This window comes from Phocoena phocoena, chromosome 1 (genome assembly GCF_963924675.1).
Source record: "Phocoena phocoena chromosome 1, mPhoPho1.1, whole genome shotgun sequence".
Classification (NCBI taxonomy): domain Eukaryota; kingdom Metazoa; phylum Chordata; class Mammalia; order Artiodactyla; family Phocoenidae; genus Phocoena; species Phocoena phocoena.
Window position 1 is genome coordinate 213,684 of NC_089219.1, and position 67,305 is coordinate 280,988.

At 62.0% G+C, this 67,305-nt stretch overlaps 4 protein-coding genes across 4 annotated transcripts; 2 read left to right on the forward strand and 2 right to left on the reverse strand.

The window, feature by feature from the left end:
- Positions 1-2,635: 2,635 nt before the first annotated feature.
- AGRN (agrin) lies at positions 2,636-20,690 on the forward strand. The gene is made up of 36 exons (XM_065873065.1): positions 2,636-2,783; positions 3,339-3,386; positions 6,759-6,974; positions 7,171-7,395; positions 7,484-7,708; positions 7,897-8,103; positions 9,172-9,390; positions 9,465-9,659; positions 9,752-9,952; positions 10,035-10,183; positions 10,269-10,374; positions 11,095-11,211; positions 11,294-11,458; positions 11,614-11,757; positions 11,864-11,988; positions 12,064-12,169; positions 12,262-12,567; positions 12,647-12,784; positions 13,235-13,362; positions 13,517-13,631; positions 13,710-13,829; positions 13,947-14,294; positions 14,519-14,711; positions 15,289-15,504; positions 15,969-16,198; positions 16,291-16,425; positions 16,524-16,620; positions 16,726-16,890; positions 16,997-17,108; positions 17,342-17,353; positions 17,582-17,698; positions 17,826-18,018; positions 18,101-18,188; positions 19,369-19,593; positions 20,077-20,180; positions 20,533-20,690. Exons 1-36 carry the CDS (start codon positions 2,636-2,638, stop codon positions 20,688-20,690), a joined length of 5,796 nt encoding a protein of 1,931 aa, XP_065729137.1.
- A 2,977-nt stretch (positions 20,691-23,667) lies between these two features.
- On the forward strand, positions 23,668-36,664 carry LOC136133412 (tyrosine-protein phosphatase non-receptor type 11-like). The gene is made up of 16 exons (XM_065890602.1): positions 23,668-23,681; positions 29,521-29,643; positions 30,643-30,840; positions 31,498-31,684; positions 31,761-31,880; positions 32,078-32,191; positions 32,353-32,449; positions 32,692-32,771; positions 33,161-33,316; positions 33,528-33,659; positions 34,365-34,519; positions 34,625-34,692; positions 34,881-35,199; positions 35,349-35,399; positions 36,174-36,270; positions 36,464-36,664. Exons 1-16 carry the CDS (start codon positions 23,668-23,670, stop codon positions 36,662-36,664), a joined length of 2,112 nt encoding a protein of 703 aa, XP_065746674.1.
- An 804-nt stretch (positions 36,665-37,468) lies between these two features.
- RNF223 (ring finger protein 223) lies at positions 37,469-38,227 on the reverse strand. Its single transcript, XM_065890624.1, has one exon. It carries the CDS (start codon positions 38,225-38,227, stop codon positions 37,469-37,471), a length of 759 nt encoding a protein of 252 aa, XP_065746696.1.
- Positions 38,228-44,858: 6,631 nt separating this feature from the next.
- Positions 44,859-53,361, reverse strand: C1H1orf159 (chromosome 1 C1orf159 homolog). Its single transcript, XM_065890883.1, has 8 exons — positions 53,290-53,361; positions 51,700-51,775; positions 49,031-49,117; positions 48,616-48,681; positions 46,845-46,979; positions 46,227-46,252; positions 46,082-46,112; positions 44,859-44,956 (listed from the first exon to the last, which is right to left on the reverse strand). The coding sequence occupies exons 1-8, from the start codon at positions 53,359-53,361 to the stop codon at positions 44,859-44,861; spliced, it is 591 nt and encodes a 196-aa protein (XP_065746955.1).
- Between the last annotated feature and the right edge of the window lie 13,944 nt (positions 53,362-67,305).

The window sequence follows — 67,305 nt, forward strand, 5'->3', positions numbered from 1 at the left end:
CTCTTGGCTCGGAGCACCCTCTGTTCCTGGGGTCTGAGCCTGCGTGGCCTGGTCAGGGCGGAATGATTTTGAGTCTGAAGATCCCAAAATAGCCCGGGTAGCCTGAGCTCCCCTCCCCCAGCTGGCTCTGAGGCCTCAATGGCTCTTTGTCTCTCTGAAGGCATCCAAGCCCTGTGGGGGCTCAGGCTCGGGCTGGGGCTGGGAGGGACCGGGCTGCATGCGGGTCCCCTTTCCCCAGGCCAGACCTGACAGGCCTTGCGCACCGCCACCACCACCACGTGAGCCCTAAGGCCAGCCCATTTGCTGGCAGAGTCCAGGTCTCCGCCTGGGGGAGGCCTGCCCTGCCAGCACGGGCTCCCCCTGATCCCAGGGCTTGCCCCTCCCACACTCTGGTCCCCTTGCCTCCCCTCCTCCAGCAGGGCCCACCCATGATGTCCCAAGCTGCAGTGGCAGCAGCAGACAGGGCTCCTGTGCGGGTGTGTGCTCAGTGCATACGTCTGTGGTTTAAACCCTGGCACTGTCTGTGGGCCCCTCACTGAGTGGAGGGATTCCAACTGCAGTCCTGGGGGCTGCAGTGAGAAGTAAATGGGAAATGTGTCACTGCCTGCGCTCACCACACCAAGTTCTGGGCTGTGGGCCAAGCTCTGCCCGGAGGAGATAAAAAGTCAGACCCTGCCCTGGGTGCTCCAAGTCCGGGGCATTGCCACTCTCAGTGTGGTGTGGGCAGTGCCAGGGTGTGGTGAGGTGAGGTGAGGGGGTGGGAGGCTCCCCTGAGGAGACAGTGAGGCCAGCCAAGGGCAGGGTCTCCAGGTGGGCTGACAGATTGCTACCCTGGGTCCATCGCGGCCCGGGCTGGGGGGGGACCACTTTGTGTATTGACTTTTCCTGCAAGGTTTCAGTAGACCCTCAGGTTCCAGGGCACCAGGAGGTTTGAAGACCTCTGCTGTGGATGATTGGGGACCCGGACAGGGTGGGCTGACCCTGTTAGAATATGGTACTAGTGTGTCTGGGCACAGGACTGAAAGGAGTCCAAGGAGATGGACCTGAAGAGCTGGGTGCTGGCTGGCAGGTGCTTGACGAGCGGGGAGTGAGCGAGGTGTGTGTGGGAGGACTCCAGGGACATGTTTGTGAGGCAGATGCTCACGTGATGGGGAGGACGGGAGTCCCAGGTGGGCCGCGCGCCCGGGCCCTCTGTGACGTCAGGGTCTCGGCGTTCCCGGAAGGCCTCTGGGGGGCGCTCCAGGCTTGCGGTCTGGACCTGGAGCCCCGCGACTATTTGCATAACGCTCATTTACATGGGACTCATTTATGATCCTGTCACCTCGCGGACGCGAGTTGGGGGTGTGGGGATGGTTTGAGGTGCTGCTGTCACGTCCTAGGGAGGGGTGGCGCACCCTCTGAATTGAGCCCAGCCTACTCCCCACCTGTGTGTATGTACCTGGAGACGCTACCCCCACAGTGCCTGGGTCGCGCCAGCGGGAGCAGAGACATTGACACGCACACGCGGTAGCACGCAGACCGCAGCCCAGAAACCGGGTACTTCGTGCAGGCCGATCCCCCCTGCGGGGACACAGACAGACCCTCGGACACTCCGCCGCGCCGCCGCTCCGCCGCTCACACGCACAGCCCAGCCCAGCCCAGCCGGGTGGGAGCGGGAGGGGACCCTGTCCCGCCCACCTACTCGCCCCCACTCCGCAGCCCCCCACCCCGACCTCACACGTGCCTTCTCTCCAGCGCCAGCCTCCGCTCCCCCTCATCTCCGGCCCCGACCCCAGCCCCCATCCCGACCTTCACCCTCCGCAGCCCCAGCGCCCCACCTCTGCGCCCTTCCAGCCCCGGTGCCCCCAGCCGTCCCCCAGCGCCCGTAGCCTCTGCGTTCTCTTTTGTGCCGTCGCCCTCCCGTCCTCATCCGCCCGATGCTCCTTGCGGCGCGAGCCGCGACTCCCCGCGGACGCTGGGGTCCCCGGAGGCGTCTTCCTTTGTCTCAGCTCCCCGCCCTCCCTCCGCGGCGCCCCTCGCCCCTCACTCACCGCCTCGGCCCCGGCCTGGGCGCGGGGAGCGGGCGCGGCCCTCCGCGGCCGGCTCTTTCTTCTCTCTCTCCGGAGGCGCGCTCGCCCCTCCCGCTCGCAGCCGTCGCCGCTCCCGCCTCTGCCGGGGACCGAGCAGCCGGGACCCGCCGAGTCCCGGGCGAGGGGCCGCTCGCCGCCCTTCCCACTCGGACCGGCTTTTCCTGGGTGGCCGCGCGGGCAGGATCCGGGGCTGCGGGACTCCCCGAGGCTGGCTCCGGGAAGCCCGAGCCCCGCGGAGAGCTGCTGGCGCCTCCGGCCCAGGCCCTGGCCGGTGTGGACGGCAGGGGTGGTGCTGGCCCTCGGTTCCTCGTCCACCTCCCTGCGAGCCCAAACTTGGGATTTCTACTCCGGGAGAATTCTGCACACCTCCCTTTATGAGCCTCAAGGGCTGTGGAGGGGGCCCGGCGCCCCCCACTCCCCAGCTGTGACTGGAGCTGAACTTTGAGAATATAGCTGCTGTCAACTGGCCCAGGGGTCCAAGAATGGGGCGAGTGGCACCGAAGAGGCCCAAGGGCACCCCGTGAGGACCCCCACGCCTCAAGAGTGGGGGCTGAGGATCCCGGGCCATGCCTCCACTGCCGCTGGAGCGGGACCCCCGGCAGCGGCACGGGCTCTCCCTGCTGGTGCGATATTTCATGATCCCCTGTAACGTCTGCCTGATTCTCCTGGCCACCGCCACGCTCGGCTTCGCGGTGCTACTCTTCCTGAACAACTGTACGTCTGTGGGTGTGGCAGCCTCCGGGCCCAGGTGGCCCTACCTCTCTGCTCACTGAGGTCCCCTGCCTCAGCCGCCAAAGATTAGGGGACAGGCAGGGTCACAGAGAGGCCACCGGCTGCGACGTGGCTCAGATGGGCCACTGCATCTTCTGGGAACACCATGGGGCGTTCTCTGGATGCCTGGGCCCCCCGAAGGCTGTCTGTGGGCTGGGGGGGGGCGGGCAGGGGCCGGCCCACATCCTGAGCTGCAGAGACAACTTTCGTGGGGGGGTGGGTTGGGGGCAGCTGGCTACGCTGGGAATGGGGGCTTTGGCAGGACCTGGGGCTCATCTCGGGAATAGGTGGCTGCCCACACCCCTGCCACTGGGCCTCCTTGACAGGTGTCAGACCATGATGATACAGCCGGAGGGGCAGAGGAAAGCCAGGGAAGGGATGTGTGCAGGCAGGGGTGACCCCTCCAGGCTGGACAATGGGACAGGCTATGGAAGGACTGGCTCGGGCTGGGGAGCGGGGGCGGGGGGTGCCTGACTTGGAGATTTGTTTTTTTTCCAGACAAACCTGGGACCCACTTCACGCCAGTGCCCCCAACGCCTCCGGATGGTGAGTGAGGGCTCAGTTGGTGACAGACTGAGCTTGGCAATCTGTGCTTGGAGGGGCGGTGGCACTCTTGGTGGTCAGGGGGTCATTCTTGGGGCGTGTACATCAGACATGTTAGCTGTGTCTGGAGCAGCAGGAGGCTGGATGAGGGAACCTGGGTCCTTCCTGGGGAGTCCACAGTGGTGGACAGCAAAGGGAACCTGGGGTCCGCAGTCCCTGGGCCTGGCCCCACCTTGGCCTCAAAGTTGGGACTGACTTAGTGCCGGAGCCCACGGGTTGAGAGATGGGTCAGAAGATGTGTACAGAGGGCGTGGGGGGCCAGGGGCTTGGGGAGAGGGCCTCAGCAGGACCAGCAGCAGCTGTCTGAGGAGGGATGGGCGGGTCTGTTCCTGGACTGAGCAGGCTGGGCCTGGCCTCCTTGACCTGCTCTGTGGGCTGGGGCCCGGCCTCCCTGGGGGGCTGCTGTAATTAAGCTAATGTGAGCGGGGAAGAGAGGAAGCTGTCAGTGCCTCCGGAGGGCAGGGGAAAGGGGTGGCCTGGGGTCCTCTTGGGAGAGGGAGCTGCTCCCAGGTCTGCTTTCAGTGCCTGGGCCCCCTGCTGGGCAGGCACGGCCCAGGTCCCTGGAAGTACACAGAGGGCCGTCCATACATGGGATGGGCCATGGGAGGGGGCAGGTCTGCACTGGGCTGGGGGTTTGGGCCCAGGACTGAGCCTCTCATAGGCTGTGGACAAGAGGCCTGGAGCTGGCTGGGTTTAAACACCTTCCTCTCTCCCAGCGTCCTCAGCCTTCTCTCCTCAAGCCCCAAGGCCTGCTGTGTCTCTTTTCCTTCACACATGCATTGGCTCGCCCCACAGCCTTCCACACGGGCCCCACACCTGCCCTCGGATCCCATCACACATTTTGGGACAGCTACCCCACATGACCATCGTCATCCCTCCCAGGCGCACACACAGCACATTCTTGGTCACAGGCAGGGCTCAGGGCACGCGCTCCATCCTCCAGCCTACCCAGGTCTGGGGAGAGAGTTAAATATACCCACTCCAACCGGCGGAGGCTATAAAAAGCCACCACCGCCTCCGGCATCGCACACTGTGAGGGAGCCTTGGGCAAGGAAGGAGTGAGGCTCCTTCAGGAGGGCAAGCATGGCAGAGCCCCAGAGGTGACGCTCAAGGGCCGTGAAGCTTGCAGGTCTCTGGGCGCTCCACCTGCGCTAAGGAGGGGCAGCCTGCATGATGAGGGTGCAAGTCTTGGAGGACGAGGAACCTACTGGTCATAGAGGAGTAGGTGTCCTTGGCCCAGGGGTCAGGACCTTGGGTGGTGTCCGACTGGACCAGGGTGACCAGAGGGAGAGAGAGGCTTGAGCCCGAGGGGCAGTGCAGTGACCAGGTCCTCGGCCATAGGGTCAGGACCCTGGGAAAGACCTTGATCAACAGGTCCAATTGAAGCCAGATAGAGCAGCCGGCCAGACGGGGCAAGTGCCCCTGGGTTTGGCCTGGGGGTCCCCAGGGCCTTGGGCAGGTGAGGGCTGAAAGTGAGAGGAAGTGCTAAGGGGAGAGAGAAGGAGCCCGCGAAACGGAAAGTGAGGAGAGGGGCTATGAGTAGACAGTGTTGAGCCGGGACAAGGGATGGCCCATATGCTGGCAGCTCTTACTGCTCTAGTCATCGCAGCGGCTGACCCCCCACCCGGCCCGGAGTGGAGTGCTGGGCCTCTCCAAGCCTTTGCAGGTATTGGCCCATTTAGCCTCATAACAACCCTGGAGGGTAGGTTCTATTGTCCCCATTCACTGGAGGAGATGCTGAGGTGCCCACCGTCACGTGGCGGGTGAATGCAGGTGGGGCAGCCTGGCTCCAGGATCGGATGAAGCGTCTGCGTGGGTGCCCAGATGAGGCGGGGGGAGGACGGGGGGGGGAGGGGTCTGCAGGGAGTTCAGGCTGGGGTATCCGTGCTGGCCCCGCCCTTGCCTCCAGCCCCAGTTCATTCAGCCCATGGGGGGTGGGGGCAGGGATTCCCAGACAGACTCGCGGGAGCCTGGGGTGGGCTGTTGCTATGGTGACAGCGCCAGCTGCCTGTGCTGCTCCAGACCCCTCGGAGTTGAGGCTGCTTCCTCCTGCCCCCCTGCCTGAGCCTGCTGGGAGGTGATGGGGGCGCCCCCCGACCCCCATAACTTATTAATGATAAGTGGACCCAATTAAACCTTTATGGCATCCAGACCGCCGCAGCCGGTAGCGGGCCTGCCCCGCCTATGGGAGTGTCACCCTGGGTGGGAGTCCTGAGGAGTCAGCCTGCCCGCTGCCCTGACGCTGTGCCCAGGAGGGCCTGTCCCGACGGCTCTGCAACTCAGTGAGCGGGTGTGCGCTGGCGACGCTGCAAAGTTGAGAACTAGAATGTTTAAAGAAGAAAACAGTCGGGTGCGCAGGGCCCGGTGTGCTAGGGTCCCTGAGGAGGTCATGCTGAGCGTGAGGTGGGGCAGCAGGGCCTGGGGAGGGGGTGGGGGCGGCGACATTTCCTGAGGTGGGGGCCCAGGAGGATAGGTGAGGAAGGATGAGGTGTGTGGGTGCCCGCGGGGCCCCAGCGAGAGATTGCAGCTGGGAGGCCACGAGCCACAGCAGAGCACGGACCTGGGGGAGGCTGGCTGTGGGGACGTGGAAGGTGGGGGAGTGGGCAGACAAGAACCCAAATGGGGACAGGCCTGAGGAGAGGGGAGGCCTCCAGAGAAGCAGGAAGGGGAATAAGTGAGAAGAGAGGGGTGGGGGCCGGCAGGGCACTGGGTTCTGGGCCGAGCGTGGAGCATGTGACCTGACCTCAGATAACCCCACCCCCTGTCCTGCAGCCGTGTGACCTCGGGCCGGTCCATGAAAGGCAGAGGAGCTGGTCCCTGGGGAGGTGGCAGGGGCCAGGTGTGGGCGGGGACACTGGAGCAGCTCCCAGGGAGGGGGCGGGGCGGGCCGGGGTTCTGAGGAGTAGGTCACAGTCGGAAGAGGGGCTTTGATTCTGAGGTGGGGATGCTGATTCCCTGTGATGGAGTCGGCCTGGGGGCTGTCTGTCTGTCCTCTGTGTGCGGAGTGGGTCAGGAGCAGATGCAATGCCCCTTCCACAGTTGCGGGGCTGAGGGGGGCGGGGGCAGAGAAGGCTCTGCGGGGGGAGGAGGTTGTTGAGAGGGGGAGGGCATGAGGCCCTGGCTGTGATGGGCGCGCCCGGGGTTCCTGTGAGCGCCAGCACGAACACGGGTGGGCACGCATGTGCATGTGTGACCGTCCGTGCAAGGTCCTGGCAGGTGTGCGGACGTCGGACTGTGTGCATGATGACCGTGGGCCTGGAGGCGGCAGGGGCCGGGCCCCTATCCACCCCGTCGCGTCTTCCGCCCCACCCGCAGCGTGCCGAGGAATGCTGTGTGGCTTCGGCGCCGTCTGCGAGCCCAGCGCGGAGGAGCCGGGCCGAGCCTCCTGCGTGTGCAAGAAGAGCGTCTGCCCCAGCGTGGTGGCGCCCGTGTGCGGCTCGGACGCCTCCACCTACAGCAACGAGTGCGAGCTGCAGCGGGCGCAGTGCAGCCAGCAGAGGCGCATCCGCCTGCTGCGCCGGGGGCCCTGCGGTGAGTGCGGGGCGGGGCCTTGGTGAGGGGGGGCGGGGACTGTGGTGAGGGGGGTGGGGCCTGCAGTTGGGGGGGCGCGGGGGAGGGGCTGGAGCGGGCCTGAGTGAGGAGGGATGAGTAGGGCGGGGCCTGCGGTGAGGGCGTGCGCTGAGGGCCCGCCGCCGGCCAGTGTGACCCCGCCCTGCTCCGCCCACAGGGACCAGGGACCCCTGCTCCAATGTAACCTGCAGCTTTGGCAGCACCTGTGCGCACTCCGCAGATGGACTGACAGCCACGTGCCTGTGCCCTGCCACGTGCCTGGGGGCCCCCGAGGGCCCTGTGTGTGGCAGCGACGGCACTGACTACCCCAGCGAGTGCCAGCTCTTGCGCCAAGCCTGCGCCCACCAGGAAAACGTGTTCAAGAAGTTCGACGGCCCTTGCGGTGAGCGCTACCCCTGCGCGTGTAGCGTGACCTCAGTCAGTGTGTGCGCACAGCGGCAGTGCCCTGACCTCTGCCTCCCTGCCCCCAGACCCCTGCCAGGGCGCCCTCAACGACCTGAGCCTCATCTGCCGTGTGGACCCACGCACGCGGCGCCCCGAGATGCTCCTGCGGCCAGAGAGCTGCCCTCCGAGGCAGGCGCCCGTGTGTGGGGATGATGGGGTTACCTATGGTAACGACTGCGTCATGGGCCGAACCGGGGCCACCCGAGGCCTCCTCCTCCAGAAAGTGCGCTCTGGCCAGTGCCAGCCTCGAGGTGGGCGGCTCCTGGGGGAGGGCCCCGTCCTGGCACTCTGCATGACCCAGGGCCCCGCCTGTCCCCACCCTCCCTCGCGTGCCTCGTGGGTCCCCACTCATCACCTCGTGTGCCCGTGGATCCCCTGCACATCCCAGCGTGGGGGCCAGCGTGGTACTCTGGCTCTTCTGATCTCCTTGCCTCCCCAGACCAGTGCCCAGAGGCGTGCAAGTTCAGTGCCGTGTGCCTGTCCCGCCGAGGCCGCCCCCGCTGTTCCTGCGACCGTGTCATCTGTGATGGGGCCTACAAACCCGTGTGCGCCCACGACGGGCGCACGTATGACAATGACTGCCGGCGCCAGCAGGCCGAGTGTCGGCAGCAGCGCAGCATCCCCGCCAAACGCCAGGGCCCGTGTGGTGAGCACCGTGGGCGGGCTCCGTGCTGCGAGCAGGCTGGTCCGGCAGTCCCCGCTGCCTGTCATCACGTGCCATCTCCATCCTGAGTCATGCTTCTCCTCCCTGGGCTTGTGGGCGACAGCTGGTCACTCTGGGGAGCCTTGGCAGGGCTGTTGCCCGTCGGCGGGCTCTGGGGAGGTGGCATCTGTCAGGGAGGTGCCTGCAGCACCTGGGGGGATGTGCGGCAGAGGCAGGGGTCCGTGGGCAGGCTCCCTGGGACCTGCCCGACAGCCCTCAAGTCCTCCGGGTGCCACACTCTTGGGACACACAGCTGCCTTAGAGGCAGCGTCTCAGTCGGGCTTCGAGGGACCAGGAATGGGCAGAGACAGCGCGTCCTGAGTGGACTGGGGCTCTGCCCACCTCTACCTCCGTCCCCGTCGGCCGGTCTGCCCATCTTTCCGGTCTCTCTTTCTGTGTCTGTTTCCTCTCCTCTGCTCTCCCTTCCCTCTTGGGTCCACCTCTTGTGTCTTCCAGCCTGACCTGCTGGCAGGATGAGGTACCGCGCCTGCCGCCAGGAGCCCACAGCCCGAGGTCTGCCCCCCGCGCGGCAGGGGGGGGTGGCTCGCTGCTGCCTGGCCTTGCGGTCCTCAGAGCAAGTGGACAGACACCTCCTCCCCCGTGTGGCCCTGGGTGTGGCTCTGGGTTGCAGACTCGTCCCCCCACAGAGAGAGCACCCCCGCCCCCACGCATGGGCGTCCCAGGGCTGCTGGTGGTCAAGGGTCAGTGGCCTGGGTGGGCTGGTAAAGCTGGCCCTCCCACCAGCCCCTGAGACCAGTCCAGAAGCTCCTGGGTCTAGAGGGCAGCCCCTCCTCACACTCACGCCGGGACCTGGGGCCGTCTGAGTCTGTGTCCCTGCCCACGTGTGTCCGCGTCTGTCCCTTTCTCTGCTGTGTCCTGCGCATCCCGCCCTCCTCCTGGTCCACTCTTCCCACACCATCCCCACCCTGGGAAAGGGTCTGCTGCGTGGGGCTTTGCGCGTCGCCTAGGAGAGCAGGTGGGGACCCTGCTGAGTGGCCCCATTCTCCCCAGACCAGCCCCCGTCCCCGTGCCGCGGGGTGCAGTGTCCGTTCGGGGCGATGTGTGCTGTGAAGAATGGGGAAGCCGAGTGTGCGTGTCAGCGAGCGTGTTCAGGCATCTACGATCCCGTGTGTGGCAGCGACGGCGTCACGTACGGCAGCACGTGCGAGCTGGAGGCTACGGCCTGCGCCCTTGGGCGGGAGATCCGGGTGGCTCGCCGAGGACCCTGTGGTCAGTGGTGGATGAGTGGGTCTAGCTGGGGGGTGGCCGTCCTCGTCACCGTGGTGATGGAGCCTCCTCCCCAGACCGCTGTGGGCAGTGCCGCTTTGGGGCCCTGTGCGAGGCTGAGACCGGGCGCTGCGTATGCCCCTCCGAGTGCGTGGCCTCGGCCCAGCCCGTGTGTGGCTCTGACGGGCGCACATATGCCAGCGAGTGTGAGCTGCACGTGCACGCCTGCACACGCCAGATCGGCCTGCACGTGGCCTCGGCTGGACCCTGCGGTGAGCGGGGCTGGGGGCGCCCGGCGGGCTGTGGTCCCGTGCCTCCTCCACCCAGTATCAGCTGACCCCCCACCCGGCCCCGCCTTCTGCAGAGACCTGCGGAGACACAGTGTGCGCCTTCGGGGCCGTGTGCTCGGCGGGGCGGTGCGTGTGTCCCCGGTGCGAGCGCCCTCCGCCCGGCCCCGTGTGTGGCAGCGACGGCGTGACCTACCGCAGTTCCTGCGAGCTCCGCGAGGCGGCCTGCCAGCAGCAGATGCAGATAGAGGAGGCCCGGGTGGGGCCGTGTGAGCAGGGTAGGCTCGGGGGCAGCTGGTGTGGGCTGCTGGGCGCCAGCCTCGGCCGGGACCCCGAGATGACCTGGCCTCCTCCCTGCAGCCGAGTGCGGCTCGGGAGGCTCAGGCTCTGGAGAGCACGGTGAGTGTGGACAGGAGCTGTGCCAGCAGCGAGGCGGCATCTGGGACGAGGACTCAGAGGACGGGCCGTGCGTCTGCGACTTCAGCTGCCAGAGCACCCTGAGGAGCCCGGTGAGGCCCCCCCTCCCCCGACTCCCACTGGGCAGTGAGGCAGGGGCCGTGGCCGCCCACACCTGCCCTGACACCCTTCCTGCAGGTGTGCGGCTCGGACGGGGTCACCTACCGCACCGAGTGTGAGCTGAAGAAGGCCAGGTGTGAATCGCGGCCAGAGCTGTACGTCGTGGCCCAGGGAGCCTGCAGTGGTGAGTGGGCGTGCGGGCGTGTCTGGCTGTGTGTGGGCACACATGTGCCTGTTCAAAGGTACGTGTGCCCACGGGTGTGAGGCTTGTGGGGGTCCATGTCTTGTTCGAAGTTGTTGCGTGTATGCTGTGGTGGGCGTGTGTGAACACGTGTATCGTGTTTGCAGTGTGTGCTGTTAGTGTATATCCGCATTTGTGCAGCTGGGGTACGTGGACGTGTGTGCCTGCCGCTCAGCAAGTGTGCACTGAGCACCTACTGTGTGCGAGGGGGCATCAGTGAACCAGCGAGGCCCACCCTCCGGGCACTTTTTCTTCTGAGAGGAGACTGACGGTGACCGGCGATCGTGGAATCTTTGTGCATGCACAAGTTCTCCTGTATGTGTCTGTGCGCGGGGGAGTGTGGTGTACGTGTGTGCCTGCCACCTTGCAGAGGCCTACTAATCCGAGCGTGTGGCTCTGGTTGTATGTGTGTGCACGGAGCTTCACGTCCACGATCTGTGGGCGTTTCACATGTTGCTGGTACTCGGTGTGCAGATACGTTATTGTTCTCATGTGCGGTATGGGGTTCCCGCCTGTGACCCGAGCTGCAGACCCACGGGCCCTGGTGGGAGCCGGCATCTGGAGGGCTGAGTGGTGAGGGCGGGGGCGGTCGAGGCAGAGGGGCCGTGCCCAGGTGGAGCGTCTGGCCCTGCCTGGCATCTCAACCCCTGCCCCTCCCTGCAGCCCCCACCTTGGCCCCGCTGCTGCCTGCGGTTCCCCTGCACTGCGCTCAGAGCCCCTACGGCTGCTGCCTGGACAACATCACTGCTGCCCGGGGCGTGGGCCTGGCCGGCTGCCCCAGTGAGTACCCGAGCCTGGCCCTGACCCGCAGCCAGGCAGAGCCACGCAGCTGCGGTGACCCTGCCTTGCCCTGGCCTTGCAGGCTCGTGCCAGTGCAACCCCCACGGCTCCTACGGTGGCACCTGTGACCCGGCCACAGGCCAGTGCTCCTGCCGTCCGGGCGTGGGGGGCCTCAAGTGTGACCGCTGCGAGCCCGGCTTCTGGAACTTTCGTGGCATTGTCACCGATGGCCGGAGTGGCTGTACCCGTGAGTGACGGGGCCCACGATCGGTCCCCAGCTGAGCACTGCTGCCTGCCCACCCTGTCCCTGCTCTCCTCATCCCCCCTGGCAGGGGCTGGGCCAGGCCCTGGAGCCTGCGGGGAAGCCGGGCACAGGTCTCAGCCTCCTCCCCTGCCTCCCAGCCTGCAGCTGTGACCCCCAGGGGGCCGTGCGGGACGACTGTGAACAGATGACCGGGCTGTGCTCCTGTAAGCCCGGGGTAGCCGGACCCAGGTGCGGGCAGTGTCCAGACGGCCGTGCCCTGGGCCCTGCTGGCTGTGAGACAGGTGAGGGCCAGACCTGGCACTGCCCCTGGCCCCCTGTGCTGGGGATGAGGCCGTCATAGGGACGGGGTTTCCTGAGCCAGTGGGCTCTCCCGTGTCTGTGCCCCAGACTCCCCGGCACCCAAGACCTGTGCTGAGATGCCTTGTGAGTTCGGGGCGTCCTGCGTGGAGGAGGCTGGCTCCGCCCACTGTGTGTGCCCAACACCCGCCTGTCCAGGGGCCAATGCTACCAAGGTGAGGGATGGGTAGTGTGGAGGGTGGCAGGGGTGCAGAGGGGCCTCCCCCCAGCATCCGTGTCCTGTGCCCCAGGTCTGTGGGTCAGATGGAGTCACCTATGGCGACGAGTGCCAGCTGAGGACCATTGCCTGCCGCCAGGGCTTGGACATCTCTATCCAGAGCCTCGGCCCTTGCCAGGGTAAGGCCTCACCCACTGCCCCAGACTGACCAGGAAGGCCTGACCCCGCTCTGACCACCAGCCCCGCCACCTGGAATCTCCTCTCCTTACAGAAGACATCACTTCCGGCCCCCGTCCGACATCTGCCTCTGTGGCCCCCTCAGGGCTTGACCTGAGCAAGGCGCTGCTGCCTCCACCCAGCGCCCTCTCCCTGGCTCCCAGCAGTACCGCTCGACCCGCATCGCAACCTTGGACCACTGCCAGCGTCCCCAGGACCGCTGCAAGGCCTGTGCTGACCATGCCTCCCACGGCCGCCTCCCCGGCAGCCAGCCTCGTCACATCTGCCTTTGGCAGCGCCGATGGGAGCGGCGACGAGGAGCTGAGTGGTGACTTGGAGGCCAGTGCGGCTGGCTCAGGAGGTGAGCACAGGCTCCGGGACGTGGGGGCAGGGCCCAGGAGGGCTGCACCTGGGGCTGGGCTCAGACGGCACCTCCCCAGGACTCGAGCCCCCTGAGAGAGACAGCGCTGGGACCCCCGGGCCACCCATGGAGAGGGCTTCCTGCTACAACTCGCCTATGGGCTGCTGCTCAGATGGCAAGACACCCTCACTGGACGCAGAGGGCTCCAACTGTCCTGGTGAGTGGGTGGCCGGGGGCCTGGGTGGAGCGTGTGGAATGGCCTGGACACATCCAGAGATGCTGTCTCTCCTCCCGGCCACAGGCCTGTCCAGCAGGTGGGCACCCAGGCTTTGTGACCTTCTGATTTTAGCACACATGTGCAGGCGGTCTTGGGGATTCAGTACGTGCACACATAACGTGTGTTCTCGGCCCCCGCACACGCGTGGGTGCCCAGGACCCCGTGGCTAACCTGTTTTTCCTGTTGCAAGCCGGCCTGGGGCACTGCTCCGAGGAGTCTGTCTGGTAACCGATGCCAGCCCTGCCCCGGGGTCCGCACTAACCTCATGACCATCTGACTAACCACCACCTGCCCTGCACCCCGCGTGGCTCACTGCTGGGGCCTGCGCCCAAGGCTGGCCCAGAGGCCAGGCAGGTGCCGGGCAGGACCTCACTGCTCCCTCCCCCGCAGCCACCAAGGTGTTCCAGGGTGTGCTGGAGCTCGAGGGGGTCGAGGGGCAGGAGCTGTTCTACACGCCGGAGATGGCCGACCCCAAGTCCGAGCTGTTTGGGGAGACGGCCAGGAGCATCGAGAGCGCGGTAAGTGTGGGGCCATGGCCAGGGTGGCAGCCCCTACCCAGCCACTGGCCTTTTTCCCAGGACAGACCCAGAGAAGCGCTGTGGGGGCGGGAGGAGGGCCCAACGGTCCAGCCTGAGCAGCTTCCCGGAGCCCTAACTCACTCTCCACCCGCAGCTGGATGACCTCTTCCGGAACTCGGACCTTAAGAAGGACTTTCGAAGTGTCCGCCTGCGGGACTTGGGGCCCGGCAACTCCGTCCGAGCCATCGTGGATGTGCACTTCGACCCCAGTGAGCCCCCACCCCAGTCCCCCCGGGAAGTGGGGGGCTGCCCTGGCCTCCACCATGCTCAGGGTCCCTCCTCCCCAGCCACAGCCTTCAGGGCACCCGATGTGTGCCAGGCCCTGGTCCGGCAGATCCAGGCATCCAGGCGCCGGTCCCTGGGCGTGAGGCGGCCTCTGCAGGAACACGTGCGGTTCATGGACTTCGGTGAGAGCCTGGTCCGGCCGCCAGCCACAGCTTGTCCCCACCCTCCATCCCCAACGCCGTGCACTGCGCTTGGGATCCCTGCTCCTTGCGGATCCTGACAGCTTCCCCTACCCCCAGACTGGTTTCCTGCGTTCTTCACGGGAGCCACCCCTGCTGCAGCCACGGCCAGAGCCACCACTGTGGCCCGCCTGCCACCGTCAGCTGTGACCCCTCGGGCCCTCTATCCCAGTCACACCAGCCGGCCCGTCAGCAGGATCACAGTGCCCTTCACCGCGCGCCAGCCCCCCACCCCTGCCCCTAGCCGTGTGCCTGCACACCGGCCCTCGTCCCCGGGCATCCAGCAGCCCCCAAGGCCCTGTGACTCCCAGCCCTGCCTCCACGGGGGGACCTGCCAGGACCAGGGCTCAGGTGAAGACTTCACCTGCCGCTGCACAGCGGGCAGGGGGGGCGCTGTCTGCGAGCAGGGTAAGGTCATCCACGCGGGGGAGGGGCAGGGAGGCAGAGGGGGCCAGGTTGGGGAGGGCCGGGCCGCCGGGAGTGGGGGCCCGGGCGGGGGGGCCAGGCTGGGGTGAGCGGCCGGTTGGACTCCCTGGCCCAGCGCTGGGGACAGGCTGGGGGTTTCGGACCGGCAGTCAGAGCCCGGGCAGCCGGGTCCTCTGTGCCCTCCACTGCCCCTCCGTCTCCTGCAGCACCGCGCCCCTCCGTGCCGGCCTTCGGGGGCCACTCCTTCCTGGCCTTCCCCACCCTCCGTGCCTACCACACCCTGCGCCTGGCGCTTGAATTCCGGGCGCTGGAGCCCCAGGGTCTGCTGCTGTACAACGGCAATGTCCGGGGCAAGGACTTCCTGGCACTGGCGCTGCTGGGGGGCCGCGTGCAGCTCAGGTGGGCGGCGGGTGGGGGTGGGGGTGGGGGGGTCAGGGGTGAGGGTGGGGGTGGGGGGGGTCAGGGATGAGGGTGGGGGTGGGGGGGTCAGGGATGAGGGTGGGGGTGGGGGGGTCAGGGGTGAGGGTGGGGGTGGGGGGGTCAGGGGTGAGGGTGGGGGTGGGGGGGGTCAGGGATGAGGGTGGGGGTGGGGGGGGTCAGGGATGAGGGTGGGGGTGGGGGGGGTCAGGGGTGAGGGTGGGGGTGGGGGGGGTCAGGGATGAGGGTGGGGGTGGGGGGGGTCAGGGGTGGGGGTGGGGGTGGGGGGGTCAGGGATGAGGGTGGGGGGGGGGTCAGGGTTAGGGTGGGGGTGGGGGGGGTCAGGGATGAGGGTGGGGGTGGGGGGGTCAGGGATGAGGGTGGGGGTGGGGGGGGGTCAGGGGTGAGGGTGGGGGTGGGGGGGGTAGGGGTGAGGGTGGGGGGGTCAGGGATGAGGGTGGGGGTGGGGGGGTCAGGGATGAGGGTGGGGGTGGGGGCAGGGCCAGCCCGTGGTCCTGGCTCCGTTTGGCTGTCCTGAGCGCCTGTTCCCGCCCCCCAGGTTCGACACAGGTTCGGGGCCCGCGGTGCTCACCAGCTCAGTGCCCATGCAGCCCGGCCGGTGGCATCACCTGGAGCTGTCTCGGCACTGGCGCCAGGGCACTCTCTCGGTGGATGGTGAGACCCCTGTCCTGGGCCAGAGCCCCAGTGGCACTGACGGCCTCAACCTGGACATGGACCTTTTTGTGGGTGGCGTCCCGGAGGACCAGGCTTCCGTGTGAGCATGGAGGAGGGTGGTGTGGCCCCGACCGCAGACCCCCGACCTTGGCCCTGATCCCTGACTCTTGGGGTGGCATCCAGGAGGTCCAAGCTCCCTGTGGATAACAGAGGGGTTGGAAGTGTGGGTGTGGCCCCCGGCTGTGACGCTGGCCTCAGCCCCAGCCCTTGACCGTGATCCTGATTCTGTCCTGATGCTGAGGACCAAGCTGCCGTGTAATCACCAAGGAGGGGCTGGGCTGGCCCTGACCTTCAGTCCAGACCCTTGACTCAGCCCAACCCGCCTCCTGATTCTGTGGGTTGACTGTCCATCTCGTGAGGACCCAAAGAGGGGTCGGGGACGGGTAGCAGCCCTGACTCACGACCCCGGCTGACAGGGACGCCAGTGTCACAGCTGGTTGTGAGAGAGGACAGACAGCTCTGGTCTCTGGCCTGTGACCCCTGACCCTCTCATCTCGGTGGCAGGGTGCTCGAGCGGACCTCTGTCGGCGTTGGGCTGAGGGGCTGCATCCGCTTGCTGGACGTCAACAACCAGCAGCTGGAGCTGAGTGACTGGCAGGGGTCTGCGACCCGAAGCTCTGGAGTGGGCGAGTGCGGGGACCACCCCTGTGTGCCTAACCCCTGCCTCGGCGGGGCCCCGTGCCAGGCCCTGGAGGCCGGCATGTTCCACTGTCGGTGCCTACCCGGCCGCTTTGGTGAGGGCGGGCCCTGGGCCGGGTGCTGGGGGGACTTGTGTGTCTGTGCTTGGGACTCAGGCCTCCCGGGACCCCAACCTGCCTCCCTCCAGGCCCGACCTGTGCTGACGAGAAGGACCCTTGTCAGCCGAACCCCTGCCATGGGGCAGCCCCCTGCCGCGTGCTGCCCCAGGGCGAGGCCAAGTGCGAGTGCCCTCAGGGCCGGGAGGGCAGCCTCTGCCAGACAGGTGGGGACAGCGGCGCTCAGAGCAGGGAGGGCGGTGGGGGCTCTGGGGCTCTGGGGTCAGGGCCCGGCACCCTGTGTGATCCTCTCCTGTCCTCGCAGTCTCAGAGCGCGAGAATAGCCAGCCTTTCCTGGCCGACTTCAGCAGCTTCTCCTACCTGGAGCTGAAAGGCCTGCACACCTTTGAGCGGGACCTGGGGTCAGTTGGGCAGAGGGGTCGATGAGGGGAAGCGGCTCCCAACCCCATCCAGCCATGGGGTGAGGGGGCATCGAGACACCCCTGCCTGCCCTCATGTGACCCCAGGGAGAAGATGGCGCTGGAGGTGGTGTTCCTGGCCCGGGGCCCCAGCGGCCTGCTCCTCTACAACGGGCAGAAGACAGACGGCAAGGGCGACTTCGTGTCGCTGGCACTGCACGACCGTGTCCTGGAGTTCCGCTACGACTTGGGCAAGGGGGCAGCGGTCATCAGGTGGGCCGCACGGGGTGCAGGGGGCCGGCCTCAGGCCCCTGCCGGGCAGGCCGGCAGAGCCCCAGTGCGCTCACGGCACCCCCCCCCCCCCGCCACCCTCCTCCAGGAGCAAGGAGCCGGTGGCCCTGGGCGCCTGGACCAGGGTCTCCCTGGAGCGAAACGGACGCAAAGGAGCCATGCGGGTCGACGATGGGCCCCGTGTGCTGGGGGAGTCCCCGGTGAGCTGAGCGAGTGTCTCCAGGGCTGCCCCCCTGCTCGCCGCCGCCCTCCCCCTCCCGGGAGGCGCGCGGCCCCGTCCCGTAGCCCGAGCTCACTGGACTGTTTTCTCTCCTCTGCCCTGGGCCTCTGTCTGTGTCTCCTCTCTGCTCTCACTGCTCCCTGGCCCTCGCTCTGCAACCCCACCCCGCTCGCTCTGCTCTCCGCTCTCCGCTCTCCGCTCTTCGGATGCCAGAAATCCCGCAAGGTACCGTCTCCTCTCATCCTGCCTCCTTCCTCTTCTGCCGCCTCCGCCCCTAGCGTAGCTCCGCCCTCACTAAGCCCGTGAGGCCGTGTCTGTGATGAACGCTGCTTCCAGCAGGCTGGAGGGCGTGGGGTGGGTCATCACCGGGGGACGGGCCCTGGTCTGGGGCTCGAGCTGTTCCTGCCCGGTGGGTGGGCTCCACACCCCTCACCCCGCTGCACCTCCCCCCAGGTGCCGCACACCGTCCTCAACCTGAAGGAGCCGCTCTACGTAGGGGGGGCCCCTGACTTCAGCAAGCTGGCCCGGGCAGCCGCCGTGTCCTCTGGCTTGGATGGTGCCATCCAGCTGGTACGTGGGGCGGGGGCGGTGCCCTGGTACAGTCTCGAGGAAGGGCCCATCCCAGAGGGGGCTTCTGTCCTCCTGGGATGGGGGCCGTCCGGGCAGGCTGGACAGAGGCTCTCGCTCCCGTCCCCAGGTCTCGCTGAACGGCCGCCAGCTGCTGGCCCGGGAGCACGTGGTGCGGGCGGTGGGTGTCTCGTCCTTCACAGACCACCCTTGTACCCAGGCCGAGGGTCACCCTTGCCTCAACGGGGCCTCCTGTCTCCCTCGGGAGGCCTCCTACGAGTGCCTGTGTCCTGGGGGCTTCTCAGGGCTGCACTGCGAGAAGGGTGAGCGCTTCTGGCACAGGGCCAAGGCTGGACGGGGCAGGGGGAGACTGCCCGAGGCCGCACTCACCCCGCTGTCTCTCAGGCCTGATTGAGAAGTCGGCCGGGGGCTTGGACACGCTGGCCTTTGACGGACGGACCTACATCGAGTACCTCAACGCCGTGGCGGAGAGGTAGTGTGCCCTCCGGAGCCAGGCGCCCCTCCGCCCTCCACTCTCTGGTCCTGTCTGCGGGACCCTCCACTCCGGCCCCGGCTCTGTGCCCACCTCCGCCCCTCCTCCACCCTCCTTCCTTCTCACTGTCTCTGTCTCTTTGATTCCAAGCGAACTGACCAATGAGATCCCAGCGTAAGTAGCTCTGCCTCCACCCTCACTGTCACCATCCTCTGCTCCCCACCCACCGGGCAGCACATCCCAAGGGTGGGCGAGGGCAGAACTTTCCATCCCCAGTGGAGGAGGACGGGGCTTCGGGGGAGCTGTTGGTGCTGCCGGGGCTCTGTTTCCCCGCTTGAAAGTGGGGAGCCGCCCCTTCCCAGATGCGTGGAATGCCCCCTGCAACTACTCCCCTCGCCGCGGGGCACCGGCACGGCGTGCGTGCGTGCCCACGTGTCTGTGTGCCTACAGGAGCATGTGTGTCTCAGTGTGCACACAAGTCCACGTGCTCCCGCGTGTGCGCACGCCCACGTGTATGGGGGGCCATCCGGGGGTCTCTCCCGACCAGGGGCCCTCGGTCTTCGTTCCGTGTCGCCCGTGCCCTGGCTGTTTCCCCTGCACCTGGCCTGGGCCGTGCCTACCAGCTCTGTGTCTGCCCATGTGTGTTGCATGTGTGTCATGGCCCGGGCTCTGTGGTGGGTGGAGCCGACACCCCAGGGTCCTGTGTGTCTTCTGTGGATGCTTGCTCCGCCCGCCTTCCACTGGTGGAGACGGGGTGTGGGGAGGGGCTGCTGCTGGGTCCCGCCCCACCCCGCACTACAGCCTGTCTGTGCCCCAGCTCACCTGCCTCCCTCTCTTCCTGCATCTAAGCCCTGAAACTCCGGATTCCAGGGCACTTCCCAGGTGAGCAGCGGCCCCTGGCCCCTGCCGTCTGCCTGTTGCCTTCCCATCTCTCTGAGCATCTCCCTGCCGAGCTGTCCCTGTGTCTGTCCACCTCACTCCTCTGATTGCCCGTCTGGCCCCACCTCCCACCATCCATCTCTCGGCCCATCTGTCCCACTGACACCACCTGCCCATCCAGCTGCCCCGGTGGCACCACTAGCCCTTATGGCCTCTGTAGCCATGCCCCTCACCTTCCTACCACCCCTACCCCGTCCCCACCACCCTCCCAAGAGGTCCTGACCAGCCCTCTGCCCACCAGTGAGAAGGCGCTACAGAGCAACTACTTTGAGCTGAGCCTGCGTACCGAGGCCACGCAGGGGCTGGTGCTGTGGAGTGGCAAAGCCACAGAGCGGGCCGACTACATCGCACTGGCCATCGTGGACGGGCGCCTGCAGCTGGCTTACGACCTGGGCTCCCAGCCCACGGTGCTGCGCTCCACCGTACCAGTCAGCACCAACCGCTGGTTGCGGGTCAGGGCACACAGGTCAGCAGGGAGCCTGGGGCCACCGAGAATAGCAGCGGGAGCTGCCTGGACTTGCCCGGCCAGGGCATGCCTGGCCACTCGTGGCTAGGGTAGGAGTTTGGTAGGGGGAGGAGGGCGAGGAGGGCTGGTGGCCCGACCTGAGGTCACTGCCCGCACGGGAGGAGGGATGAGAGGGTACAGGAGAAGCAGTGATGGCCAGGGAACCCCTGATCTGAAAGGGGTTTCCCCGCTCTACCCAGACGCCGGCTGGGGACATGTCCCTCTGGTCTGAGCCTTGGCCGTCCCCTCCAGCAAAGCTTGACCCACAGGAGGTCCCCCTGCCCTTGGCCATCTCGTGCTCTCCCGGGGTCAGTGCCACTCCATCCTGGCCCCCAGGGGTGACACCTGGTGACGGTCCCCAGGGTGTGGTGTTGGGGCAAAAGGGATGGAGGGACCAGGACCTGGAGCCACCTGATGGCCTCACCCCACCCACCACGCCCCCAGGGAACAGAGGGAAGGCTCCCTTCAGGTGGGCAATGAGGCCCCTGTGACTGGTTCCTCCCCACTGGGTGCCACGCAGCTGGACACAGATGGAGCCCTGTGGTTGGGTGAGTGATTGGTGTGGGGGAAGCCAGGGGAGGGACAGCGAAGGGTCTCTGAGGGACAGGTCCCATCCCCTGGAGCTGACAACGAAGAGTGGCACCCATGTCAGTGCTATCCAGGACAGCAGGTGGGCTGGCTGGGGTGGGGCCCTCTCCCCTCCTGTCTTAGCCCCTGCCGTGCCCTGGGTGGTGTGGGGCCAGGAGGCTGGAGCTCGTCTGCTGGTCCCCTGGTCACCCCCGGGCACTGGCAGGCTGCAGGTAACTCACCTGGTCATTCAGATGCAGTGGGGCCCTCTGCCCGCCAGTGTCCGGCCTGCCTGTCACTGAGCCCAGTGACCTTTCCTCTGTCTTCCTGCAGGTGGCCTAGAGAAGCTGCCTGTGGGCCAGGCCCTGCCCAAGGCCTACGGCACGGGCTTCGTGGGCTGCCTGCGGGACGTGGTGGTGGGTCGGCGCCCGCTGAACCTGCTGGAGGATGCCGTCACCAAGCCGGACCTTCGGCCCTGTCCTGCCCCGTGAGCCACAATGCAGCCACGACCCACCCTGCTGTAATTATTTTCTATTTTTGTAAACTTGTTGCTTTTTTGATATGATTTTCTTGCCTATGTGTCAGCCGGAGGGACTGCTGGCCCGGCCTCCCTCCCGTCCAGGCAGGCACGCTGCAGAGACAGACTTGGTGCCAAGGGACTCCAAGGGGCTGGGGGAGGAATGCTGCACGTGGAGGGCCTGGCTCACTCAGCAGCCTTGGGACGTGCCCCTCTGCCTTGGGACACCGTGTCCTGGCCTCTCAGGCTGTGCCTTCCCCAAGTATCCACTTGTGCTGGCCCCTGTGTTCTCCAGCCTGTCGGCAGGCCCCGCATACATACGTTGCCCATGTTCCATCTGGCGAGGCCTGTGTCCCCAGAGCAGGTAGGCACTGTAGGGTTTAGGGTGCCCTTCCTCTGTGCAAGCCCCACGGGGCCTCTCTGGGTTCCCATCTGAGCCGCCCCTCCTCCCTGCCTATGCTGGGCGGGACCAGCCTCACCAGGGCCCACCGAGCCCAGGCCCCCTGTGCCAGTCCTGTGAAACAATGTCAGTGTTGAGGCCATGCTGTGCCCCTCCCTCCAGCTGAGTCCACCTGTCCCAGGGCACTGGAGAGCATAGGCCGGGCACAGGCCTGTTCAGGGCACCCTGGCCCGTAGCTGGCCCTGCCCATCCACCCAGCCACCCTGGACATGGCTGTGTCCCCCCTCCTCCCCTCAAGGCCCCACGAGGAACCCTGAGAGGGCGTGGGGCCACTTGTGACGTGGAGGACGTCACTGCCTGCCTGGCTGGGGGGGCCAGCATCCCCTCCTGAGGATGCACGTCCAGGCCTGGCCACCAACCGCAGAGTCTTTATGTACTGATTTTATTTGACAGCTGGGGTGGCAGGGCTGTTGTCTTTCCTGTCCTGGCCCGAGGGCAGCTGAGGACGCTGCACAGCAAAGCTGTCCAGTTGTGGTGTGAGGAGGGGTTGTCCTTATCCAGGAGTGACCGGGGGCGGGCTGGGCGTCTAGGCAACACCAAGGGGCAGGTGCGGGGTGGCAGAGACGGCTGCAAAGCCAGAGACGCCTTAAACTGCAATGTTAGGTCTCATCTGGTCCCGTCCCCGCAGCCGCCCTCACCTGTCCTGGCGGGGGTGGCAGCCCCTCCCCCAGCCTCTCCCCCAGCCCAGCCAGGCTGTCAGGCTCAGAGGCTGCAGGAGCCTCAGAAGTCCTGTTACTAACTCCAATTTGTGTTTGTGTCAATCACCGTGAAATAAAGTCTGAACACTTGCAAGAGGTGCTTGCATCTGTCCACACCAACACCACAGCGCTCAACCCCGCCTGGCCCTGCGCTCGCCCACCCGGCCAGTTCCTGTCCCGGGAGCTCCTCGCTGAGCTTCATGGTGGCATGCAGGCTTCAAGCTCCCTCAGGTGGCTCTGGATGGAGGAGGGGGTCCTGTGCTGGGGTGGGGGCTGCTTTTGGCGAGGAAACCCTGAGTGGCGAGTGCGTACACTGTTGTGCAAGGGGCTGGCCGGGGGGGCCCGTGAGGCCTGCAGCCCAGGTCGCCTCCTTAGGGATGGCGGGCCTTGCGGGCAGGCTGCAGCCCCCGCCACGTGTGCATGTGTGTATGCGTCTGCACATGTACCAGCCTACGTCCGGGTGTCTGTGAGCACAGGATGGGAAGAGGGGCTGCGAGGAGAGCGGGCTGGCGGTACTAAGGGCAAGGAGGGCCTCTGGGGGAGCCAGGATGGGGTGGAGGTGAGGCCTGAGGGAAGGGGACCCTGGTGGGCCGGTGTGGGCTGGACACAGGGAGGGGGAGGCACTGACTGAGGAGCAGGGGCACCTGGGCAGGCCCCCTGCTGCGTCTGGAGTGGCTGGGCTGAGGGGCTGAGGCCGCTTGAGTGGAGTCCAGGAGGCCGTGGGCTACCAAGCAGAGGGGAAGCTGGGCTGAGGCCGGCACATGAGGGAGTAGGTGGGCTCGGCTGAGTGAGGGGAGAAGAGACCCCCACGGTGGGAGGACCAGGAGAGGGTGCTCTGGGAGCTGATGCTTCCAGAAGGAGGAGCTCTCGGGGCAACAAGCGCTGAGGGTGCAGGACCCTCCAGGTTGTCAGGACGGTGAGGAAGAGGAAAAGCCAAGGAGGGCGAGGGGCACTCCAACCTGCTCTTGGCACTGGTGGTGGTGATTTGGGATCAGGGCTTGCAAGCAGCAGAAGGTCCCAAGCTGGTGGTGTACCGCTCCTGAAAAGGTGGAGGGGTGGGGGGGCGGCGTGGCGCTGGGCAGGCCCTGACAATCCTAACGGGACCCCCAGGTTAGGCCCAGGCAAGGAAGGGTGAAACCCCCAGGCGACTGGCCAGCGGGCCCCAGGGAAAGCCGGCCTGGTGGGGGCAGTTGTAGCAGGAGCAAAGGCCCTGAGGTCAAGGGGGTGTCAGCATCACTTAGGAAGTGTGGCGACTAGGCGGGTGGCAGAGGTGGAGAGAAGGGGAGCCGGCAGCCCAAGCTAGGACGGCTAAGAGGGAGGAGCTGGTTATCACGTGGGCTCCCACCTCCGTCCCTCTGGGGTCCCCCTCCGGGACGCGGGGCCGGTGGGACCTGTTCCACCCGCTTCTCTAGCTCCGAGCCCCTCCACCCGGGGTGCGGGAAGTGCAGCCCCTCCTCCCCTAGGACGGAGGTGGAGCTCGAAAGGTTCTTGGAAGGAAAGCACCCAGACGAACAGGACACATAATTAATCACTTAACGCGCCTCTCGGACCAGGGCCGCCTGGCGCCTTCGCCCTCCTAGCCCGTGATGTGGCGTGAGCCCCTCGTCCTGAAGCCCGGCGCCCTGGGGAACTGGTGCAACCTCCCAGTACCGTAGCGAGACCTGAGGGCGCGGCTCCTTTTAAGGGAGCTCGGGAGGGGCGGGACCTCTAAGGTGGGCGGAGCTCCGGTGGGCGGATCCTCGAGGTAGGCGGGGCCTCCTCCGTGCGGCCGGAGCACCCTGAGCCCAGCAGACATGACCTCGCGCAGGTGAGCCCGGCCTCCCGGTGGCCAGAAGCCGGGACCCCACCACGTGCGGTTCCGGCCGACGGGCGCGGACAGGGGGTGCGGGCGAGATGCTCCCCGGGACGTCTCCTGCTCCCGACCGGTGGTGCTCAGGCCTGACCTTCTGACACCTGCCCCCTTCCACGCGTCCCGGGCCAGCGAGGCCCAGCCTCACCCCGGCGGGTGGATGGGACTCTTTCCGATCGGGGGGCTGGGTCTCGGTGGGGGGTCAGAGGTACCCTGACCCTAGGGAATGGATGGTGCTCTCGGGTGGCAGTGGCTGGAGCCTAGAGCGGGCAGCACGTGTCAGGTCAGTAACAGACCCTCTCTCACTCCCCTGGACTCCTTGCTTTGTTCCAGGCTCCCTTTGGGCCACCAGAGATGTGTTACACCTGGTGGGGTCCCCCGTTTCCCCAGTCCTGAAACTGGGGCCATCCTGGAGGCTCTGGTCTCCCCCTCTAGTTGTGGCCCCTTGACCTGCAAGGATCAGCCCTCCCTTGACAGGCTCATCCCCCACCCCGACCCGACCCTCCTAAGGACCAAGTTTAGGGGTGAGCTCCCTGGCAGGGGTGTGTGTGAGACCCGGGATGGGGCTCAAGTCAAGCCAGCTTCTGGCCTCCATGAAGAGGGAAGACGGGACTTGCCCTTCCTGCCCTTTCCACCAGACCGCCCCCCCACCCCGGGTGTGCACACACTCCTGTGAGCTCAGACCCCAGCTGGATGTGGACGTCTGTGGCGAGCCACAGTTGTGAGACGCCTGTCGCCACTTCCTGGCACATCCGGAACAGCCCCTCTGGGGTTTGGTGAGGCTGGAGGTCACAGGGCGGGTTGCCCTAAGACCCCGAGTGACTCCCTAGATCAGTGAGGGGGCTGGACAAGATCTGATCTGCGGGGCCAGGGCAGTGCGTCAGCGGTGAGGGCTCCAGAATCCCTACAAGGGGTGTGGTGAGCCTGGCACGGTGGCCTCCGGCAGGGTCAAAGGCCCTCTTAGGCTCAGGAATAGTGGAGGTGGGTTGGGTCTCCAGGAACCTGTCAGCCCCAGAGCCCTGCGATTCCCAGGTTTAACATCCAGCTGGAGCTCAGGCAGGAGGATGTTTTGGGCTCTGCCTGGAACCACCCCTCGGGCTCCACTGGCCTCACTCCTTGTCCCCCAGGCAAGTTCTGGTGCTCAGAAAAGATCATGTCCGCGTCATGTGCATGTGACCCTGGGCCAGCCTGGGAAAGCCCCGGTGCGGCTCTGCCCGCCCTCGCCAACCCTCCCTGCCCTGCCCTGTGATGGCCTTCTGGACGGTCCCTCCTCTGGCCCCCGGGTCCCTGCCCACGCCCCTATCGGGCCTGGGCAGGCCCAACCAAGTCCCAAGCGAAGCCCATCCCCCTACACCTGCCCCCACCCTGTGGCGCCTCCCCTTCGCCCTGTGGTTTGTGGGTCAACGGGCACCGTCATCGGCACCTCTCGCCCCAGGACTCCGGTGCTGTGGGCAGGGCTGGGCGCAAGTCCTGCCTACTGCTGCTGCCTGACGTGTTGATATTGGTGCTTGGGAAGGAGCCGGGTCCTATGGGGAGCTGCTGAGCATCCTCGAGCTCCCCCTCTGTTCCAGATTGGAGAAGAAAGCGTGTCTCTGGTTAGTTCGGCTCTGCATAGACAGAACAGGCCTTGGTTGAGGTTCCTCTGGGACCAGGAGGGGCTGGGGGCAGGGAGATGGAGAAGAACACTGACTGTGCTCTGGGGTCCCCAGCCCTGGAGTTCCAGCCTGGGACCCTCCCCACTTGTCTGTGTATCTCCCACCATCATGACAATGTCTTCCCTGCAGGTGTGTCCAGCCCCTGTACCGTGTCTGTAAGCGTGTCGACAGGCCATTCATGGGTCTCCCAGGGTCCCAGGGTTGGAGCTGTGCCATCTACAGCTGGGACACCAAGGCCACACAGAAAGCTGGACCAGACGGTGGCCAGTGGGTTCAGGCTGGGCTGTTCTTGGACTCCGGGGCACTGACTGGGCTCAGCTTGGCCTTGGCAGGCCCGGGCTGTTAGACCCATGGGGAGCCCAGTGTGCCCTGCCCACCTCACCTGCCCCTCTCCCAGGCCTGCCTGACCATGTGACCAGGGCAGAGCTGAGTCACCGACCTGCCACTGAGCAGGGAGCCCTTTGGCACAGAAGTGACCCTGGTGTGGAGACTGGAGACGGGACTGCAGCCTCCCCACCTCGTCCCGCCCCTTAGCCAGGGGCCGCCGGCTGCGCCATCCTGCGGACACCTGGCTCCACCGCTAGGCCTGGTCGGGGGAGTGAGGCCTACCTTGGCCTGGGGTTGCAGCTGCTGTGGTGTGAGCTGCTGTGTCCTCTCAGGATACCCCACCCCTGGAGATTTCCACCCAATAGACCCGGGGCAGCTTTCGGGGAGGAGAGAGGGATGGAAAGTATGAGCGAGAGTCCCAGAAAGGACAAACAATATGCCCTTCACCTTTGATGCTGGGCCTCCACCCTCTCTCCCTGGTCCCACACTCTGGGCATCGCCCATCTTGGACTGGCGTCTGAGGCTGCTGGGGCTGGGGGAGGTGGCATCTGGGCACAGGATGTGGTTCAGCGGAGTGGGTGGCCCCAGGGTGGGGGGTCAGAGGCCTTCCTTTGGGTTCCAGTGTCCCCCGCACACACACTGCCGCGTTTCTGACGGCACGAGGCCTTCGCCCTTTTCCTGGTGGCCTCGCCTGCTGTCCTGTGATTGGCCCTGGAGGTCATCACGTGGCAGCCCCTCCCCCTGGGAGCTTCATCTGCTGAACCACTCGACCAAACAGCCCCCAGGCCCCACTCCTCTAGAGCCAGCGCGGCAGGGAGCTCGACCCCAGGCCCAGAAAGTGCCCAGGAAGTGCCTGGCTGGTGGCATCCCTCCTTCCTCCAGGGAGAGCCGCATAGGAGCTCTGGTTGGCCCTGTGCAGGTCACCTGAGCTTCTGGGCCTCTCTGAACCAGTACGTGGACCCTGGGGAGCCATGGAGGTCAGAACGGAGCCTGTCCTCCCCCAGGGCTCACGTCTGGTGATGAAGACACGGGGAGACAGGTAAACGCAGAAGCCTGTGCGTGCCCGTCTGCTGTTGCAGGCGCCACACGTGGAAGGTGGGCCAGTGATGCCGCTGCGGCGCTGATGGCAGGGGCAGCGGGATGGTCAGGGAGGGAGCGTGAGCCGTGCCCCGTAGGGCCGGCTGGAGGCGGCCAGAGGCGGAGTGACGCCAGTGAACAGAGAGATGGACGACAGGGGGAGGGGCTTTCTAGTGGGGGGTCCTTGAGGTGTGTGTGAGCGTCCTGAGAGCCACGCAGGACCACTGGCAAGGTTTAAACGGCTCTGATGTGCATTTTCTGAGAACCCCTCTGTCTGCCATGGCTCTGCTGAGGGTGAAGCATGAGGCCTGGAGACGTCCAGGCAAGAGCCAGTGGGCACTGGTCCCGGGGCGGTGGCAGAAGCGGTTGGTTCTGGGGTGTCTGGAGGTCAGGGTAAGAGGGCACAGCGTTGGGAGCGTGCTGGGGAGTTGAGGGCAGGGACCTGAGTGATGGGCGGGCGGTGGCCCCCTTCACTGAGCGAGGACTGCATAGAACAGGGGCCCTATCAGGAGTTTCGAATTTTGCAAACGTTAAGATAGAGATCCTGTTACCCTTCAGACAGAGATACTGGAAAGAGTTGTGTCTATGAGCTTGAAGCTCAGAGCCCAGGTGGGGCTGGAGATGTAGACAGTGCGTGGACGTGGAGACACGTGTAGGGCACAGGTGGTGGGGCTCCAGCACCGCGGGGTCAGAAGAAGGGAGAGGACCCAGGCCGGCTGAGGTGGGAAACCAGGGGAGTGTGGAGAACTCCCGTGTGGAGTACGTGCTTCTGGAAGGAGGCCTGACCACTGGCCCTGGGAGGCCGAGGGAGACCCTGAGAGCCCAGGGAAACAGGTCTGTGGTGACTCAGGCGAAGATGGGCAGTGTGGACCAGCACAGGCCACAACTCTCTGTGATGGTGGAAATTTGCTTTCCCACCGCAGTCGACAGCCTCCAGTGGCCACACGTGGCTTTCAGCAGTGAAACGTGGCCACTGTGACCCAGGAACTGGGATTATGATTCTGCTGAATTTTAATCCATTCACCTGCACACCCCACACCTGCCATGGGCTGTGCGTCAGACAGCGCGATGTAGACTGAGCACAGTGGCTCCTTGGAGGGTTCAGGAAGGAGCTGACGGCAGGGACGAAGGGGCCCAGGAGAGGCAAGGGAGCGGCAGGAGGACTGGAGGAGGCGTGCAGGCCGGCTTTTACGCAAGAGATGTGATCTGATTCCCATTCCAGAAAGATCTCAGTGGGGCGAGATGGTACTGGGTCAACTGTGGGGCGGGGCAGGGTCTGTCCGGGGCACAGCAGCCCCACCCCATTTGTGCCCGGGTTATGACTGCGAACAACTGGGCGGGGCCTGGGGAGGTCGCAAGGCAGCAGAGCTGGAGTTGGGGGCCCTGGTTTCCCACTGGATGCAGGATGGGGCAGGACTACCCCCAACACCGTGTGTCACCTGCACGGTGAACCGGGGACACACCTCTGAACCAGAGATCCCAAGCCCTTCCTGCAGTGACCTTTGGGAGACACAGTGTTGCCAATGGAAGGCCAGATACCGTGCCACAGTGTCCCTCTGGGGGATCGTGCAGGGACCCTGCTCTGAGACGCTCTGGGGCCACCGCACGAGTATGGTTTAATCCCAGCCCCAGAAATTCCTGCCCTAATGGGGGAGACGCATGGAGACAGAAGCCACCGGGGTAAAGTTAACAGCAGTCATGATCTCAGCCGTGGGCTCATGTGCAGTCCTGATGAGGTTCCCCTGCCCTGTCCCCACATCTCGTGCGGGAGGCTGTGAAGGTCAGTCCCAGAGTGGTGGCAGCGGCGGGGGTGGGGTTGAGTCCCTTTCAGCCTGGACCCCCAGCAGAACAGATGGTGACTCTCTGGGCTCGCCCAGCACCCACCACCCATTCAGAGGTCGCTCACTTCTGAATTCAAGGATGTTTGTTAATGCCCAGGCTCTGTTTTCAACCCTGCCGTACACACTGCCCTTGTGGGGCTTAAAATCAAGGAGATAGACCACAAGCCAATAAATACGTAGCATATGTCAAGAAGATGCCAATACTGGGAAGAAAAATAAAGCAGAATAGGTGTCGCAGAGTGAGGGGAGAGGGTCCCCTGTCACTCGATGTGGGCCGGGAGCGGAGAACAGCTGGCGCAGAGGCCCTGAGGCGCACAGCCTGGTGGGGTGAGGGGCCGGGACTGGCAGGTGGCAACAGGGTGGGGGGCGCTCTCGGGGGTGACGGGCCTGTGGGCTGTGCTCTCGTTCCGGGGGTGCTGACCCAGTGACTGGCGTGCCATGCTGGGGTCCCGCGGGAGAGGGTGGTGGCCAGGACCGGGAGGGGCGGTGAAGTTGGGAGGGGTGGGCCACGAGGGTCTGCTGCTGGGCCGTAAGGGGAGGAAGGGAGCCCCGGGTGGCCGTGGGGGTTCCCGAGTGCCTTCGGCTGGGCTGGGGCACCCGGTGGGTGGTGGGTGGGGGCAGAGACGGCCGAGGGCTTGAGCTGAGGTTCCTGCTCGTGTCCTTGTGGGGGCTCTGGAGGGGGTCTGCCCTCCCCACCTGCCACTGTGGGTCAGTGTCTGCCCACCTGTGTCCCCGGTCCCCCCCAACGCCCCCTCCTTCCCCACGGACCCCAGACCCTGTGGTCACGGCTCAAGGACGGTGGTGAGCACAGGGCAGCCCCAGCAGGCATTGTGGGTGTGGTCAGTACTGCCCAGTGTTCCTGGCTCTCTCGTCACCAACTTGCTGTCCTCGTTCCAGGTGGTTTCATCCCAACACCGGCGGGGCTGAGGCAGAGCGGCTGCTCCTGTCCAAGGGCCAGCACGGGAGCTTCCTGGCAAGACCCAGCAAGAGCCGCCCAGGGGGCTTCACGCTGTCCGTCAGGTGGGTGGGTGGTGATGCCGGGTGTGCACAGGCCCCGAGGTCCCGCAAGACTTCAAGGGGTCGGAACACCCTCAGCTGGGGGCACAGCTGGGGATCAGGCTCCCCAGTCCTTCCAGAGGGGGTGGGCAGTGAGGACCCCTGCTGGGAGCGAGATCTTGGCGGGGAGTCTGGCATTCCTGGCCAGGTGGCCTCTGGGCAGGAGGGGGCCACTTAGAGAGGCCTTCAGGGAGGGCTCCGTGAGGTGGGCTTCGGCAGGGCCTCCCTCCCACCCTCTGAGGGGCCTCAATGGCCGGGATCGTGCCCCCATCTCCTGAGGATGCCCTCCACTGGGGGTCTCGCCGGAGCCCTGAAAGGGCCAATGTGCGGGGAGGATGGGCAGGAGGAGTCATGACCAGCAGAGTGGACAGCCGGATCCGTGTCCATCCACCCTGGGTGAGGCGGGTCAGCCTGGGGTCTGGGGAGGGGTCTGCCCAAAGGGCTCCAGATCCTTCCGGGTTTTCTACTAAACCTGGGCAGTGGGCGGGATGAGGTTAGCCCTCAGGATGGACCTCCCTCACCTTGGAGACACAGACATTCTCTCCTGGGGCCTCCCAGGCCACACTGGGACACCTGGGGAAGCAGTCTCGGGGCCCCAGTTCCCCCATCCTCTGGAGCACCTGGGCAGGTGGTCTGGAATGAGGCAGAGTCTGTCCGGAGAGGCTGCCCCAAGCCTCGGCCTCCAGGCCAAGGGAGAGTCAGGCCTGTGGTCGACAAGCCCGATCTTGGCTGCCCCATGGGCAGTGGGGGTAGGGTGCCCGCCACCCAGGGTGGGGCCCGGACACTGGCTGGACACGGGGAGCTGCAGAGGGGAGGGGCCTGGCCTTGGCCGTGCTGTTCGTGGCAGGGGGACAGCAGAGGCCGAGATCTCAGGGCAGGAAAACCCCAGGGACTGTTCGGGAAGCTGAGGGTGGTGATGGGAGCAGCAACCCCCAACGGCGGCTGGCGCACCGGCCCTTCCAGGCGCCACGACGAGGTGACCCACATCAAGATCCAGAACACAGGCGACTACTATGATCTGTACGGAGGGGAGAAGTTCGCGACGCTGGCCGAGCTGGTGCAGCACTACACAGGCCAGCGCGGGGGGCTGCTCCGAGAGCGTGGCGGGGCCCCCGTGGAGCTCTGGCACCCGCTGAGCTGCCAGGACCCCACGTCGGAACGGTAAGCAGCTGGGTCTGCACAGGTGTGCGTGTGAGTGACCGAGGGGGCAGGGGCCGCTGGGCATGGCCTCTGGGTGTCCTCTGCCCCCAGGACTCAGGGTCAGGCTTGGGCACAGCTGTGGCAAAGCTGAGGGAGCGTACTGCACCCCCTCCCCCGGGGTTCTGGCCTCGTTTCTTCCAGGTCCCAGGCACCAGCCACAGGGGTGAGTGCAGGGTGGGAGGGCTGCAGCCAGCCTGCCCCCTGCCTTCCTGGCTGGTGACTTGGGGAGAGCAGGTTCCCCCAGCCTCGGTTTCCCTATGTGCACTGCGGAGGTCTGAGCCAGCTGCATCTGCCGCGGAAGCAGGGTGCGGCTGGCCTGGGGAGACCATCCTGCCCCTCCTTGTTGAGGACGAGGCTGCCACCTGGTGGTCACCCTGGGGCACTGCAGGGCCCGCCTGTCCTGCCTCCTGCTGCTTTCTGGGTCGGAGGAGGGTCGGAGAGGTGGGCAGGGCTGACGGAGGCTGGCCTGGGTGCGGGTGCTGCCTGGGCCCCCGAGGTCTGGGTGGGTCTGTGCCTCTCTCGGTATCTGTGTCTCAGAGCCTTAGGCTACATGTGGGTCTGTGTCCCTCACCTGGCCAGGCCGGGGCCCCTGGTCTCACCTGTGCCATTCTGGGCCAGGTGGTACCATGGGCACCTGTCTGGCAAGGAGGCCGAGAAGCTGCTGATGCAGAAGGGGCGTCCGGGCAGCTTCCTGGTTCGGGAGAGTCAGAGCAAACCTGGGGACTTCGTGCTGTCAGTGCTCACACAGCAGCTGGACAGGGCGGACCGCCAGGCACGCGTCACCCATGTCATGATACACTTCCAGGTAGGAGGCAGTGGCCGGGGTTGGGGGGTGACCCAGGGGAGGGGGCACCACCGGCCGCTCACTGCCGTCCCCACAGCCAGATGGGAAGTACGATGTGGGAGGTGGCGAGAGGTTTGACACCCTGGGAGATCTGGTGGAATGCTACAGGAAGAACCCTCTGGTGGAGAGGTCGGGGACCGTAGTGCACCTCCAGCAGGTATGCCCCTGGGCACCTGAACCTTGGGCTCTGAGTGGGCTTCTCCACCTGGGGGGGCAAGGGATTCTGGCACAGCCCCACCCGGGAAAAAGGACACCAGGCTGGCGCCGGGTGGCCGAGGGCAAGGGTGTGGGCGCCGGGGCACTGTGGGGTCCGCTGGACCCTGCTAAGCTTGGATGCGGGCCTCTCCCTGCCAGCCCCTCAAGACCACGAGAATCAGCGCCACAAGCATTGAGAGCCGTGTGCGGGAGCTCAACGAGGCCATGGATGCCAGCGAGAAGGCCAAGCAGGGCTTCTGGGAGGAGTTCGAGGTGCCGGACTGCTGCCTGCTCCGCCCACCCACCCGCCCCAACTCCCATCCTCTGGGGCTGTGGCAAGGGCCAGCAGAGGGGTGTGGGTCGGGGGGTGTGAGTGGGTGTTGAGGGCTCCGGGGAAGGGTTGGGGCCACCGGCTAAAGCCCCACATCCCCCAGATGCTGCAGCAGCAGGAATGCCGGCTCCTGTATCCCCGGAAAGAGGGCCAGCGGCTGGAGAACAAGCCCAAGAACCGATACAAGAACATCCTCCCCTGTGAGGCCGGGGCCTGGGGCCACATGGGGGGCCAGGGCTCCATTCACCACATTCAGGGGCCCATCTGGCAGAGGGGTCCTGGAGGGTGAAGGCAGGGGTCATTCCCCACCAGTAGTGTGATGCCCCCTCTTGCCCCTTCGTCCTTTGTCTCTGCTCACCACGGGTCAGCGGGCCAGGAAGCAGGTGGGGTCCACGAGCATCCCCTCTGCCCTGGAGACCTAAGCGGCATCTTCCCTTCCCAGTTGATACCACCCGTGTCATCCTGCGTGATGTGGAGGACAGCGTGCCTGGAGCCGACTACATCAACGCCAACTACATCAGGGTGAGTGTGCATGAGGTGTGGGTGGCCAGCTGCACGCGTGGCCGAGGTGTGGGTGGCCAGCTGCACGCGTGGCCCCGCGTGGATCAAACACCAGTCACCCCATCCCCCATAATAATGAGCCTGGAGCTCTGAAGTGATCTGTGGACCTTGGCAAGACAATAGATATTCAGGGGGATATTCAGATATTCAGGGTGCGGCAGTCCACAAGGGGTCCTCAGAGGGGTCTTCAGAGCCTGCTGGACTAAATATTGGTCCTAAGACCCTCCCACCCTCGGCGGACTGCGTGTGAGCCACTGGGCTACTTTGCATATCATTTGCATCAACTTGCATTGGTCCTCTGGCACTTTAATCCCTGGAAACAGCAGGCAGTGGACCCCACCTCCTTTCAGAGTGACCTAGAGGAGAAGCCAGGCCACGGACCAGGCAAGGTGTACATCGCCACCCAGGGCTGTCTGCCAACTACGGCGGCTGCCTTCTGGGCCATGGTGCACCAGGAGAACACGCGTGTCATCGTCATGACCACCAGAGAGGTGGAGCGAGGCCGGGTAGGGGCTCAGGCTCGTGTCCCTCCCCTCCGCCTGCCGCGTGCCCCACTGGACCGGTGCTGGTGCTGGCCCAGCCTTGCTTCTTCAGTCTTAGGGATGCTGGGGGAGCAGGGAGGGCACTGATGAGACCCCGTGTGTGTCCCACGGGGCAGAGGGGCAAGGGTGCTGGTGGTCTTCCAGTATGGCTGATGCCATGCCCCCACCCTCCCAGAACAAGTGTTTCCGATACTGGCCAGAACTGCACGGCAGCCAAGAGTATGGCCGCCTGCGTGTGTGCAACGTTGCTGAGCACCAGGCCCAGGGCTATTGTGTGAGGGAGCTGCAGGTGTGGCGGGCAGACCAGGTGAGCCTGGAGGGCAACGAGACCTGTGGGGCCAGGGTCAGAGTGGTCGGGAAGTCCCCAGGTCTGCGCTGGGGTGAGGAGGCCCTGGGCTGGCCCTGGTGGCTTGCACGTCCCTCAATCCAGTGGGCACAGTCTTGGACTGGGCTCTGCTGGGCAGTGTTTCCAGTCGGGCACGTTCTCAGCCACAGTTGCCTGGCTCCAGGGCGGCCTCACACCCACATGCACCTCTCCCTCCAGCCCTCCCTGGGCCGTCTCAGCACCTTCGGCCTCCTTTGAACACTGGTGGTGCCCATTCCTGTCCCAGGCACAGATCCCTCCTGGCCAGTTCCCTTTGTCTAAGCACCTGGGGGGTCCTGCCAGCCTCTGCATTTGGCCTTTCCCAAATCGAATTCACTTCCCAGAACGCTGCTCTCCCCCCCAGACCATCTTTCTTCCTTTCCCCAGGCACCTGAGCCTCCTGGGGCCATCTGGGGGGTCCCCCAAGCCCTGAATCCCATCTTTTCCTCCCACTCCCTCTTGCTCTGTCCGGGCCCCGCTGGTCACTCCTTCTGGCAAACCCCACCGCGCCACAGCCTGCCTCCTCCCGGTTCAGTCCCTGGGCCCCTCCCCACCGAGGGTCACAGCAGCGTCAGCCCCGACACTGCGCGGGGCGCCTGGGACCCGCCCAGACCCCCCGGTTGGCGCTCACCAGCCCGCCCTAACCAGGAGGAGTCACCGCGCACAGTGGCGCACTGCCAGTACTTCGGCTGGCCGGACCACGGAGTCCCGGCCGAGCCCGCCGGCGTCCTTGGCTTCCTGGACGAGGTGAACCGGGCCCAGAGCGGCATGCCGGGGGCCGGACCCATGGTAGTGCACTGCAGGTGCGACCAGGGACGGGGCGGGGCCAGCGGCACAGGTGCGACCGGGGAAGGGGCCACGGCTTTGTCCCGTCAACTGGCCACAGGCCTCCTGGTCCGTCCCCACAGTGCCGGCATCGGACGCACTGGCACAATCATTGTGATTGACATCTTGGTGGACGTCATTCGCAGGCAGGGTGAGCCACCCCAGGCAGGCCCCGCCCCGCAACCGAGCCCCGCCCCCTCCCATCGAGCCCCGCCCCGGTACCGGCCCCTCCCCTTCCATCTAGCCCCGCCCCCTGCAGTTGCCGGCCCCGCCTATTTCATCTGGCCCTCCCACCTCCTCCCTGCCTCACCGCCCCGCCCTGAGCTCGCTCGTCCCCAGGGCTGGACTGCGACATCGACGTCCCCAAGACGATCCAGCATGTGCGGCGGCAGCGCTCGGGGATGGTGCAGACCGAGGCGCAGTACAAGTTCGTGTACCTGGCGCTGCAGCGGTACATCCGGGGCGAGCAGCTACGCCTGCGCGAGCAGGTGGGGGCAGGGCCGGGCCGGGGCGGAACCAGCGGGGGCATCACCATGGTGACCAGCGGCCCCTCCCCTCAGCGCGAGCCGCCCGAGGAGCGCGACTCCCTGAAGGTGGGCGCCTCGCCCGCCGACCCCGGCTGTAGCCCCGGAACCGCGCCGTCCCGGGCGCCGGCGGCGTGAGTGGGGCGTCAGGGACCGGGGGTGGGGGTGGGGCGGAGTCCCGGCAGGGAGGCCTCGGGGGCGTGGCCCGGGCGTGGGGGCGTGGCCCGGGGCGAGGGGGCGGGATCGCAGGTGGCCCCCAGCCGAAGCCCGTCTCCGCCCGCAGCACCCCGGAGGCCTCCGGCCACGTGTACGAGAACCTGCTGCGCCTCTGGCCGTGAGGGCCCCGAGTGCGCGCGCCCCGATTGGGGCTGGAGCCGTGCGAGAAGGCGGGAGCCCAGCAAGGCCGGCCCTCGCGTTCCTCCAAAGGACTGTGTTTAGGACTGTGCAGACCGGCGCCCAGCCCAGAGCGTTGCGGGGTTGGGGGGCGGGGGTCCCGGGTCTGCCCCTCAGACCCTCCCTGACCAGGTCTGCACGTCCAGAAATGGTGAGGGAAGTTTAGGAGATCCGGTGTCCCTGCCCCTCCTGGAGGAGGGGAGGCAGGGCTGCAGGGCTGCGGTTTGTCTCAGTGTGGGAGGCCACCAGTGACCACCTGCACGGCGCAGTGACGATGTGTGACCTTGTGTGTGCCACACGTTTGAGTGTCAGCCTGTATGTGGGACACGAGTGACCAGCAAGTGAGTGCCAGTCCGTGGTCACCAGCGTTTGTGCCCCTCTCCCCTGCATCCTGCATGCCCCCCACCCCTTCAAAGCTGCTTCTCAGCCCTGCCCACAGCCGTGGTCTAGGATGTGGGCCAGGCAGTGGCTCCGTCCCTGCCGTGTCCAGGCCTAGCCCAGACCGTCACATTGCTGTCACGAGTGGACACGTGTTTGTTGAATGAGAGAATATGTGACGTGCTTGTGTGACCACGGTGATGAGGGCGGGGCTCCATGTGTGCCTGGCTGGTTTGTGATGGTGTGATGTCACTGGCCTGTGGTCCACGGCTGCACCCTCCCATCATGGATGTCCCTGTGGCTTTGTGGTTTCCTCAGTAAAATGCCTTCTTCTCAGTTCTGTGTCTTTGTTGGGGCCTGGAGAAAGAGAGCATGTGGGTCCCCACGACTGGGCCCAGCTTCCCCAGGGTGTCCCTGAGCCAGAGGCCCAGCTGGTAGGAGCAGGAAGTCCTGGGCTTTGGGGTGAGGGGTGAGGAGGCTGGACCTGTGCGAGAGCCAGACCGGCCTGGCCTCTCTGCCATGCCAAGCTGGCAGTGCAGGATTCCTGGGGCTGAGGGCAGAACCGGGTGGGGGAGGGGTGGGGGCTGGCAGGACTCCCGCCCGCCCTTGCGACACTCGCTTCACCAGCCAGGCCTGGCCCAGCCCGGGAAGGTCTGCTGGAGGAGCCTGAGGTCTGTGGGTCTTCAGGACACGCTGGTTGTCGCCAGCCCCTCTTCCGTGCACACTTGGACTTCGGTTCCCGGGGGCCACGGGGTCCTGCGGCCCTCCAGTCAGGGCTCCAGGCGGGACTGTGGGGCTGTGACTTCTGGGGGAGGCGGCCTGGTGTGACCATGGTGGGGGCTGGGGGGGAGGGCCCTGGACCAGGCCAAGGCCCCACAGCAGTCCCGCCTGCCCCAGGTGCCCCAGGCCCTCTCCATCTCCCTGGGAGAGCCTCACGGCCCCCGGGGGCAGCCAAGTCCAGAAGTGCCGCAGCCCATCCACAGCCCAGAGGGGACAACAGTCGGACGCCCTAGAACCTGCGGCCATCCACCCTAGGTGCTGCTGGGAGTGCAGTCCAGTGGGAGTGTCCTCTGGATTGAGGGTCTTTGCAGAAGGGGCAGACTGGGGGTTTTTCTGGAGGGAGGGGCTTAATGGTGCAGGAAAGAGGACACAGAGAGTGAGGACCCCTTACCAATTGCGAGTACAAAATAGTTTATTTAAAAATGTACAGTTCAGGAGGGTGGGCTGGGCTCCCCGCCACTGCCCTCTGTCCCCCTGGCCACCCGAGGGAAGGGGCCAGCCCTGCCTGGGGAAGGGAGGAGCCGTGGGCAAAATGTGAAAATGAAAGAAAGATGGTGAGCCCGCTCCCTTTTCAGCAAGGGGCTGGTCTTGCGTGCGATTCACAGTGTGTATGGGGAAGGGGCCTCGCCAAGCTCTCTCCTGGACCTCAGTCTCCCCATCTGCAAGATGGAAGTTAGGGGGGCGGCCTCTGGGGCCCACAGGGATCTGTGATCCCTGGGAGCTCGGGGGACCATTTTGTCCACCCGACAGGAGCCAGCCCCAGAGAGCGGGGGCAGGTGTGCCGAACCGGGTGTGGGTTCCTCAGAGATCCCAGGGGGCTCCTCTGGGATCCCGGGGGTGGGGGCGGTAACCCTAGTTGTCAGCCAGAGACCCGAGCGAGAAGGTGGCGGCGCTGGGGGCGGCGGCGGGGGGTGGCCGGGGGAGGCAGTGCAGGCTCCCGGTCCTGAGCGCGCACTGCACGGGCCAGAGCACCACGCATAAGAGTGCGAGCAGCAGCACGGCGATGAGTGCCGCGCGCCTCCAGTCCCTGCGGCGGGCCCAGCAGCGGGCCAGGCAGCCCTGACGGCGGGCAGGGCCCGGGGTGGGCACGGGTGCTGCGGGTGTGGTGGGCTTGCTCGGGCTCACGTCCACGTACACAAAGCCGGGCGCCGCAGGGCCAGGCGCAGAGGGCGGCGGGCGGCAGCACAGCTTGGTGCCCTCCAGCCACACGGGCTCCTCCCGCCGCAGGTGTGCCGGCATCCGAGCCTGCAGCTGGCGGCTGGTGTGCAGCGCGGGGGCCCCGGCAATGGGCACGGCTGTGGGCCGCCGGCAGAACGGGCAGGGCACGACCTCGCTACCCGGCTGGCCTGCGGGCCGGGCGGCTGCCATCCGCGCAAGGCACTCCAGGCAGAAGACGTGGGTGCAGGAGAGCTCCTTGGGTGTCCTGAAGATGTTGTCGTAGCCCGAGAAGCAGATGGAGCATTCCAGCGGGGAGACCGCCTTCTCTGAGCCAGGGCTGCCGGGGGACCTGGGGCTGCCGGCCGAGCCGCGGGACCTGGGCACTGTGGTGGTGGGGCTGCTCCTGCCGGCAGGCGGCAGGGCCGTGTGCCACACCTGCGGGCCTGATGACATGGTTCTGGGCTGTGGGACAAACAGAGACCCCTGTGAGTGACCTCGATTGCCCCTTTCCTGCAAGGTCTGTCTGTCGCTGTCTCCCCGTCCCTCTCTTGCATCACCCAGAGATTCCGGGAAGGACACTGCCCATCTGCAGGCACCCCCACCAAGTCCCACCCGTCCCTGGCTCAAGGTCTTTCTGCTCAAGTTGTAACCCTGCGCTCCCCAGCCCCTCACCTGCTGAGTCAGGGCTCAGCATCCGGGGGTGCCCCAGCCTGCCTGGGCCCTGTGGACCACTGCTCTGTAGACCCTCCCACCAGCCCTGGCCTACCTGGACGTGCCACTGGGCAGAAATAAAGGTGATGATGACGATGGCCCACAACAGTTACTATTTACATCGGGGCTCTGCCAGGGTGGGCCCTGGGCACATGACACAGAACAGCCACGGTGCATTAGAGGCGGCTCGGAGGCTGGGGTGACAGCCAGCGGGGCCCAGGCTCTCACAGGAGGAGTGTGGCTCTGGGTCAGGTGAAGTGGGTTTGAACACAGATCCCAGTGTGGGCGGCCGATTTGGTTGGCATGCGCCCGATCTGCGGGCAGTTGTGTGAGGGTGGGTGCCAGGCCTGGCTGGGTGAGGGTTGGGACTCTGGATCTAGAGCCGGCCTGAGCTGGATGCGCTGCGGGAGACTGGAGGGCCCGAGCAAGGGTGGTGGCCGTGGCCCAAGGAGGAGGTTTGTCCCCCAGCCACGGCCTGAACCTGCAGGGCTGCCTGGTGCTGGCCCTCAGGGCCTGGAAGTGATCCTCAGCCTGTGGCCAGGGGAGCGGGGGGCGGGGTGCTGGATGAGCCCCAGCCATCCTCCCTAGGCCGGCCCGCCACCTGGGAGCGTCACCCCAGCCACAGCTGCCATCAGGAGGCAGTGGGACGTTCTCCCCCTTGCCTGCTGCCCCTTCACGGGGTCCACTTCTCCTTCCCAGGCAGCCACGTGGCTCCTGCTTGGAGGAGGGTGGGTAAGGGGCTGACTCGCCCTTCACCTTCACGACGGACGCAGGAGGCCGGGGCCTTGGGAAGACGCTGGCCACGTGACCCCATGGAGCCCAGGAAGGCCCCCCAGGGGTGACCTGACCCTGACTTGCTGGTCAGTCCAGGAGGGATGGTGGGATGACTTCGCAGTGACGTGTCACGAAGGCTCGGTGACCGCCGTGAGTCACGGTGACGTCACTGTGACATCACCAGTGCCCCGGCATCGCAGCAGGAAGCGTCATTACATTTGGTGACAGCAGCTGCCACAGGCCAGGCGGCAGCCTCAGCAGGGTCTGGGGGTACTGCAGGCTGTCCTCCCCCAGCCAGTTCACCCCACATAACCGGTTCCTTGGCACGGAGGCCCCACCCCTCTGAGGAGGTGCCCCACCCTGAGCCCGTACAGGTGAGAGGTGAGTGCCAGTTGAGCCAGCCTTACCTGGTAGCCGGGGTCAGCGGGGCCCAGGCACGACCCTCTTGGCTGGCACGGCCAGGCTGCGGCCGCGAGCTCACTCGTCCTGGCAGCGCTGGGTCCTTCCCCTCCGGGCCTGGCTGCTGTTCCTCTCCAGGGCCGCCGGGGGGGCGGGGGGCCGGGGGGCGGGTGTGTGCACTCCTCCAGGTGTGGAGTGCTGTCTGAGGCGGGTGTGAGTTCTCTGGGCGTGGGCTCCCGGCAGGTGTATTTATACACTTGCTGGGATCATGCTGGCCGGGGGCGCGGCCCGCTTCCGGGATTGGCTGGCCTTCTGTCCTGTCCCTGGCAGGCTGGGCAGCCAGCCGAGGGCGGGGAGTCAGAAGTGAGAGGTCTGGGGTGGAGCCTGGGGTGAGGCTAGGGGTCGGTAGGGCTCTATAGTCTGGGCAGGTCTGGGGGGGTGGCTGGATGCCTGGGTGAAACCTCTCCCCTACCCCTGTGGCCCCTGAGATGCCGGAGCAGCCCCTCCGGAAACAGATCTGCTCACCAACCCTGTTCCAGGTGGCGGCACCTGAGCTCCTGGGTGGGCCCCCCGGAGGGTCCCTGCCAGGAGCCCCCCACTCACGATCAGCTCACTGACATGCTCCCTGAGCAGCCCCTGCCCCTCGCCCCAACACCTGCCTCATCCGTGTGGCTGCCCACCCCAAACTTGGGCTTCTGCTGCCCCCGCCCATCCCTCCCCACCTACAGCCTTTGGGGGCCGGGAGGGAGCTCCCTGCTCTGGGTCCAGAGAGTGGGGTGAGGAGTCAGGGCTGGGAGCACCCAAGGGCTGAGCCAGTGGTGAGGGCGGGCCAGGCGCCAGGCTGGCCACACGAACTTTCAGGGGAGCGTCTGCTGGGGCACCTCAGTTACACATGTAGGGCAGGGACTCCAAGGCAGCGCCCACCCAGCCAGGGGAGCCGGAAGTCTCCCGGGGGACGGGGAGCGGTTTCAGCCAGTAGGTACGGGGTCCCAGCAGACCACAGGGCCAGCCTGTGCAGAGGCCTGGCTGGAGGGCAGGATGCAGGGGGTGAGGGCTGGGCTGGAGGGGCCCAGGTCCTAGCCAGGGGCTCCCCCATCTGACACCTGATCCTGGCCCCAGGGTCACAGCAGGCTCTCCCCCACACCCCGTGGCTTCCCTGCCCCCACCCCCCAGCCGCACGCAGCACACCTCAGTGTGCACCTGATCTAGACTTGGGGCCCAGCCCTCCTGAGATGGGACCCCAGTCACGAGCCTGTGGGGAGGGGATGCTGGGCTTGGCGAGGCTGGGAGCAGCGGTCCACCCTGGTGGGGGACGGCCCACCTCATCCCCACCCACCGGGCAGGGGCCCCCTGACTCCTCAGCGGGTAGTCCAGGACCCCCGGAGGCTGCCCAGCCCCAGTAGCACTAGGAGAGGCACTGACAGCCAACAGAAGTCAGAGGTCAGCAAGAGGAAGACCCTCCCTCAGCGTTAGGAGGTGGGTGCCCAGAGCAGGCTGCCTGGGCCAGACCCCAAGAGGAGCCACAGCGGGCTGGGGGGGCAGCCAGGCCTGCAGCCACAAGGAGGCTGAGCTGTGGGGTGGCTGCAGGGGCGGAGGGGACCTGGGCTTAGGAAGGGGCTGGGGCTCCCGTGTGCTCCAGGAAGGGGGAGGAGCCTCAGCCAGGGGCTTGACGAGGGGGTGAGGAGTCTCTGTGAGGGGCGGGCCAGTCCGTGCGAGATGGGACTCGGGGTCGGTCACATGCTGCCTCCAGGAGGCATCCTCGGTCCTCTGAGAACACCTTCCCAAGGGCTCCTGGGAACCTCCGGGCTCCTCAGTGGACAGTCAGTGCCCAGAGACAAGGGGACAGGAACACCTGAGGGATGTGCCGTCTGCGGTAGTGGCCAGGGCTCACCGCACGGGATCTCAGCACATTTGGGGCCCACCTGGTCCCCACACACCTGCTTGCACTCCACCTTCACGAGGGAAGAGCAGCTGCTCCAGGTGTGAGCGTGGGCTTCGCCTGAGTGGGTGAGCTGTTCACCAACCCAACCCGGCTGGGTGTGCGAGCGCACGTGTGCAGGTGTGTGCACGCGTGAGGGGAGCACGGCGGCCGGCACGTGACCCTGGGGCTGGGACTCACTTGCTGGACCGGGCAGAGAACGAGGCCCACGGCGACCGCCCCTGTCCAGTTGCGGCTCTCAGATGTGGGGTCCCGGAGCCCTCAGGACACCTGGGAGTCCTGGGCTGGACACAGAAGCTGTCCTTGGCCAGAGGAGCAGGAGAGAGGCCTGCCCCCCAAGGGGTGGGGTGAGGACCGGCTTCAGATCCCTGAGGGCTGCCGGGGGCACACGAAATGGCCAGTGTGGGGAGAGGTCCCCACACAGGTGTAGATTCTGGTGTCCCCCACAGGCCAGAGGCTGGGCTGAAGCCGGGGCTCGGGGGGCGCACTTGCGCCCGGCCTCCCCCCCCGCCCCCGCCCACACTCTGGGCTCCCAACAGGCTTGGTGAGGCCCTCTGGCCATGAGGGGGACTCCTCCGGTCCTGTCTCTCCAGCACCCAGCAGTGAGCTTGGTCCCCAAAGTCGGCCTGGCCTTGGAAGCCGGCTCCTACTGGGGCCCGGCGCCCAGGCCCCTGCCAGGCCCTCTGCCCTCAGGTCACCCCCTCAGGCCCCGCTCGCCCTGCCCTGTGCTGCCACCTCCCACCTCTGCAGTGGGTGCGGCCTCTTGCTGACCTCTGACTTCTGACAGCTCTGGGTGCTCCTGCGGCGCTGTGAGCGGACGAGTGGACGAGCGAGCTGCAGCGTGGCCCCCGGGCCGGGCTCACCTCCCGGGGCAGGGGTCCCCGTGGCGGTTGACACAGTGGGGCTGGGGGGACGACGGGCGCCCCACCTGCCTGCTTTGGCCCCAACTGATAAGCCCACAAATCGGCCTTATCTTGGCTTCTTACGTGAGGGCCTGGAGTCCGGGTGAGGAATGGGTGACGGAGAGAAACTGGGGAGGCGGCTGTGCGTGGTGCCCGGCCCAGATGCCCTGCGCCTGCCAGCTGCCCCACCCCTATCTCGGGTGCCCCCCAACCCTGCCCACCGCTTTCTGGCCAGGATGCCCATCAGGGTCACGGGCTCACGAGTCCAGTGATGCCCCCCCAACTATTTGGGGGCCTGAGACAGTCGCACCCAGGCCCAGGGGCCTCCGGCGGCTGAGAGCCCAAGGGGCCAGGCCACATAGGCCTGGGAAGTCAGGGGAAGCATCTCACGTGTGGGGACCAGAGGGCTGCAGGCTGAAACGCAGAGTTGAGTTTTGCTGCCGGGGATGGGGCAGGGCTGAGGCTGGGGGCTGCAGGCAAGGCAGGGGACAGGACATTAGAGAAGAGGGGCTCTGGGGGGCCCCGGGGAAGCCGAGGGTCATCTTGCGCCCACAGGAATCCCATGGGTGACCCACAGCCCCTTAAGGCTGTCAGCCTGGAGGCAGGAGGTTCCCGGGCAGCCGCCCCCCAGAACAGAGGGCGGAGCCTCCCCGCAGCCCGGGCTGTGCTGACGCAGCACCCAGGGCCAAGCAGACGCCCCCCGGGTGCCCCGATGGCTGCAAGCCTGACGGGGTGGGCCAGGCTCTCTGCCCTGCCCCAGCTGTGTCCTGGCGGCTCTGGCTGGGACGCCCGGGATGAAGCCCGCTGCCAGTCGGCAAAGGTCCCTCCGAGGGCCACCCACCCACGGGACCCCACCTCCCCAAGGTGCCGCCAGCCTGCACTCTGTACCCACGTGTAGCTTCCTCCTGGGGGCTGTGAGCCGGGCACCACGGTGACCTCCCCGAGAGGCCCCATGGGTGCCCTGGCCGCACGGGGGCCTGCAGTCACCCGTGACTGCATGTCCCCCATGGGCCCGGTCACTTTACAGAAAAGCCCCCTGGGGGCACCCACACTCTTTCCCATCTCAGTCCTGACGGCTGGGGGCCACCAGGGACTCCTGCTCTCTGAGGCAGCTTGGGACAAGCCCCCTTCTCCCGAGGCTAAGATCCTGAGAGCTCCCCGCCCTCCCCAGCGCGAGGCCGGGCTCGGCAGCAAGGCTCCACCCCTGCTGAGGAGCCGGTGAACCTTAGGCCGGCGAGAAGGGCCTGAGTGGTTTATTGACGCTGATTTCAGGTGGCCGCCCCTCTCAGCTGCCGGTCAGTCATCGTTCATGTCCTGGCGACCGAGCTTGTGTCCATAAACCACAAACACCCCAGTGGGAATCCCAGTGCAGAAAGCAGGAGGCTGGCCACACAGGCCCTGCCGTGGGCCCCGCGGACGTGGACCAGACACCGGAGGAGAAAACGTCAGTCCCCGTGGAGGCTCTGGGGAGGCCAGGCAGCACCCTGCCCGTGCTCAGTGGGCACCCCGACGCTCCCCCATTTCCACAGGAACCCAGAGCCGTCCCTCCGCAACCGGCCGAGGCAGGGAACACGGGCTGCTGCCTCGGGGCGGGGGCAGCGGGACGGGACTGCTGGCCAGGGCGGCCCTCGGCAGGTCCAGCGAGACAGCCAGTCCAGGCGGCAGTCACAGGTAAATGTGGCCCCGGGTTGACACGTCCCCGGGGGGGTCTCGACCTCCAGCAGCTTCGGGCCAGTGTCCATCCCAAGGTGGATGAGGACCTCCAGCGCCTGGGGCGCAGGCGGGGTGCAGACAAGGGCAGCGTGCCGCTTGGACTTCTGTGCAAAGTGCTTTCTGCTTAAGCATAGGTAAGAGTCAGCAGGAGGCCAGGCGACTCACTCCCGCGGCGCCTGGAAGTGGGCAGCTGTGGCCGCGCAGGACAGCCCTGCGGGCGCCTGAGCCCGGGGGCCGGTTTGCAGGCCCCAAACTGCCTGTGTGTGGATGCGGCCGGACCCCCCAAAGGCCTCGGCCTCACTGCTCTCAGAGGGGGTGTGGGGGGGTCTGCCCACCATGGGCTCCAAGGCGGAGGGGCACCCGGGTCCTGCAGGTCGTCTCTCCCGAGGAGCCTGGACCCCATGCGGCCTGGTTCCCTGGCCCGGCTCAGGGCCAGAGGCTGGAGTGCTGCCCCGGGTCAGTCACGCTGAGCGGCTGTGTGCGCTGAGGAAGGCCTGCGGGCAGGCGGCTCTCACTCCACATCTGTGGCTAGAGAGGGACGAGCCAGGGCCGTGTGCAGGCCTGTCCTGAGGCCTCGCTGGGCAGCGCCCAGCCTTCGTGTGGGCCCCCCCTCAGCAGCACGCGGGGCTGTGGATGGGCCGCGGGATCAGACGTTGCTCACCCGGGCCTCCATGGAGGAGACGGCAGTGGGGCCCACGTCCCTGTCCGAGGGCCGCTCGCGCCGGACGTAGCGCGGCTTCCGCACTGAAACAGGGTCAGAGACAGGCGGGATCAGAGTGGGGCCTGGGGCGGCAGGGAGGGCCTGGGGTCGCGGGCCTCCCTGGGGCTCACGGGAGTGGGGCTGGAGCAGCCACCAGGGAGGAAGCCCACCGGGCTCCAGCTCCCAGACACCTGGTGCCCCTTGGCCCGGGAGAGGGCCCGGCTCTCCCGAAACACAAAGGTACAGGTCATGTGATGCACTGCAGGGTGGATGGTATCCCCCCAACTACAAACGCGTGTCCACGCCCTAAGGCCCAGAACCTGTGGGTGCAACCTTACTTGGAAAAATGGTCTCTGCAGATGTGATTATCTGATGGGCCCTAAATCCAGCGACCAGTGGCCTCGGGAGAGGGAGGGAGATACAGAGGGGAGAAGCCAGCGGAAGACGCAGCAGCGGCTGGAGGGACGCGGCCCCAAAAGCCCAGGGACACCTGGAGCCCCAGAGGCTGGGAGAGGCGGGAAGGACCCGCCCCAGAGCCTCCGGAGGGAGCAGGTGGCTTCCAGAACCGTGAAGAGAAGACACTTCCGTTCTCCCGAGCCCCCGGGACACTTTGTTACGGCCGCCCCAGGAGACTGACGCAGGCACCTTGTGCTTGGACACGGTGCTGCTTTGGAGAGATCAGACAAGTGTCTCACTGGACAGGGCAGATCTCGCCTTGACCGAGGGACTTCTCTGTCCCCAAGGAGGAGGATGTCCTCACCTGTCCCCACTCCAGACCTCCACACGGTGGCAGGAACACGGTCTGGGGAAGAGGCAGGTGGCCTGTGTGATGTGACCTCTGTGCTCATAGGGTCAACTGTGACACAGCTACTGCTCAGGAGGGACCACGGGAGGGCCCCGTGCCGGCCACTGGCTCCCTGCTCAGGCAGAGCTGGGACCTGGTGGAGGGCTGAGGGCGGCAGGGCTGACCCCTGGCCCGTGTTGGGAACACCCTGCCCCCCTCGAGAGACACAGCATCTCAGGAATAAAAGGGAAAAGGCACGAAAGCTGTGGATGATGAAGAGGGGCTTGGCCGGCACCCCTGCAGCGGCCATGGGCCTGGCGTTTTGAAATTCCCACCAGAGATGAGGCATCCCGACAGGGCGAGGGACAGGAAAGCACTGACGCACCTGAGGACGGAGGTGGGGGAATCATCGCGGCCTTGAAAAGGGGAAAAGGCACAGTGAGAACCGGAGATGGGATGGCCCCCAGCCCAGACACACAGACACCCAGACGCACACACACGGGGCCTCAGCCCGCCTATCAGGTACTTACAGCTTCGCCAGGCTGCAGGCTGGGGGCTGTAGGGGAGAGCACAGGTGTCACCTGGAGGCCACACAGCTGCCTCAGCCTGGGGGGGCCCTCAGCCTGGGCAGGGGTCCCTCAGCCTCGGGACAGGGGTCTCTCAGTCTGGGAGGGACCCTCAGCCTCTGCTGCTGGGCCCTCAGCTTGGGCAGGGGTCTACAGGCCTGAGGTGGGGGTCCATCAGCCTGAGGGTTCCACAAGCCTGCAGAGGGTCCCCGGCTCCAGGCTCACTCCAGTCCCTCACTCCTGTGCCCAGCGGTGCCCTCAGCCTGCCCGGCCCCATCTCCCACCACACTCCGGTGGTGTCCCGCCAGCGCTCTGGGGCCAGCCGCCCCACCCCCAGCTTCCCACCAGAGCAGATAAGCCGGCCTGCAGAGTGTCTGCCCCCGTCACCCTCCACACTGAGACCCCACGACATCCACCCAGAGCACTCCCAGGACGTGACCGCCCCTCTTATCCTCAGGCCCGAGAGCCACGTGACAACCCAGTCCCCTCCAGGGTGCCACAGATGCGGCCTCGCACCGGGCACCTGCATCTCGGCCCCAGCCCCGCTCCGTGCCCCCGGGCACACCCCGGCAGGAGGGGTACCTTTGTTTCTTCCATAGAAGACGTCAGGCAGCTTACTGGCACGCTTGAGGTAGAAGAATGCAGCCACGGAGAGGATGAGGCCCGAGCTGATGAGAAACGTCCCCAGGAAGAGGGAGGCTGCCACCTGGGGGCCCCCTGCAAGCGAGGTGAGGGCTGCCAGGGGTGCACACCTGGGCTCCCACAGGGGCCAAGGGGTTCACACACAGGGGTGTGGGTCCCCCCTGCACTCAAACTGCCCAGGCCTCAGGTTCTCCGGGGCATGGGCTGTCAAGACGTTCAGTGATCCTGGCCCCCGAGCCCCGCATCTCCTCCCTTGACACTCAGTGCGGACTCTGGGGCCCCCGTGGCCCTGGCGTGCGGACACACCCCACCTTGCCTCTCTGGAGCTGGTCAGCTGTCACCCGGGGTGGCCCTCCCAGCACCAAGATGCCTGCTGTCTTCACCTCCACAGGTTCAGGCAGGCCGGCGGGCGGATGCCAAGCTGGAGGCTCTGCATTTAGGTGCCCGTGGGAAGCGCCTTCCTGACCCTGACACACAGGCACAAGGCCGGCCACGCTAGAGCCTCAGGAGGGACGGGTTCCAGCTACGCCACCCCAAACCTGCCAGCTGGAAGCGGGCTCAACGCTGGACTGCAGGGGCCTCATCTGCCACCCTCTGGTGCAAGGCCCAGGCCCACATCGTAAGAAGCTGGGACTGTCTGGGCCCACCCTGCCCCAAACACTGCTGGTCGGCCCACGCCAGCACAAGGCCACTTGCTTCCGGTCCTGAGACTCGCAGGGAAGGCCTAAGCCGTTGGTCTAGGTCAACGTGTCCTCTGCTGAAGGACCAGGATCTGGGGGGGTCATGACCCCCATCACAACCCAGTCACCTCAGAAGAGGTGGCTACACCCTGGGGCAGGTCCCGTGCCGTGACTGCAGTGGTCATTGGTGGCCTGGGCACCACACCCCCGCAGCCTGGCCACTCCCTGTGGCTCGGCCAGCGTCTCAGGTACGACAGGACGCCTCGCAGCAGGAACAGGCGGGGTACCAGGGCGTCTCCCGTGTCTGCACCTGAGGACCAGGTGGTATGGAGGGCATGTCTGCCTGCCTGCAGCGTCTCAGTCCCCTCCAAGACCTATGTCCTAGAAGAGCCACCGGGGACGGTGCAAGGGGACTTCAGATGCCCTCCCACCTTGGAGAACTGCACATCCTGAGCTCCCAGGGACCAAGGGGCCGGGGTGCCTCTAAGCCAGGCAAAGGGTTAGGACATGCAGCCCATCCAGAGGCACGTGGGGGTCCACGCCAAGCGACCCCAGCCGCACCCACCCTTTTATTTATTTATTTATCTTTTGCGGTACGCGGGCCTCTCACTGTTGCGGCCTCTCCCGTTGCGGAGCACAGGCTCCAAACGCCCAGGCTCAGCGGCCATGGCTCACGGGCCCAGCCACTCCACTGCATGTGGGATCTTCCCGGACCGGGGCACGAACCCGTGTTCCCTGCATCGGCAGGCAGACTCTCAACCACTGTGCCACCAGGGAAGCCCAGCACCCACCCTTTTAAATCAACCCCAGACCCTGACTTCAAAGCCGACCGAGCTTCCATACCGTCCGGGGTCCTGGTCCGTGACCAGGGCTGGGTCCCGGTACAGAGCTCTTGGCTGGGGTGGAGCCTGCCCTTGACTGTGGACATGGCCCTTCCGTGGCCAGCATCGGTGATTGGGTCTGCGCTGGGAATGGCTCTGATGGTGCCCTTGTGTCCCCCCAGGACTGGTCCGGTGAGCCGAGAGACTTACCAAAACTCGGCCGCCCAGGCATCCCCGTGCTCCTGTTCATGGGGAAGTGCGCGCCCCGGGCAGCGACTGCGGGGGAACAGAGCAGTCAGTGCGGCTGGCTCCATAGGCCGCCCAGACCCACGTGAGGTCCTGGACCAGGCACGGGGGCCCCGCAGAGGACCCCTGGGGAGCCAGAGATGCAGCCCAAATGGGCCGGAAATGAGACAGGGAGGTGGCCATGGGGACAGAGCAGCCCCCACCCCACAGCTGTCCTGGGGGGCAAGAGGACTCGGGGAGAGGGCTCCTGGGAGGTGTCCACCGAGGGACAGTGGCCCAGGTGTGGGGACAACAGCGAGGACTCCCACCCTTTCCCCCAGAATGTGGAGGTGTGGACCCTTGGTGGGCAGCGGGCAGGGGGAGGGGCGGGGGGACATACAGCCTCTGCACTCGGAGCTGTTGTGAGTCCCGTTCCCGCAGCGGATGCAGCTGACGGTCCCGTCCTCGGCCCGGTGCCCGTAGCAGCCTGTGCCGGGAGACAGGAGCTCGGCTCAAAGCAAGGCCACGCCAGCCGGCTGCCCTAAGGGAGTGCTACGCTCTGAGTCTGTAAAACCACATTTATTCCAGGACGCTAGTTCACCCACTCTGGAAGCTTGGATGGACTTCAGAACAAGAACCGCCCCCGCGGGAACTGCAGCCAGCCCTCTCTCGCACAGGCATTCCCACCGGCCCCTTGCCAGATGCCTCGGAAAGGGTTGCAGAGGCCCGGATGGGGACCTGAAACTGACAGGTGCCGAGTATACACGCTGGAGGGGACGAGAGACGAGCCCCACCTCCCACATCCGCCAGGGGCTGCAGCGCACTCCCACTCGGCCGCCACGAGGGACAAGGGCCGTCTGCGCCGGTGTGCTGCCGGCCGCCCCCGCCCCCGGGCGGCCCAAGCACCCTCGACCCGCGTTCCTGCCCTGCCCAACGCCGCGGCCAGCGGCCTCCCCACAGCCTGCGGCCCGCCCTGGGGCTGGGAGCGGTCCAGCGCTTGCCAGCCGGCGGTCTGCAGGCAGTCCACCTGGCCCACTGCGCCCTTTAAGGGCAGAGATTGCGTCTTACACCTTTATTTCTTCTCAACACCCCGGCACGTAGCACGGGCTGAGAGAATGTACTGGAGAAATTCTGGTTGCAGGTGCTGGAGGCCGGCACAGACTTGACCAGCACGCAGTCTGCACACAAACGGGTCCCCTCAGAGGAAGGCCTTCCTGCTGTGACGCCAAGCAGATGGCAGGGTCTGAAGAGTGACGGGGGCGCACGGGCTGAGCGCCGTGCCAGGAGGCCACGTCAGACCCAACGTGGAATCATACAAGTATCAGGAACAGGCCTTCGTTTCTCGTAAGACCAGGGCTTCTCTTCTGAAGTAGTTGGGCTCTTTCCCTTCACTCGGCATTTCTTGGGAGGGGCTGACCTCTGGGGGGGCTGATCGAGGAGGCCTAGGAACGTGGGGTCCTGGGTACAGACCTGTCGCCAAGGCAACGATTCTCCCGAGAGCTCCCTCCGCCAGCCCCAAGGTACCTGGGCTCCTTGGTGAAGCCGCCAGGGCTGCTGGCCACAAGGAGGCCCTGCGCTGTGTGTGCGGGAACAAAGCACAGCTGGGGGCCAGGCCCAGTAACCAGATCTAAGGAGCGAAGGTTGACTTTGCTGAGCCTTAAAGCCCCTTGAAAAGCAGCGCAGGGCCTGGCTCACTGGGTTCCCTGCCTTGCCCAGTGAGTAAGGAAGGTCACCGCCCGGCAGGGCCAGGGACCTCAGGAAGAGAGGAATTCACCCAAACCTAGAGGTACTGCAGGCAAAGTCTGGTGCTGAGTCCTTGGCTTGGCTTCCTGGACTCAAGAGGCCCTGGGCAAAGGCCAGCAAAGCAGACTTAAAAAGAGCCTGTGTGGTCAGTCGCTGTTGTGGCTGAATTTCCTTCAACAATCAGGCCAAGCTTAGTGAGGCTAGCCTTCTTTGTAAGACAATTAGTGTCACTGTGGCTCTCTCTGGTAGAAAGCGGGCTGGCTGCGGAGAGAAGTGACCTTTCAGTAGGACACTGTGATCTGCCTGGTGGAGAAGATTCCAGTCCTGACCTGGGCCTCGAGGCCCGGCCGCCTGTAAACTGGACCGGGTGCTGAAACCCCCAGTCTCCCCCACTGTCTGGCTCTGACTCTCCATACTAACGTTTCCGCTTCTCTCCCACCCTTCTGACCTGGTATCACAAGGACCAGAACTGCCGTTTCCCGAAGCCCTGCAAACCGATGTGAACTTCAGGCAGTCACCTCGACAGGTTGCGGCAACGGCGGGCCACTGGGAAAGTTCCTGAGAGACTAGGGCTGCGTCGAGGGTCTCCACGCTGTCCCCGCCCCACCTGCTGCCCACACACAGAGGTTTCACTGGTGGGAGCCCACCCACAGTCCTCCTTCTGCGCTGAGTCTGATGGGACGGGCTGTCCCAGGACTGAGGGTCAGCGAGACACGGGAGCTGGTGCTTATCTGGTTCCTTTCTGCTCGTTCCATCTGTGTCCCCTCCCCTTTGCCGACCTCCTATCCCACAACTTCTAACCCAAATCTCTCCACAGCTACCAACTTGGCTTTTAATATGTGAAACTTTCTGAAGGTAAAGTCTCAAGTGGGGAGGAGACAAACCCCATATGGGAGCTGCCCCCTGCCCCCCAACCAGGAGAAGACGGGAGTCGGGCGACCATGTTACAATCATCCCCGTCTCCCTTCGGCTGCCCCAGTGTTTCAGCCACTTGCCCACAATCGCCTCCTTGTTCAACCTGATGTGTAAGCGCTGATTCTGCCACTTACTTGGGACTCCACTTCCTCCCATGTCCTGTAAAACCTGTACACGTCTCTGTACTTTGCTGCTCCTGTCTTATGTCAGCTTATCTCAGGGCAGCTGAAACTCCCTGCGAGGGAAGAGGCAGTCTTACCTGCCCCCACCCCGCAGGCCTGGAGCCACCGTGTCCTCCTGGGGTCCTGCCCCCACCTCCCAGGACAAGGCCCCATCACGCTCGCTGCCTCTGCCCACCCCTCCGGCCCCTCCTTCCCGAGGCCATCTAGGCTGGCTCATGCCAAAGCTCACCTGGGCCACACAGGTTAGTGCCTGGGCAGGTGGCGTTGGTGTCCACCACGTCCACACAACACTTGGGCTGCTGGCCCTAGAGGGGAGATAGTGGTGAGTTTCCAGACCCTGCGGCCGGGCAGCTTGTGCGGGCCAGGCCCAGGGCAATATCCGCAGAGGGGCTCCCGGCAAGCTCACCCCAACACCTGGGGCTCTGGCCTCTTGTAGTCAGCGTCCGGTGACTGTGCCTCGCTGACCCAGAGCAAGGTGAGGACGCACGGCCACACCGCACAGACGCTCCCTGGGACAGCACTTGGTGTCCGGCGAGCATTTGGTGACTGAACCAACAACCGAAGTGTTGGGCTGGGACCTGCCAGGGCACATTCCGTGGCACCTGGACTCCCAAAGGCAGGAATCCCTCGGGGAATCCCTCGGGGCCCTGTTGGGGGTGGGCTGGAGCAGCCTGGTGGGCAGGGGGTGGTCCTCTCCTCCACTGCCCGCCCACCCTCCCCTTGGGGCCTCCCTGCAGCCCCTTCTTTTCTCACGGGGGTCTCCTGGGTCATGGGAAGAGCCGCCACCTCTCGCCTTGTGGGCCACAGGTGGGCACAGGGCAGGCATTTCAACAGTGAAGTTATTTATATTAGTCGCCACTTGCAGCTGGTGGCTTTGAAAATCAAAAGATGAAGCTGCTAAGAAAGGAAGCACATGTGCTTCTGGACAGTGGTGAAACAGGAAGATAACTCCAGGCCCCCTCGGCCTCCCGAGTGAGAGACCTGTGCAGCCCTCACAGCGCGTCTGCCCGTGCTCCCAACCAAACAGCCCACCTTCCTGGACACTTCTGTGATGCTTCTGCAAGTCTACAGGCACCTCCATCGGGGGTCCAGCTCGGCCCCCACAGAGGAAAGGCCAGGCCCACGCGCAGGAGTGGGCGCTGCGGGCACTGCACTCACAGACCAGGCGGCGGCAGGGGCCTCGGGGGGCGTCCGGGCAGCTCCGCTCTGTGCGCTCAGCCCAGCCGAGCTGGTTTCCCAGGACTGGCACGCTGTGATTTGCAAGGGGCACCTCAGGGCGGCTGAGGAATGGTGGGCGCATCCTGGACTCCAGGGGGCCAAGGCCGAGCCCGAGGGGGAAGCCTGGCCGTCCTGTCCCACCCAACCCGGCAGGGGCAGAGCGGCTGGAAGGCTCACCATCCTGGAGGACGAGCAGCTGGGTGTGTGCACACATGGCCGGGCACCTCCAGAAACCACAGCCTGGCACACCTGTGTCACCGGCTTGGGAGAGCCATGACCTGGCCGAGTCTGAGCCTGAAGTGGGCGTCTCTGTCCGCCCCACTAGCTGTGGCCAGTGCCAGTGGGGGCAGCTCTGTGGAGACCCTATTTCAGCTCCAGAAAGAGGTCTAGTTGGGCAGAGGGAAAGGAGGTTCTAGCAGGCAGAGTGGAGCGGGTGCCAGGGGCGGGGCTGTGCGTCTGCTGCCCGCCCAGAGGCACAGGCCCCTCTGACCCTGGCAGTGGGCACGGCCAGCGTCTCGGGGGCCGGGACAAGGGTGGCACCTAGAGGTGGAAGGGCGAGCCCCTGGGTGAAGAGCCCACGAGCCACGTGCTGGGTGCTCACCGCACTTCCTGAGGATCTACTGGCAACTTCCACCAGGAGGCTGGCCAGGAGGACGGCGCGCTGGAGCGCCATGTCCCGGAGCTCAGGGTCTGCGAGAGAGAGGGGTGCCGTGTGGCCACAGGCGACGCCTGGCAGGGCAGGGCACCGGGCGGGGGCCAGAGCACAGGATGCTTACCTGGCCCTCCTGGAGCCCGGCAGACCCTCGGCCCGGGGCCTGCAAATCGAGGTGGATAGGTGAGGCCGTGCTGCTGGTCAAGCGCAGCCAAACCACGCCCGGGGCTCGGGGTCCAACTGGACTTTTCATCAGGAACCCCCATGGCTCGGCCCACCCGGACCAGGATCTGATGGACTCACTCCCTCCTCTGCCAGTTTCCCACCATTCGCTGCTGCTTCCAGGAAGAAGGACTGAGCAGAGAGGGTCTGGGTGAGCCAGTCCCGCCCCAGAGCTCGGACGGCCCTCCCACCCGCCATCTCATCCTGTCCTCATAAGACCCGAATTCGATTTCCGGTATTTCCACCCAGAGACGGAATGGCAAGGGTGCCTCTGGGGCGGCCAGGCTGGTCAGGACCCCTCGGTCTTAACAGTTTTGTGCCGTTGGCCCTGTTGTCATCACGGGAGGGTGTGTGGAAAACACCCAGCTGGGGCACTAAAAGCCGTGACACAGGCAGTACTGGGTGCAGGTGCCTCTGGCGGGTGATGGATCCAGAGAGCAGACAGACTGCAAGTAAACTTCCTAACGCTAAAGCCACACGAAATGCGACAGCACACGCGATCCAGCGCTCACGGTGCCACACTTCTAACGCAACCGGGGAAACACGCCGGCCTGCACAACCCCGGAAGTAAATCGTGAGTCGGGTTTTTATTCTGAAAGGTGGGAACTACAATTATAATCTGTCCCAAACACATAAAAGTCACCTCTAAAAACACTTTTTTCTTAACAAAAACAGCTGCAGAGTGGAGCTGCGCGTGAGGAGGGCTGGTTCAGGTTCCACAGAGGGCGTGCTTGGGGCTGGGGGGCGAGAAGCCCCTCTGCCCACTGGCCCAGGGCCTGGGGGTCCCGGGCTGGGGTCTGTCCTGCCATTCGCTCTGTGCCGCCTTTAGTCCAGGCTGATGGAGCAGACGCCGTCCCCCACGTCAAGTCCCCCCATTAAAAACACCTGCTCTTGGGCTTCCCTGGTGGCGCAGTGGTTGGGAGTCCGCCTGCCGATGCAGGGGACACGGGTCCGTGCCCCAGTCCAGGAGGATCCCACATGCCGTGGAGCGGCTGGGCCTGTGAGCCATGGCCGCTGAGCCTGTGCGTCCGGAGCCTGTGCTCCGCGACGGGAGAGTCCACAACGGTGAGAGGCCCGCGTACCGCAAAAACAAAAACAAAAACAAAAACAAAAAGAACACCTGCTCTTTCCTGCGGCACCATCCCCTTTCTAGAATTTGAAATCCCCTCAGGTGGCAACTATTGGTGTCACAGCCGCATTGACACCTTTGATTCAGGAATCAGGTCTCAGTCGACACCTCTGTCTGCTACTCAGTGGACACGACTGAGTACGGTGTCCACACCGTGCGGCCCCTCCACGGCCCCCGCCTGCCCGGCCAAGCCCTGCCGCTGCACGTGGACGGTGTCTTCTGGAATTTCAGGAGAACGGACCACACTGTCCGCGCACCTTGTGTCGGGCTCCTGCCCTTCAGCGTGGCCACAGCGATCTTCAGATTCCTCCATACTTTGCCCTCTCGTGGCTGAGTGGCATCCACTGCAAGGACACTTCCCTTGCCCGCTGCCTGCTGATGGCCATGTGGCTTTTTCCACATTTTGGTGGCTAACACTGCTGGGGACGTTCTTGGGCCCGTTCCTGCACAGTCGCTTGCTTTCCTTCCTCTTGGGTAAATACTTGGAAGCACCAGGTCAAGGGGACTCTCTGGGAAGCTGCCCTGCTGTTCTCGGGCAGTGGCTCCGTGTGCTCTGGCCCTGCCAGCTAGTGGCCTCGCACCGGTGGGCGGGCAGCGGTTCTCCTGCTGTTTTCTCCTGCGTTTCTCTGGTAACTAGCGACAGTCAGCACCTCTGTCCTGTCAGCCATTCACACATCTTACATCTCTCATAATGTGCCTATTCACATCTTTGGGCCACGCTGTTTGGCTGGGTCATCTGTCTATTATTATGTGCTAACTCTTCATGTATTTTGTCAGATATATGTACTGTAAATATTTTCTCCCATTTTGTGACTTGTCTTTTCATTTTCTAATGGGTATCTTTAGAAGAACAAATGTTTTCATTTTGATAAAATCGAATGCATCCATTTTTTCTTTTATGGTTCTTGCTTTTTGCGTCCTAAGGAATCTCTGCCTTGACCTCAGGGTCATAAGGATTTCCTGTGTTTTCTTTGAGTTACTTTTGTGCCATGGTGTGAAGTAAAGATCAAGTTCATTTTTCTTCCCTATGTATATCCAGTTGTTGTAGCACCATGTGTTAAAAAGGCTTTCCTTTTCATATTAAATTATCTTGACATCTTTGTTGAAAATCAATTGTCTGTGTGTGGGTCTACTTCTGGACTTCCTATTCTGTTCCACTCATCTGTGTGTCACCAGTACCACACAGTCTCAACTACTGAAGCTTTACAGAAAGTCTGAAGTCAGGCAGAGTGAAGCCCTGCTTTGTGTAATTGCTTTGGCAATTCCAGGTCACCTGCATTTCCATGTTTTAGAATCATCTTGTCAATTACTACAAAAAGCCTTCTGGAATCTTGACTGGGATAACTGACATTTTAACAGTATTGAGTCTTCTAATCTACAAACATGCTCTCGCTCCATTTCTTCAAGTTGTCTTTGTTTCTTTTTTAAAATATTTATTTGGCTGCGCCGGGTCTTAGTTGTGGCACGCGGGATCTTTTTTTAGTTGCGGCATGTGGGACGAGTTCCCTGACCAGGAATTGAACCCGGGCCCCCTGCACTGGGAGCACAGAGTCTTAGCCACTGGACCACCAGGGAAGTCCCTTCAAGTTGTCTTTAATTTCTCTCAGCAATGTTCTGTGGCTTTCAGTGAAGAGGCGCTCTTACACATCTTTTGTTAAACATATTACTAAATATTTTGTCTTTGGGTATTATTGTAAATATAATTAACTCTCTAATTTCTTTTTTCTTTCTTTTTTTTGAACAACACTTGAATGACCTTTAATGTGCTTAGAACAAATCACTTTACAAAAAGCACGAACACTTTTTAAAACATAACTTTGGGGACTTCCCTGGTGGCGCAGTAGTTAAGAATCTGCCTGCCAATGCAGGAGACACAGGTTCGAGCCCTGGTCTGGGAAGATCCCACATGCCGCGGAGCAACTAAGCCCGTGAGCCGCAACTGCTGAGCCCGCATGCTGCAACTACTGAAGCCCACACGCCTAGAGCCCGTGCTCTGCAACAAGAGAAGCCACCGCAGTGAGAAGCCCACGCATCACAACAAAGAGTAGCCCCTTCTCGCCGCAACTAGAGAAAGCCCGCACGCGGCAATGAAGACCCAACACAGCCAAAAATAAACAAATGAATCTTTTTAAAAAGTAACTTTGGACACTACACAAATTAATATAATAACAACACAGTCGCATGGTCTGATCCTCTCAACTGGACTTTAGGACTCTCTGAGCAATTTACCAGGATTCTAAATGTTCATCCAATGCGCCTAGCTATGTTTCTACAGATCTGAATGTTGCTTTGAGAACAGCTGCTCAAAGACGAGTTCCCTCTGTCAATCTCCACAGTTTTCCAAGGTCAAGTCACCTGTGAACCCATCTGCAACCTCACTCCTTAAAAGTGTCCTATGAAATAAACCAGCAGGAAGTACTGGGCAGAAACTGATTCCCAGGAGACATACGGATAAGCAAGTCAAACATGAAACATTCTATTTGAAAGAGAAAGAAAGCAAAGAAAGATGCACCAATACACGTCGTTCGAGGAACAGAAGTTTCTAGTAAAAGGCAGAAGTTGCACAGCAGCAGTTACGACTTTTAATGGTATTTTGTTACATGGGAAGACATATCCTGCCATATACCTTGCAGGGAAACTTTCAAGAGGGGTCATGCCGAATCTATCCCATAAACTTAAAAATGGCCAAATCTGAAACTCACCAAGCCACTTTGGAGATGGGGAGCAGGGCCACAGGCGTTAGGTGCCAGCGTTTATGGCCATCAGGAGTCAGCGTTTTGTTCACTAGCCCCTGGCTGACGCACCCTACCCTTTACTAAAGGACTTCATCCTCTTGCTAAAAACCCACGCCATCAAATGTCCCCCTGTTCTAACCACAAAGTGGTCTGCAACGTAAGCCATCTGCTCCTCTGTTTTCCTTGAGGCCAGATTATCACCGGCCAGGACTTCTGTATAAGGACCTTCTCCACGCTTGAAGTGGTAATTAAGTCAACCGCAGGCCAAGCTCTTTAACGTTTTCTCTGTCGGGATTACTTCTCTGCCCCGGACGGGCACCTGCTCTGCACCTCTCGGGCTGGGCAGCCCCGGATGTGCTAACTGTCCTAACAGAGGTATGTCCACAGGGTAACCTGAGCCAATGCTGACTGTCATGGTGACGTGACATCAGAAAGTTTGAAAAGCAGACTGGGAACTGCAAACCCACGTGAACGGTTCAGGTTAAAACGGTCAAGTTCAGAGTAATACTGGCAGACAGGGAGGAAAAGAGCGTGCGAAAAGATGGTCTAATTCACCTGCGTGAGTCGATCACACTTGGTAAGGCGGTGGGACTAGAAGTGAAGAACGGAGAGGAACACTGAGGGGAAAGAGACCACAATGGAAAGCAACGGTAACTCAAGGTCAGAGGAACAGAAACACCTCAGTCTGTGCTCCTGAAAAATATACACAGTGATCTGCCAACTCTCGTGCTTAATACGGTGTGTTGCCTCTGGAGTCCGTAGGAGGAAGCGGTGAAGGGCACAACATTTCAGAGGTTTTCCGGGGTAATTTCAAGCTCTGTAGCCCCAGCTCTCAGACAGTGGCAGTCTGATTCTACTATGTCTTGTCCTCCTCTTGAACTTTGTCCACGTGTCCCGCTTCTGGTGGTCCCTCCTCCTTCTTGCTTTTATTCAGCGTGGCTGGTGCGGACCTCCGCCAGACCCTTGCAGCAGCAGTGTCCCACCCCCACCAGCCCCTGCCGCCCGGGGACTGAGCCGTTCACTGGCTTGCGGTTCCCCCTTTCCAGACTCCCAGGGGCTGCGGTGGCCTCTAATTGCATTTCATAACGCTTTGCTGTTAGTATACAAAAATACAAGTAAAATTTGCATATTAACCTTGAGTTCTGAGATTTTGCTAAATTCACTTAATAGTTCTAGCAGTTTTTCACAGATTTCTTAGTGTCTTCTATATAATCATGTCCTATGCAAATAGATACAGCTGTGCACTACTTTCCTTAGAAACTCGTTTTAGGGCACAGCAGCTGGTCTTTGTTAGAGAATACGCACTTAGAAGGGATTTGTGCTCTGCTTCTGATGGGTGTGGCTTTCCACAAATATCAATCACGTCAAGATGCTTGGGAGCACTGTTCAGATCCTCTATGTCTTTACTGATTTCTTTAGGTCTTTTGTTCTAATACCTGGTGAGAGAAAGATGCTAAAATTGCCTACCATGACTGCTTATTACTCCCTTTATTGGGTGCATTCATAATTGATGTTTTCCTGATGAAACAACCTCTTTATTATTAGAATTTCCTCGTTCTCTTTGGTAATACTCCATATTGTGAATCTACCTTATCTGATATTAATATAGCCACTCCAGCCTTCTTACGCTATTTGTATACATACACATTTTGCATTCACTTATTTTCAACCTGTGTTTTTGATATTTAAAGTGAGTCTCCCATAGACAGCATGTAGTAGGGTCTTGCTTATTTACGCATTCTGATAATCTCTACCTTTTAAGTGGAGAGTTTAGTCCATTAACATTTAATGTGGTTAAACTTAGGTCTACCATTTTATTATTTTTGTACTTGTTCCTTGGTTTTAATACATAGAAGACTTAATTTTTTTAGAGCAGTTTTGGGTTCACAGCTAAACTGAGCAGGAAGTAAGAGAATTCCCATACACCCCCTGCCCCCACACAAGCAGAGCCTCCCCCACTGGCAACATCCTGCCCCAGATAGGTACTCTGATGAACCTACACTGACACATCACTGTTGCCTCAAGTCCATATTTACATCAGGCTCACTCCTGATGCTGGGCATTGGCAAATGTATAATGACGCTATGGTTGGATTTAAGGCTACCATTTTATTATTTGTTTTCTGCTGTCTCTCTGGTGTTTTATTTCTCTGTTCTCTCTTTCCTGTTTTCTCTTATATTATTTGAATATTTTTAAAAATCCCCTGTCAATTTATCTTTTGGTTCTTCAGTTATGAGTCTCTGTATTATTTTTATGGCTATTGCTCTAGGACTGCAACACACATCCCCACTGTTTCACAGCTTACTTAGAATCAATACTGCAGCACTTCATGTAAAGGCAGAACCTGCGGGTCCACAGATCCCCTTCACTGCTCCTTATGCTACAGTTATCATACGTATTTCATCTGTATGCATTACAAACCCAAGACATGTTCTGATTTTTTCTTTAAATACGTATTTTAAAGAAAACATTCCCCCCAGATATTTACCCTTTTTGATGCTCATCACTCACTCATAAAGACCTGAGTTTCACTCTGGTATCATTTTCCTTCAGCCTGGAAAGACTTTCTTTAGCATGTCTGGCAGTACACAGATGATGGCAACAAATTCCATCAGTTTTCCTTCTTCTGAAAACATCTGTATTTAACACACACTCCTGGAGGGTTGACTATCTTTCTTCCAGAACTTTATAGATGCAGCTCCACTTGCCTTCTGATGATAAGTTCCTAGTCTTTGCGATGCTGTGTGTATGTAGTCTTGTTTTTCTCTGGCTGCCGTCAAGATTTTTAAAGTTAATCTTAAAGTGTTCAGTAATTTGAAAATGATGTGCCTAGGTATGGTTGTAGTCATATTCATCCTGTTTGGGACTCACTGAGCTTCTGAAATCTCTACATTTACGTTTTTCACCATATTTGGAAAGAGTCTGATCACTGTTCTTCAAGTACTTCTCCTGCCCCACTGTGTCTCTCGCCTCCCCTCTGGGCTCCATAGTTACGCTGCGTGAGACACTTGACACTGCCCCATGAGTCCCTAAGGCTCTTCGTGCTTTTCCCTCAATCATTTCCCCAGTTTTTCTTCAGACCAGATGATTTCTACTGATTTGTCTTTGAAGTCTGACTACTTCCTGTCATTTCCATTCTATTATGCCCATTCAGTGAATTTTTTATTTCAGGTGTTTATTTTCCAGTTCTAAAGTTTCCAACTGTCTTGTTTTGAAAAATATTTTCTACTCCTCTACCGAGATTTCCCATGTTTGTGTTCATCATGAGTGTATTTTCCTTTACCTCACTGAACACAGTTACTAAGCCAGCTGTGAGGTGCTTGTTTGACTATCCAACACCTGGGTCATAACACGATTGGCGTCTGTGGACTGTCTTTTCCCTGAGGATGGTTCACATCCCCCTGGCTCTTTGTATGTTGAGTACTTTCAGATTGTAACATGTATATTGCAAATGTTATGTTGTAGAGACTCTGAATTCCATTATATTGCTCTGAAGAGAGTTTATGGTTTTGCTTTAGCAGGCGATTAATCTCATTAGATTCAAACTGCAAACTGTGTTGCTGTCGATTTTGTGGGAAGCGGTGGCCTCGCTCTCACTCCAGGTGGCTTCTCCCCATGCCCTGTGTGTGTGCACGGTTCAAGGCTTGGACAGAAATCTGAGCAGAGTTTATTCACAGAATTCCCCGTTCCAGGATTTCTCCCCAGCAGCTGTGGATACCAGCTCCTCCCCTTAGTCTAACGAGGAATCGCACGGTCTTTCCACCCAGAGTTTTAGCCACCACACCACCCCTGCAGTGACTGTGCAGCCCTCAGAGGAAAGACGTGCAAACAAGAGACACACTGTGTGCCGGCCATGCCTCTAAGTCTAAGCTGCCCTCAGGATCTGCCTGCTGTCCCCTCTTCCAGAGTCCTCAGGTAGCTGCTTTTCTATCTTGTCCAGGGCTGATAATTGCCATCTACGGGAGAGTCATTTGTTGGAGCTGATTCTTCTATGCCGGAAATGACTCTACTGCATGGCTTTTCTATTCAGAAACCCAATGGTAGGCACAGAGGTCAGCAACAGGGCACTCGGAGAGAACTGCAGTGCCACCAGAGCCTCATCTCCACTGGGCAGGAGTCGGCCTCAGGGAAGCAAATGGGGATGGATGCTAAAACACTCTTCTCGGTTAACAACATGAATCCAGTTGCAAAAAGATAAATTTAAGATAATAAGTTAGGGCTTCCCTGGTGGCGCAGTGGTTGAGAGTCCGCCTGCCGATGCAGGGGACAGGGGTTCGTGCCCCGGTCTGGGAGGATCCCACATGCCGCGGAGCGGCTGGGCCCGTGAGCCATGGCCTCTGAGCCTGCGTGTCCGGAGCCTGTGCTCCGCAGCGGGAGAGGCCACAGCAGTGAGAGGCCCAAATACCACAAAAAAAAAAAAAAAAAAAAAAAAGTTATACTTAACATTATTTTAGTAGCCCTTTTCATCTCTAAAACATTCCCCAAAGAATGATCAAATTAATAATCTGAGGTTTATTCTCCTATGAAAAGTAATTTCACACCTTAGAGGTTTGTCACATACACAGCTAGGGCCGGACTTTCATGCCCATGTTGGTTTGCGAAGGATGAAAAAGTCTCTTTTTGCTGCAGATCCTGGATCTCCAAGGGATGTGAACCTGCTCACTGTGTAACAACAGCAAGAACAGCAATTATATAGTCCTTGCTGTGTGCCAAGCACCACTCTGAGTTATTCATCCATATTACCTCATTTTACCCTCCCAGCAATGCCTATTATCGACCCCCTTTTTTTTTTTTTTATGCGTTACGCGGGCCTCTCACTGTTGTGGCCTCTCCCGTTGCGGAGGACAGGCTCCGGACGCGCAGGCTCAGCGGCCATGGCTCACGGGCCCAGCCGCTCCACGGCATGCGGGATCCTCCCAGACCGGGGCACGAACCCGTGTCCCCTGCATCGGCAGGCGGACTCTCAACCACTGCGCCACCAGGGAAGCCCCCCCCTTTTTTTTAAATTAATTTATTTTATTTTATTATTTATTTTTGGCTGAGCTGGGTCTTCGTTGCTGTGCACGGGCTTTCTCTAGTTGCAGCGAGAGGAGGCTACTCTTCGTTGCGGTGCGAGGGCTTCTCATTGTGGTGGCTTCTCTTGTTGCGGAGCACAGGCTGTGAGCATGCGGGCTTCAGTAGTTGTGGCACACAGGCTCAGTAGTTGTGGCTCACAGGCTCTAGAGCGCAGGCTCAGTAGTTGTGGCGCACGGGCTTAGTTGCTCCTCAGCATGTGGGATCTTCCCGGACCAGGGCTTGAACCCGTGTCCCCTGCATTGGCAGGTGGATTCTTAACCACTGCGCCACCAAGGGAAGTCCCTGGACCCCTTGTAAGAGGAGAAAACAGGCTTGCACAAGATCACACAGCAAGTACATGGCACAGCGAGTACACGGCAGGGTGAGGACTGGCCAGGCCCCTGGCTCCAGAGCCTCTACTTACCCCCTACACTGACCTGGGGTCTGAGGGTTTTCTACAGGGGCCAGTGGGTACTGCTTGTTTTACAACGTTCAACTAATACATTTAGCATGTCAAGCCAAGTACAGCACAGTTCTACAGAAATTCTCTCTTTTTTTTTTTGGCTGCACTGGGAGGCTTGTGGGATTTTAGTTCCCCGACCAGGGATTGAACCCGGGCCCTCGGCAGTGAGAGCACAAAGTCCTAACCACTGGACCCAGAAATTCTCAATTTAGTAAACAAAGGCATCCAAGACTTTAACAATTAAATGTAATACACCTCTCACTATTTTTAAAGACTATTAGCTAAAGTAAAGATGAAAACTGTGTTGTAGAATTTTCTAGCACAAGAACTAAAATATATGCGGCCAAGAGCACTAGAAGTAGAAGGTGGTCACTGGGACCCTCTGTACTGTTTGTGAAGTACAGGATTAACTTTTAAGGTAGACCATGATAAATTAAACACACATATTTAATCTCCATAGGAACCACTATAAAATAACACAAAAGGGCAGAACTAAGAAGTCAATAAAGGACATAAAACAGAATTTTAAAAACCTGATTCACCAAAAAAAGAAAAAAGGGAGGAAAGGAGAAACAGATGGAAAAATAGAAATCAAACATCAAGATGGTAGATTTAAACCCAAGCACTCTAATAACCGCACTAAATGTAAACAGACTAAAGACTCCATCAAAAAGCAGAGATTAGCGTCGCCGCTCATTAGAGAACTGCAGCGAATATGCTACTGCACACCCACGAGGATGGCTACTATCAAGAAAACAGAAGCAACTGGGACTTCGCTAGTGGTCCAGTAGCTAAGACTCCGTGCTCCCAATGCAGGGGGCCTGGGTTCGATCCCTGGTCAGGGAACTAGATCCCACATGCCACAACTAAGACCCGGCACAGCCAAATAAAATAAATAAATAAATAAATATTTTAAAAAGAACCAACCCAGAAACAATGAACGTGGAGAAATCTGAACCCCTGTCTGCTGCTGGTGGAAATGTAAAGCGGTGCAGCATTACCATATGATTCAGCAATTCCACTTCTGATTATATACTCAGAAGAACCAAAAACAGGGTCGTTAAGAGATATTTGTACACCAGTGTCCACAGCAGCATTATTCACAACAGCCAAGAAAGACAAAAGTGGAAGCAACCCAAATACCCACTGACCAATGAGTGAGTAAACAAAATGTGGTCCATCCATACAACGGAATGTTATTCAGCCTTAAAAAGGAGGAATTCCGACACCTGCTACAACATGGGTGACATTATACTAAGTGAAATAAGCCAGGCACAAGAGGACAAACAATGTATGATTCCACTTACATGAGGTCCCCAGGGTCGTCAAATCCATAGAGACAAAAAGTAGGAGGGTGGCTGCCAACGCTGGGAAGGGGACGGCAGTTAGCGTTTAATGGGGACAGAGTTTCAGTTTGAGAAGATGAGAAAGTTCCAGAGGCGGGTGGTGGTAAGCGTTGTACAACATCATAAATACACTTAATGCTACAGGCTATATATTTTAAAATGGTAAATTTCATGTTATGTATATTTCACTACAATAAAAAAATCTGGAAAAAATGAAATTACATAATGCATATAAAATGCCTCAATAAATGGTAGTTATTATAGTTATTTTTTCGAAAAGTAGAGATTGTCAGATTGGATAAAAAGCAAGACCAAATGATATGCACTTTATAACAGACAAGCTTTATACATAAAGACACAGAACACTGAAAGCACAGGATGGAAAAGATAGACTATGCAATTACTGAGTATAAGAACACTCATGCAGATATACTGATAGCAGACAAAGTAGACTTCGATCTTTCACAACAATAACAGCGTAAATTCATCAGGAAGATAAATCAATCGTCTTGGATTGATTTGTATGCACTGAATAAAACCTTGCAAATACATGAAGTTGCGAGAACTAAAAGGAAAAAGACAAATCCACAAATGTGATTGGAAACTTGAATACCCCTCTTTCAATAACTGATCGAACAAGTAGACAAAAAAAAAAAAGAGTAAGGATATAAAAGATTTGGGCAGGGCTTCCCTGGTGGCGCGGTGGTTGGGAGTCTGCCTACCGATGCAGGGGACGCGGGTTCGTGCCCCGGTCCGGGAAGATCCCACGTGCCGCGGAGCGGCTGGGCCCGTGAGCCATGGCCGCTGAGCCTGCGTGTCCGGAGCCTGTGCTCCGCAACGGGAGAGGCCACAACCGTGAGAGGCCCGCGTACCGCCAAAAAAAAAAAAAAAAACATTTGGGCAATATTTGACTCAACTGACAATTACAGAATATGACACTCAAAAAAAGTGTAATACACACTCTTCTTAACTGCAAACAAAATATTCACTAACAGACCGTATGTCTGACCATAAAACAAGTATCAACAAATTCAAAGGGTGAAAATCATACAGAGAATATTCTCTGACTAAATGGAATTATATTAGAAATCAGTAACAAAAGATATTTAGAAAATCTCCAAATACTTGTAAATTAAACAACAGACTTCTAAATAACTCATGGATCAAACACTGGAAATTTTAAAATATTTTTAACAGAAAGATAAAGTGCGACCCTATCAGATTTTGTGTAGGAAACTAAAGCAGCGCTTAGAAAAAATTTTATAGTTTTAATGGCTGTATAAGAGACGAAGACAAGTGTGAAAGCACTGACCTGTGCTTCCATCTTAAGACAGAAAAACGAGTGAATTCAACCGTATTAGGCAGATGATGAAAGGAAAGAAACTGAATATTTGTAAAGCTTCCCACAAAGAAAACAGTGAACCCAGACAGCTTCACGAGTGAAGTCTACCAAAACACTAAGGAAGAACTAATACCAATACTAAACAAAGTCCTTCAGAAAACAAAGGGGAAGGGAACCTGTCCTAGCTCGTTTATAAGGCCAGCAAGCAAGACTCAAACATAGGCCAGCATAACCCCGACAGAAATCCAGACAAGGACATTACGAGGGAAAAAATGCAGACTGACATCCCTCACGAATACAGACCCCAAGCTGTAACAAAACATTAGCAAACTGCATTCAGCAAAACACAGAAAGGTGACAGAACACGACCAAATGAGTTTCTTCCAGGAACATAAGATTGACTTAACGTAGGACTTCCCTGGTAGTCCAGTGGAGAAGAATCTGCCTTCCAACGCAGGGGACACGGATTCAATCCCTGGTTGGGGAACTAAGAGCCCACATGCTGCGGGGCAACTAAGACCCAACGCAGCCAAAAATAAAATTTAAAAATAAATAAATAAACATTTTTTTAAAAGTCTTTGTAACTTCGGGGAAAAAAAAAAAGATTGACCTAACATACAAAAACCAGTCAATGCAATCAACCACTTTAATAGATGAAAGAGGAAAAAAACCATGTCACAATTTCAGCAGATGCAAAACGAGCATTTGACAAAATTTCAGGCCCATTCACGATAACTCTCAGCAAACTGCAAACAGGAGACACCCTCAGCGTGAGGCAGGGCATCTCCAAAAACCCCACAGCTGATGCCATAGCAGCAGTGAAGAGGCCAAGGCCACCCAGCCTTAGCAGGTCTAGTCAACACCGTCCTGTGGCTCAAGCCAGTGACGACAGAAAACAAAGCAAAAGCCACAAGGTTAGAAAGAGGAGTGACCGTGCCTCTGTGCACACGGCATGGCTGTTCACGTGGAAAATCCTCAGAAATCTTAAAAACCTACTATGATTGGTAGGCGAGGCCAGCAATGTTGCAAGAATATAAAGTCAGGGCTTCCCTGGTGGCGCAGTGGTTGGGAGTCCGCCTGCCGATGCAGGGGACGCGGGTTCGTGCCCCGGTCCAGGAAGATCCCACGTGCCGCGGAGCGGCTGGGCCCGTGAGCCGTGGCCGCTGGGCCTGCATGTCCAGAGCCTGTGCTCCGCGGTGGGAGAGGCCACAACATTGAGAGGCCCACGTACCGAAAAAAAAAAACAACAACAAGAATATAAAGTCAGTATGCGAAAGCCACTGTCATTTCCGTATACCAGCAACACGCCATTGGAAAGTGAAACTTAAATATCATTTACAACGGCACTCAAAACAGTCTGTTTGTGGGGATAAACTTAATAAAAGATGTGTGAGACCTGGACACAGAGAAAGATAAAACTGCTGAGACTTGTTCAAGGTCCACACAATGGAAAGACATACAATACTGGCACATATGTATCAACATGAACACACACACATATATGTGTGTATCTCCATTCATCCATGCGAATGGATTAGAGGACTCAATATTACTAAGATTGATTTCTCCCCAAATTGACCAAGTATTTAAGATAATCACAATCAAAATTACAGCAGGTTTTTTTTTTTTTTTTTGAGGAACTGACAACCTGATTCTGAAATGTATATGAAAAT

Bases quoted from the DNA above. Each gene is read 5' to 3' on its own strand.
- AGRN (XM_065873065.1), top strand. From the start codon at position 2,636: ATGCCTCCACTGCCGCTGGAGCGGGACCCCCGGCAGCGGCACGGGCTC. The intron at 9,660-9,751 runs GTGAGCGGGGCT...CGCCTTCTGCAG, and splicing joins GGCCTCGGCTGGACCCTGCG to AGACCTGCGGAGACACAGTG. The intron at 16,891-16,996 runs GTGGGCCGCACG...ACCCTCCTCCAG, and splicing joins AAGGGGGCAGCGGTCATCAG to GAGCAAGGAGCCGGTGGCCC.
- LOC136133412 (XM_065890602.1), top strand. The intron at 29,644-30,642 runs GTGGGTGGGTGG...CGGCCCTTCCAG, and splicing joins GGCTTCACGCTGTCCGTCAG to GCGCCACGACGAGGTGACCC. The intron at 34,520-34,624 runs GTGCGACCAGGG...CCGTCCCCACAG, and splicing joins CCCATGGTAGTGCACTGCAG to TGCCGGCATCGGACGCACTG.
- RNF223 (XM_065890624.1), bottom strand. From the start codon at position 38,227: ATGTCATCAGGCCCGCAGGTGTGGCACACGGCCCTGCCGCCTGCCGGC.
- C1H1orf159 (XM_065890883.1), bottom strand. From the start codon at position 53,361: ATGGCGCTCCAGCGCGCCGTCCTCCTGGCCAGCCTCCTGGTGGAAGTT. The intron at 46,253-46,844 runs GTACCCCTCCTG...TCTCCCCTACAG, and splicing joins CTTCTATGGAAGAAACAAAG to CCCCCAGCCTGCAGCCTGGC. The intron at 44,957-46,081 runs GTGCGTCAGTGC...ACCCTGTTTCAG, and splicing joins TCCCCCACCTCCGTCCTCAG to TGCGGAAGCCGCGCTACGTC.